Source organism: Ascaphus truei, chromosome 14 (genome assembly GCF_040206685.1).
Source record: "Ascaphus truei isolate aAscTru1 chromosome 14, aAscTru1.hap1, whole genome shotgun sequence".
NCBI classification, from domain to species: domain Eukaryota; kingdom Metazoa; phylum Chordata; class Amphibia; order Anura; family Ascaphidae; genus Ascaphus; species Ascaphus truei.
The window spans coordinates 41,284,080-41,356,168 of NC_134496.1; positions in this window are offsets into that span (position 1 = coordinate 41,284,080).

The window sequence follows — 72,089 nt, forward strand, 5'->3', positions numbered from 1 at the left end:
CTGGGTGCAATCGATTGTACACATGTTGCTTTGATTGCACCTAGTCAGAGTGAGCATGTGTACCGCAATCGTAAGCACTACCATTCACTCAATGTACAGGTGGTATGTGATGCGACGATGAGGATAATGCATGTGGTACCCAAATTCCCTGGTTCCAGTCACGATTCCTCTATCCTAAGGAACTCTTCAGTCTTCCATGCGTTCGAAGAGGGACATTTTGAACATGGTTGGCTGCTGGGTGAGTACACATTTACATGTTATAACACAAAACACATTTTTATTTAGGAATGTTGGCATTGTACCATTTGATCACTAATGTCAGCTTATGTGTGCTCCATTCATTATAGGTGACTCAGGATACGGAATTAGGCCGTGGCTCTTGACTCCGGTGCTAAACCCTCAAACTGAAGCAGAGGAGAGGTACAATGCAGCCCATATATCTACAAGATCTGTTATAGAGAGGACATTTGGCCTACTCAAGACCAGATTTAGGTGTCTGGACAGAACTGGTGGGGCTCTTCTATACAAGCCTCAAAAAGTGTCTGATATTATCCTTGCCTGTTGCATTTTGCACAATGTTGCACTCAGGCACAATGTACAATCAGACCTAGCTGAGCCTTTGGTAGACGAGCATCCCACCCATGTAGCTGCTGAAAATGAACAAACAGCCAGTGGTGGCCAGACACGCCAGAATCTCATCAATTCATTTTTTTCTTGTAAGTAAAAACAGATATGTTCCAAGTTCTACTTTTATACTTACATTATGTTATCTTAACAATAATGTGTTTTTATATACCCTTCTGGTAGGACACAGATGAATATGGGTTGCACACCTTTCTTCTCTCTGCTGTGTGCACAAAGGGATGTGGCACCGGTATGTTATTGTTGCACAGGTTATATAATCCCTCTTCAATTGTACTTTAGTTGTGTGTATGTGAATACAACTGGGGTAACAAAGCACTAATATTTTAGCATTGTGTTGTTCCTTATGCTAACACAATACACATATTATGCCCATACTCATTCATGCTTCTCGTATGCTTACATACAATGTTATTGGTGCAGTGTAACATGTACATCCATATGATGTGTACACCACGCACATTTACATTTTGAATGTGATTAAATATACATGGTGTTGCACATTTAACACCAAATACACACTTTGCTGTGTTGTTTACGGTACTGAAGATGGCATGTCAATGTTTGCAATTTATATATTGTTCCTTTGCATTATAGGTATATCTCCAGTATGACTGATCATGGTATGTATATTTGCTGATATCTCTCATAAGATGTGCCTACCTCAATCTTCCTATAATTATTTGAAGTAAAAACACAACATATTGGTGTAAAGACAAATGTAACATACATGTACTTTCTGTATCATGTATATGCATTTAGCTACTCTTGAGCTTTCATGTGCATTGTATTAGAAAATGATTACTCCCATTTTATCACATTTTATGTAGGTTTCCTTATAAATTCCATTCATGTAATATAGAGGTGTTTGGAGAAAAGGGGATAACTGTACTTATTTGTTTACTTACGGGAGCTCATTCATCACGGATGAAATTGACTGATCATAACACTCCATGCATGAATGCCTGTAATCACAACAATGCGTACTACATCTTATATTTAGCAATGTAGGTGTTTTTTAATGCTAGGAATTAATAGTCAACATGAATTTAAATTTGTGACATGTGTATGTATAAGTCACACGTGTGTGGATGTGTCCTACATGTACCAAGTGTAAAACTGTGAACAGAAAACACTATTTTGTTGCAAATGTTACTGTCATTTAGCATTTCTAATTTACCTATATGACAATGTTGGTAATATTTTTGCAATATAATTCACGTCACTTCATCATTATCATGATGATAATTATCAAGTATTCTCACAATTGTAACGTCAATCACGTGCACATTAGCATAGACACACTTTTTAAGACAACTGTTTGTGTCTGTATCAATTTGTGTAGGATCCATGTATAACACCGACAAATGATAACACCAGCTTTATTATGGTAGCTTATATCATCATATTGACTATACGATGTATTTTTAGAAAGTTTAATAAACACAGTAAACTATAGTTAGTTAGGTTAATGAAATATACACAGAAACGTACTTCATTACATGATGTTGATGTCATAATCAGAACATCATGCATTGTAGGGGACCACAACATCTGGCCAATAACATTAATTGCTACAGTCCCAAACCATTTTATCAACATACCCATGTAACAAGAGATTTTTAACAATAAAGGGCTAGTTGGTTGTAAGTGTCCTTTACATTGGGAGAAGGAGTGGCTCAGTGAGTAAAGACACACACTGGCACTGAGAGTTTGAAGCAGGGGAGTCTGGTTCAATTCCCGGTGTCGGCTCCTTGTGATCTTGGCCAAATCACTTTATCTCCCTGTGCCTCAGGCGGCCAAAAATAAATTGTAAGTTCCACGGGCCAGGGACCTGAGCGTGAAAAATGTGTCTGTAAAGCGCTGTGTACAACTAGCAGCGCTATACATGAACATGCTCATATTATAATTATTATTATTATTCTTATTATTCTTATTATTCTTATTATTATTGTTACATAGTTTCGACAGTCATACGTTCCATTACACAATAGAATACACAAATGTGTTAGCAGAGTGGGAATGGTTGTTATATATAAAACACACCATGCCATAAAATGATAGTAGTCATTAAAGAACACTCAATAAAAATTCATGAGGCACTATTTTGCAACATCATTATGTTAATTAAGTGCTTATGCAATATAGGCATAAGTGTATCACATTTTTAATTGTTTGTTAATAAGCGCTGCAAGCAATATAAAATTAGTTCCATATGTAGTATAGTAGTCGGTGGCTCCTCCTCACAATCATCTCATATAAAGGTAGACTCTTCTGAAATCATACATTGATCCGATTGTATCTTCCCCGACATCTCTGAAATACAGCAAACACATGATGGTCAAAGATGGCACCTTACTATATATGTATCCGTGACAACGCGTTACACAGCTCTATATGATTGTGTACATACACACGTCACTCACTTATATGTTAGAAGTATAAGTGTACATCAGTATGTAATGTTTCTTTAAATTTGTAGCAGGCATAACTATGTATATGATGTGAACGTTGCCTGTATACTGAAAAATGTGCGCGCACATCTTAGTGTGCGCACGCACTTCACGCTTGGCTGCACTAACTGTTTGCGCATGCGCAAAACAAAGCGTACGTTGTGCGTTCAATACATCTTGAAAATATCATTAAACATAAAATCTTTATTTCAAATACAATGAATACGAAACTACATTCGTTCTAAACGAGTACATCTGTATTCTTTTTAAACAGACGTGTTTGGACAGAAAGGACGGCCGATAACACAATGCGCAAATGCAATACGTGTGACGTCATGTTAAACCAGCGTGAAACGCACGCTAACACTCCTCCCACTCAATTAACATTCGGCTAACGCCCAGTGTACGCCCCCACTGTATGACACACTGCAGTTACCGTTACTATAACAAAACATGACAGCCAATAGGCTTTGAGGCGCGCACGTCGCTTGGGGGCGGGACTTACATCCGTAATCCTTTTTAAGGACGCCTTGGGCCATGACAAGGGTCCCACGTCATACGTGGTGGACCCGCTTTTAAATGTTGTAGATGTAGCATGATAACAAAACAGGTATGTGTTAGAGTTATGGTAAAATGTTGCTAATATGTTTAAAGTGATAGGAAAGTACGTATATTTATTCCGTCAGCAATGTGTACTACTCTTTCAGGTTCTACTATATTGTATTCGGAAACAATTTGTTTGTGATCGCTACATGTTATGCAGTCTGCTATGTTACGCTGTATCCACGCATTGAAAGGGAAAATGGTGGTAAAAAAAAAAAAATTTAAACGCAGAGTCAACTCATAACGGTTGTTATATTTACCATTCTTCTAGAATTAACTCTTCGTCTGGCTGCAACTGGTCGCTCCAGAAATGCAAGGCTTTTTCATCCACGCTTGACCCACCTGCTGAATCCAGTATGACACACATCTCCTCCATGAAGCGCTCATAGGAATCGCCACTGCTTTCTTCAAACAATTGGTCGGGAGGTATGTTCATTTCTTCGGGTACCCATTCCAATGCATTTTCAGCTGAAAGGCTTGGTACATAATCATAGTAGTTATGTTCTTGTACAATGTGGGTTTCAGGAATGGAGGGTGCAGATATTGCAGCAGGTATCGATTCACACGGAACAGTAGTAGCGGATCCATTGCTATTGGCATTAGGAATAAATATGCCTTTAACCACAATATATGTGCCTTCTTTCACGGTGAAATGTTTTTCTTTGGCAATCTTCCAGAAACCATAGTTGTGTTCTAGCTTATCCTGCACACGTTCAAAAAAGTCATTAGTTGATAAAGTGAATCTTATTGAGGAATTAAAATTGCGCGCATGCCGACGGTTTTGGTAATAAGGATATTTTGCTCGAATCAAATCATAGATTTGGCGTGTGCTTGCTTGGTGTCCGCAAGTTGATAAAATTGCTTCTGATATCATGTATTTATAACCTAAATTCGGATTCATAATTGTCACCAATTCATCAGCCTTTGCAGAGTAGCACAAAAGATGTGTGCAGGTATCTGTTCTTTGCTCATCAAAATGAAACTGCTCAGTGGCTAACAAATTGCTGTGTTTCCTTTTCAAGGTCAACAAAAGTATAAACTGTAACTCCTTATTTCAAACGCCAATTGGATTTCTAGTTATAATTGCTTGAACATTTGTGGTTTGTGATAGCCGCATGTGGGACAAACATGTATCCTTTTTTTATCTAGTTTCTGAAAACATTACTACACTTTTCATTCAGTAACATTGAGTTTTCTTGCAAAATAACAAAGAGCACTGTGTGAAAATAGTGCTTAGACAGCCATATCAGTAAATACACACACCTGCAAAATGAAATGTTTTTTTCCCACATACATTTCTGTGTGTATTTGAAAGTCTGGTTAAGTCCCTGTCTGCATGAGTTTAAATACGTGTGTATCTATATATATATAAATATATCTATCTCATAAATATATATATATATAAAGTGTATATTGTACTATATGTATATTGTGTGTATGTGTATGTGTATGTGTATGTGTATATGTATATATATATATATATATATATATATATTATATATAAAAATAATATATATTTTTTTTTTTATATATATATATATTATATATATATATATATATATATAAAAGTAATTTTTTTTTTTTTTTTTTTAAATATTGCTGGAGTACACACAACATATTGATGGCAGTAAGTAGGCCTTGTATGAAACCTATTTAAATGGTAATAAACATGAGTGAATTAAGTAATAAACATTTGTTTGCGCCCAATAATGTTAGAGGCTCACACTTAGTATAGTTCTCAAACATTAGGCCTGTATTATTTAAATACTGTGTTTTCACAAGGAAGCATGAAGTGTATATTTTTTGTAAATACATCTATACCAGTTTAGATAGTACTATATATACATACACACACACACACACACACACACACACACACACACACACACACACACACACACACACACACACACACAGTGTGTGTGTGTGTGTGTGTGTGTGTGTGTGTGTGTGTGTGTGTGTGTGTGTGTGTGTGTGTGTGTGTGTGTGTGTGTGTGTGTGTGTGCATATATGCATACATACTACATATATATTAGTATAAATTCAGAGATGTTCTTGAAACAAGAACACATAAATGATTAAAGGACAACATTACAATGGGCAGCAAAGGTAAGTAATATTTAACACAAAATCCTGCTGTACACGTACAAGAAAGATGTTTGCAGTTAAATAGGTACTTTTATAATTGCATGTGAATAATATGCAGATGCAATGATTACATCAAGTAACACACCCAAATGCAATGTTTTGCTGCAAAGTCAATGGCAGCTTCTCTAAACTTAGCAACTGGCTCCTGGTGGACCATTACTGAACAGACGATTAAAACATAAATATTTATAACACTATTCATTAATTAGGAGTGTTAACATTTCCAAAACTTCACGTGTACAAGAACATATTTGAAAGTTTGGAAACAACACACTCTTCAGCATACATACAATATTAATTAGATAATCTGAAGTCAACAAAACAAGGCCAAAGACATATTTTGTGAATTAGAACATTTATTTTTTTTGTTCCTTTTGAGACCGAGTAACAGGCCTGCTTGTTGTCTCTTGAATTTTCCTTTTTCGTTTGCCACCAACTTTAGCTACAACAGAGCCACTTTGAGTGGCCTCTGGCACTTCTCGGGCAGGGCTTGTGGCCAGTGACTCACCTACAGGGCTTTTGGGCAGTGATTCACCTACAGGGCTTTTGGGCAGTGATTCACCTACAGGGCTTTTGGGCAGTGATTCACCTACAGGGCTTTTGGGCAGTGATTCACCTACAGGGCTTTTGGGCAGTGATTCCCCTACAGGGCTTGTGGCCAGTGACTCACCGACAGGGCTTGTGCCCACTGACACATGTGAGCAAGTTGGTAGACACTGCACAAGTGATAGTTGGTCTGTTTCATGTGTGTCTTTTGTTGTTTTTGACCAAAAACTGGTCAGTAGTAACTGCTTGTATTTTGTTTTTGTGGGCTCCTTTGTAGGTGTCAGCTGCTGATTTTGTACAGATGGCAGCGGTAGTATGTCGTCAGGAACCTGCACAGCAATGTCTGCTACTTGACCGGTAACATTTGGACCTGGTGAATGAAGATCAGAAGCATGTGGTGAAAACTGACCAGCATGAACAGATCCTGCCTGTGAGCTGTTCAAATTGAATTGTGCTACATTCGTCATTCTCAAGTAATTAGCTTGTGTTTGCTGAACTACTAATGCTTCGAATGAGGTGTTGATTTTTTGCAACTGTTTTGGCACTTCAATGAAGACTCTGTGGAGATGTGCCAATTGTGAAACTGTTTCTTCCTGCAGTGCAATCATCCTTTCCAGCACTGTCATGAGGTCAGAATGGCGACGATTTTCTGCTTCCACAATTTTTCCCTCAGTAGCTACAATTGCATCGTATGTCGTATTTGCTGGACGATTTGGCGGTAAAACAGTTTCAATTGGAACGTCTTCATGGTCACTTGCTTCTATTTGTGTGTCTATGGCGGTGGCGTCATCATCATCATCATCATCATCATCATCATAATCCTCTTCATCATGTTCTACAAATAAATGTACACATTATTAAATGTCATGTTAATCTCTGCTGTGTTACTATGTAATTCTACTGTGTCATAAGTAACAACTAACATGTTTCCATACGTTTTATAACCTCACATTAAAAACTACCTTGACTTAAGAATAATGTTTGGACTCAGTATGAAATATGAATGAATGAAAACTTGCTCTAAACTCACAACTGCTACATGATAGTTAACATCAGTAACACAATACATGTTGCCTTACACTTCATTTTCACATACACTAAGTAATCCTATTTAAAGAAGATGTGCAAAACAAATAATGAACATGACAACATAACATATAGAAGAGCACATATTATATGGCCACCAACTGATACACTCACCTTCTAGGTGTGTTGAGCTGGCTGACCCAGGTGAAGACACTTGTTCCGTCTCAGGTGACACATGTCCTCCAGGGGCAACTATATTTAACAATAACATTAGTTTTACAATTACATGTGTAAATATTGAACAAACAGTTATTGTATGTTCTGTATTTATGAGTACCTAACAGCATCAGTTCCTTTACCCAAAATGTGTGTGTGAAAGTGAACATAAATAGTTGTAATAACAATGTACATGCCTGTGTACTTAGAAGTTTTGAGTTCCCTAACATACAACATACTATGTTTCTGCAGTAATGCGTGAGGATAAATAGATTAAATTTGTACATAAAAATCATATGTTGTGTAGTGATATCAGTATCATAATGTACATAACTATCATGAGATGACCATTCACAATGGTTATCATGAAGGTGGTCATATTGGAAAAAGTTTTGTTTTTGGTAGAGGATATGTGTGGTACATTAATATAAGATGTGGCACACCTGAATGTGGCTGTGACTCAACAAGACAAGACATGCAGTGTGTCATAATGTGTCGTTGAAAGTGGTTCAACTATAGATATGAGTGAACTAATGTGTGACGTACGCTTTGATAAGTAATGAGTTGTTGGGGCATTTAGTAGCTAAAGTGAAGCTTTCAAATGAGTGTGATTAACTTCAGTTGTGCTAGTGAGGTTGTAAGAACGGTATTCCCTTCCCCAAAAAGCCTAATGAGCCACACCTTTCAATTACTTGAAACAGGTGAAAATGGTGTGAACTAAGTTGCCCCTAAAATGAGGCTGTAATTAGTGTGTGTGCTGAACCCCACCCCCTCTGTTGAAGTGTATGCTGTGATGAGATATTTATTGCAGCTGCTTTAACACAATGGTAGATGAGCTAAATAGTCGTGTGCAGTTTTTAAGTTATGAAAACAATGACATAACATGTGATACGTGTGCCTCATGATGCTGTCTGTATATGACTTAAATCAAAAATGGACCTTTTCATGAACAACTATAGATGTGTTAGTGCAAGTGATGTTTGTAGGCCGTTGCATGCAATATATTTGATGCATGCTTAAAATAGGCAGTAATGTCATGTTTGTCGGAGTAAAATAAATAAAATACACAATAATATTCTACATATTTATGTTCTGTACCTGTAGCTAGTAATAATTTCTCATTAACATGTGTTACACATGTGTACTACCCTGTTGTTCCCCATCTTCGCCCACCATCAATTGCTTCCACTGCAGCAATGCATTTTGGGAATTCACATGTAAATGAGCACGCAATGGCACGTGCTATATTAGTTAGTGCTTTTAGTAGGACTACAACATATATGTCTATTTAGATATATATATATATACAGAATCAGACATATACATATATAGATGCAGGTATGCTTATATTGTGAAGACAGTATAAAAAGCAGTGTAAATATGCAAAATAACTGTAAGCAACGACACGCCTAGTACATTAATATTTCTCACCTAGTGGAAATTTTGAGGGATAAATTCCAATATCCCGGTCACCAGGTAAGCCTTCCACGACGACGGGAAGTAATTTTGCCCGAAGCAGCTCCTCCAATGGACTTAATATGAGACGTTGTGGTGTGGGCCCACCTCCAGTGCCAGTAGCATGCACGCGTTGGTGTTGTATTTTCTTTTTCAATTTGGACCTAATATCATCAAATCTCTTGTGACAACTCCGCTTGTCCCTCACATGATTCCCACACGCATTGACACCAATGACTATTGTGTCCCACATTTCTTTTCTGCTTGCTGAACTTGTCCGCCCTTGAAAAACATATAAAATATATGAGGTAAATTAATAATAATAGAAGCACCAGTTTCCTACACTGCTAGCTGTTCCAAGAGATAGCAAACATGCTGTTTTAGGTGTAATATGTGAAGCACATGAGCATTCACTACTAAACCTATACATGTAAGCAAGCTTGCATTCATATTTTATGCAGTTATGGCAAATTGACCGCCTGTGTTTAGTTGTCCTTGTAAGGCATGATAAAAAGCTGTGTTTCCAGACTAATTAACATAGAAAGATATTGTGAACCCATATTTGCATATGAACAAAACTCAGATGACCTAGGATCACATGTATTTGAATAATAAATGTAAAGGTACACTTACCTAGTAAATGTCCATATATACTGTCATAGTGCTCCAGAATGCCAGTGACAAGAGCTGTATTTTCCTGGTCATTGAAGCGAGGATTACGTGGCTTCTCCACACGTTTCTTCCGAGCAGGTTTAGGGTCAGAGCTTGGCTGGTGCTGACTGGACTCTCCTTCTTCCAATGGAAGAGCCTCCAAAAGCTGCCCACCAGCAAGCACGCCACCACCATCCACCCCATCAGCAATTGCGCCACCAGCAGCACTCCCAGCACCAGCACTCCCACTCCTAGCACCAGCACTCCCACTCCTAGCAACAGCACTCACACTCCTAGCACCAGCACTCCCAGCACCAGCACTCCCACTCCCAGCAACAGCACTCCCACTCCCAGCAACAGCACTCCCACTCCCAGCAACAGCACTCCCACTTCCAGCAACACCACTCGCAGCACCAGCACTCCCACTCCCTGCAACACCACTCTCACTCTCAGCAACATCACTCCCCTGAACAGTACGTTCACTCCGACGCATACTCGCACGAGTAGCACTCCCACTCCCACCAGCATCACTCTTCCCACGCTTTGCGGGCATACTTCCAGCACTCACAAAAAACAGACAAGAAATGTACAGGCAATCACACGAAACACTTCCACATATAAAACAAGACAAAGATGTAAACAAAACAACAATGGACAAAGCTCACCCAATACACAACAAGTCTCTCAGTCAATATGCAAATCTTCAAACAGCCAGCTCTGTGCGTCTCTCTCTCTCTCACTCCCAACAACACAGAGAATGAATAGCAGTACACGTTGCCTTTAAATATGGCGCGCAATCCAAAACATGCTTGTTTCGCCTGATTCAGCAAGATTTGTGATTGGGCAACCTAACAGCACCGCGCCACGCACGCCGATACACCTGTGTGTGATCGGCTAATCATCGTGAGAGTGGGCGGATTTGTTTTCGGGTTGATTTTGAATGTATTCGGCACTTACTGCATACGGAGAGGAAAAATCGCCAATAACATGACTAATCGGTAAGATTGCCGATTTCACATAATCGACGCTTACTGCATGAGGCCCTAAGTATCAAATTGTTACCTTCTCAGGGCTGCAACCCACAGTCTGGGTGTGACACTTTCAAAATAGCATTCTGTGGCTGATAGCTATTCCACAGACATGTATACTGAGTATCCCAAGCCACACTGACATCCAACAGTCCCCCCCCCCTTGGCTAATTATACTTTACAACACGATTATTGGTATCTTAAATACTTTATTGTACAATGCATACAATTGTACATTATTTCTAACACAGTCTGCTTATAACGCAATGTGATTCTTTGGACTCCAAGCACAGCGTTATAAGGGGGTTGAGCTGTACATACATACCAGAGACAGCAGAAGTTGGGAGAGAGAATACCATTGACAAAGCATCTCTATGTAGGAGCAACTGATCCAGATTCAATTGTATTGGAAGCACTGATGTTATATTCTATATAATCTAAAAAAAAATGTGTTTGGACTTTTTTTTGTGGACATTTGTTATTTTCCTATTGGTAAAGTTGACTACCCGCTCAAACCCAAAGCGGCTCTAGAATTACTAAAGAAAAACTAAGGTACAGAGGGATATAACAGTATAGACAAAAACACTTGTATGTAAGATAGAGCTTCCAGAAGATCCCTACAAATTGCACTCAAAGTACATATGGTAAATATAATAGGGTTATTCAATAATCATGGAATCATAATAGTAATGAGTATGCATCAAACTCTGTGTCCCAAGCAAACCAAAAAAAGGTATATGTGGTCTAGCCCAACATAGATATTACTATGCTATATCGAAAGTCTGCATTGGGTCAGTTGCTTAGTTACAGCCCCCGTGAAGCATAGAGTTAGGGAGACAGCATTGGTGACTGGCTGCATCTTCTGTAAAGAAAAACGCATGTAAGCTTGATAATTATCCTCGTGATAATAACTTTTACCTCCCACTTTTTTTTAATGCCACATTTATATTACTTGAGGCAATACAAAATAAATTAAACTTTCAAAAGGGAAATTTGCTGCTCTGATTTTCATGTCTTTTAGCAAATATCTCCTGAAGAGGAAACCTGTGAGGTTTGAAAGCTTGGCCTGTTATCTTTCATTGCTCCAATAAAGGGAATCATACTACCTATTTTTCCCTTTTTTTAATTGCATTTTTTTTATTAAAGACATTTATGGTGAGAGAGCATCTTGAGCTAAACAACAAGCTGAATGAATAATCCCGCTCCCCCTTACCAGAACATGATAAGCAAATGTGTGTTCCATGAGATGTGATTGGCCGTTCCCAATCAATGCATCATTGCCTTGTGCCGGAATTAAGCAAGAGCTCCACTAATTTTGAGATCATTATTTTAGACACTGGATCATGGAATTAAAGTGTTGTCAGGAATAAGAAATATTTCGCTACCAATAACTTGGCATATTTTGAGAAACATTACATTTACTTGAGGTGCCATCACATTTATTTGTTTTGTATATTACATCATGTTTTTCTGTAATGTTACTTACTCTTCCATTGTTATACTTTTGAAATAACTGCTTATATATTATTATTATTATTATTATTATTTTTAACATTTCTTAGGATGTATGACTGTCATTTCCTTTAGAAAAATTGGTCTAATGTTCTTAAAATAATATGAATGTAATATCTTTGAAGAATCTAAGCGAACTAGAAAGAAGGGGGCTGCATATTTTTTTAACGTACTTTGTTTTCTTCTTTAAAAAAAACAAAAACATTGAAATTGTAAGATGTAGGTAAATAAAAATAGCACTTGTGTCTGTGAGCACATTCACATCTTTCACTGCAGGCAGGGATTCTGGTAATGACATGCAAATAAGCTCACACTTTGCACAGCTTTTTAGCACAGCCTGGGTTAAAGAAGTGCATAGCCAGTAAACCTACTCACAGACAGCTGTTTCAAACTTTGGTAAAACGAATCTGTTTTCTTTACCACTATACAGATATTATTGTACTAAGATTAAAAAATATTCAGTTGATCCATAGTGGAACATTGAACTTGTTCTGTTGGCAAACCCAAAGCCCACTACAGATCATCCCACCTTTATAGAATCTAATTCAATATTTAAAACAAGCATATGAAATTACCCAGTTTTATGAGTGTTTATTTTTCTAAGCTCTTTTACATACTGTAACTTTCTCGAAGAGTTCCCATCGTTTCCCCCCATGGTTTTATAACTTTCTCAGTCGACTCTATTAGAATATCATAGAATTACAATAGTTAGCCTTTTTGCTACATATCCGTTTGTGAACCAAACTCAAAGCAGCCAAAAGGGATCTGTTTTATTATTCTTGTATCACTCTAAATTTCAATTTGTCCTTGTTGAGCGTAATTATATGCAAATGAACAGTCCAAAACACTACATGATCATTTTTGCTATAGGCTGTTTATCTTTCTTTAATGATTGCCTGATTATGGAACTTAAAAAACCCTGGATATTATAGTTTGAACCTTCTCCATCACTATCCACATTGGTTGGTTAAGAAAGAGAAATTACAACCAGTGAGACTAATTAAATGGTTCTAACATAGGAAGTATAAATGTTTTTTTGATTATCGCTCTCTTCCTACTAGCTTTCCATCATACTAAACCATAAATGAATTCTTCAAGCATGTAACTGTGAAATATTTAAATCGTAAATGTAATACCTTCTATTAGATCCCATTGAACTTAAGGATTCTGACAGGAATTAGATGAAACATTGAAGATCTATGCTTGAATGTACGTATTTATATCTTTATTTATGCAGTGCCCTAGAATGGAACTTAGGGCCTCATGCAGTAAGCCCCGATAAGGCTTTTTCGGCATTTTATAGCCGTTTTTTGCCCTCCTGATTCAGTAAGCCCCGATAAGTGGGAATTATCGGCAACTTTTTTCCGAAAAAATTTTTTTCGCCACCCGGCTGCCGATAAGCCACTTATCGGGACTTTTTTTTCCCGCCTGAATTCAGTAAGCCCCGATCAGCTTTTTGGTGCTGATCGGCAGGCCAGATTGGAGATTTTATGGCCAATCCAGCCCGCCAACTAAAGTTGGCAACTTGCTGAAGGAGAAGCATCGGCAAGGGCGACACTTAGGAAAAATCAGCCCTTTTTCCTGCCTGTGATTGATGCCGGGGGTCTCCGGAGCTGATACCCGCACCGGAGCCCCCCGGCATGCATCCGAGGCAGGAAAAAGGCATTTAAAAGCCACTTCATTACCTTAGCGGCTAACCGCTAAGGCAATGAAGGGGTTAACCCACCGTGCCAGCGGTATTGTGGGTAGCGGGGATGGGTGAGGGGGGTATTTGGCCCTGGGTGTGAGTTTAGGACTTGCGGGGGGATGCGGGGGCACTTAACCCCTTCACGACCGTAGCGGTTAATACCGCTACGGTCCTGAAGGGGTTAAGGCCTCCCGCTACCCACCCGCAAGCCCTAAACAACCACCGTTGGGGCTAATGCCCCCTTCACACACCCCCACTACCCACAATAATAAAAAAAACACACCCCAGCCACACAATAACGAATTAAATAAATAATTAAATAATTATATATATATATATATATATATATATATATATATATATATATATATATATATACCCAACAACACCTATACCCCCCTAACATACAGTATAGTAATGGGCAGAATGACTATTATCCACAAATGGATAATAGTGCAGTTGTCCATTTACAATACATACACAACAATAAAGACTTTAAATACATATAGCACTCACCCATGTCCCACTGCCACGATGAAGGCCATCCTCATCTTCATCCTGCCCATGCCCCATCCGCTTCTGCAAAACAAACACAAGAATTACAACATCCAAATTAATGTCCCCTAACCCCTTAATCACCATAGCGGTTATTAACCGCTACAGTTATTAAGGGGTTAAGCCACCATCACCCACATACCCTCCCCCACAAAGCCCCCCAACCACCCTCACCCAATACCCACAGGGGAGTCCTACCAAATACCCTTGGGCCTAATACCCCCTCCCCCAGCACATACAGTACAATAATGTGCCAAATAACTATTATCCACATAGGGATAATACATTATTTGGCCATTATTAAACACATTCAATAACGTTAAAATTTAAAGAAAATTGTACTAACCTCATCAATAAGAAGTCTCCGTCGCCAGCATCATCCTTGGGGTCCGTTGCCAACATTAGAAATAGCCACAACATTTCAATATCATTAACATAACACTGAACCCCTTAATCACCTTATCGGGTACTAACCTGAAAGGTAATTAAGGGGTGAAGCCATCCTGCAATGCCTACAACAGTTATGCATAACATCCTCAGTGAAATAAAAACCAATTGCCTAACCAAATTCCATTTAATCATTCAATCTGTAGGCTCACATGCCTCATAAAACATTGCATTTACAGTGTATACATGTAGCATAACATGTAAACTGCATGTACACGCTGCAAATCAATGTTAACAATACAATAATGCCACTCAAATCGCCATACATCACAAGAAGTATATTATTTAATACAATAAACTCACCATCAATGAATTACCACACATCAATTACATCCCTAAACAATTAAAATACCATCCATACCAATTACACAATGAACTAAAGCTATCCTAACAGAGAACAACTTCAAAACATAGTCAAAAGTACACCAACAATTACAATATAATAAAGCAAGGCTTTCCATATCCTACTGTACGGCCTGGAAGCCCAAAACTTACATCTGTCTAAAAATAAAATCCATTTAGCACACATCAATGCATAGCCACAATGATTAACAATACAGAATTAGAAGCTTTAACAACACTATCATTTCTTACCCTGTATATATATCTGTACACATACATACAGACATACATACAGTGGGAAGAAATGATATGCATTGTAAAAAATGAAAACATGAAAAAGCAACACAAAAAACAGTTACATTAAGTACATTTCTTTATTTAACTTACCATTACTTGCCCCCACCGACTCCCGTTGATCAGCTTACTCACGAACCAATCCACGACACCATCCACGACACCATCCAGGAACAAATCCACGAACCAAACCAGGAACCAATCCAAGAACAAGTGCAGGAACCAATCCAGGAAGCAAGCCACGAAGAAATCCAAGAAACAATCCACGACACGATCCAGGAACAGGAACCCATAAAAGAAAAAAACATAACAAATTAAACATTAAAATAATAAAACATGACAATCAAGGGTTGTACTAGTTTTATTCTTAGTGAATCTGTATTACAATACCTTGTTCCGGGGTCTTCTTGACGTCCGGTGCCACGCCCTGGTCTACAATCTTCAGGAGGAGGTCCATCCTCCTCGGCATCTGCCTTCAAAATGAGACGACATAGGCTTTTATAGGCCTATGACGTCACATTTGTCGTCATATGGTTCCCACGGCCCTGATTGGGCCGTGAAAACCATGTGTTTTGGCCGATGTAAAAAAATTGATGACGTCACTTAAAGGCAATGCCAGCACAGCCAATCAGAATGGCTTTGCTGCTATTGCCTTTAAGAAAACGTCATGAAATGACACATGACCGGACTCACATGGTACTTGAACCAATCAGAGTAGGGATGGAGTTCCCACGCTCTGATTGGCTGGCTTACCATGTGAGTCCGGCCATGTGTCATTTCATGACGTTTTCTTAAAGGCAATAGCAGCAAAGCCATTCTGATTGGCTGTGCTGGCATTGCCTTTAAGTGACGTCATCAATTTTTTTACATCGGCCAAAACACATGGTTTTCACGGCCCAATCAGGGCCGTGGGAACCATATGACGACAAATGTGACGTCATAGGCCTATAAAAGCCTATGTCGTCTCATTTTGAAGGCAGATGCCGAGGAGGATGGACCTCCTCCTGAAGATTGTAGACCAGGGCGTGGCACCGGACGTCAAGAAGACCCCGGAACAAGGTATTGTAATACAGATTCACTAAGAATAAAACTAGTACAACCCTTGATTGTCATGTTTTATTATTTTAATGTTTAATTTGTTATGTTTTTTTCTTTTATGGGTTCCTGTTCCTGGATCGTGTCGTGGATTGTTTCTTGGATTTCTTCGTGGCTTGCTTCCTGGATTGGTTCCTGCACTTGTTCTTGGATTGGTTCCTGGTTTGGTTCGTGGATTTGTTCCTGGATGGTGTCGTGGATGGTGTCGTGGATTGGTTCGTGAGTAAGCTGATCAACGGGAGTCGGTGGGGGCAAGTAATGGTAAGTTAAATAAAGAAATGTACTTAATGTAACTGTTTTTTGTGTTGCTTTTTCATGTTTTCATTTTTTACAATGCATATCATTTCTTCCCACTGTATGTATGTCTGTATGTATGTGTACAGATATATATACAGGGTAAGAAATGATAGTGTTGTTAAAGCTTCTAATTCTGTATTGTTAATCATTGTGGCTATGCATTGATGTGTGCTAAATGGATTTTATTTTTAGACAGATGTAAGTTTTGGGCTTCCAGGCCGTACAGTAGGATATGGAAAGCCTTGCTTTATTATATTGTAATTGTTGGTGTACTTTTGACTATGTTTTGAAGTTGTTCTCTGTTAGGATAGCTTTAGTTCATTGTGTAATTGGTATGGATGGTATTTTAATTGTTTAGGGATGTAATTGATGTGTGGTAATTCATTGATGGTGAGTTTATTGTATTAAATAATATACTTCTTGTGATGTATGGCGATTTGAGTGGCATTATTGTATTGTTAACATTGATTTGCAGCGTGTACATGCAGTTTACATGTTATGCTACATGTATACACTGTAAATGCAATGTTTTATGAGGCATGTGAGCCTACAGATTGAATGATTAAATGGAATTTGGTTAGGCAATTGGTTTTTATTTCACTGAGGATGTTATGCATAACTGTTGTAGGCATTGCAGGATGGCTTCACCCCTTAATTACCTTTCAGGTTAGTACCCGATAAGGTGATTAAGGGGTTCAGTGTTATGTTAATGATATTGAAATGTTGTGGCTATTTCTAATGTTGGCAACGGACCCCAAGGATGATGCTGGCGACGGAGACTTCTTATTGATGAGGTTAGTACAATTTTCTTTACATTTTAACGTTATTGAATGTGTTTAATAATGGCCAAATAATGTATTATCCCTATGTGGATAATAGTTATTTGGCACATTATTGTACTGTATGTGCTGGGGGAGGGGGTATTAGGCCCAAGGGTATTTGGTAGGACTCCCCTGTGGGTATTGGGTGAGGGTGGTTGGGGGGCTTTGTGGGGGAGGGTATGTGGGTGATGGTGGCTTAACCCCTTAATAACTGTAGCGGTTAATAACCGCTATGGTGATTAAGGGGTTAGGGGACATTAATTTGGATGTTGTAATTCTTGTGTTTGTTTTGCAGAAGCGGATGGGGCATGGGCAGGATGAAGATGAGGATGGCCTTCATCGTGGCAGTGGGACATGGGTGAGTGCTATATGTATTTAAAGTCTTTATTGTTGTGTATGTATTGTAAATGGACAACTGCACTATTATCCATTTGTGGATAATAGTCATTCTGCCCATTACTATACTGTATGTTGTGTATTGATGCTATGTTTATTGGGGGCATTTGTCCCCAATAAACATGCTACTATGCGTTAACCCCTTCATTGCCTTAGCGGCTATCCGCTATGGTAATGAAGCAGCATTAATGTATTTTAATAATATTGTGCGGAAGCACAAGGAGGCCCCCTGAGCTGAAGCGCATTTATTTGTGGCTCAGAGACCCCCTGCCTCCCGAGTTACAGGCCCCGGTTTGGGCCATCGGTTACAGTGTGGACGCCATGTTTATTGCGGGGACGCTATAAACATGGCGGCGACACTGCCACCCGATGACACATACCGGGGCCTGTAACTCGGGAATCAGGGGGTCCCTGCTCCACAAAGCAATGCGGTTCAGCTCAGGGGACCCCCTGCTCACTGTACAGTATAATTAAAAAGACATTCATGCTGCTTCATTACCGTTGCACATAGCCGCCAAGGTAAGGAACGAGTCTTTATTGATGTGTGTGTGTTTTATTTATACTGTACATGTGCAGAGGGTCTCCGGAGCAGAACAGCGTTGGTTTGAGGTCCGGGGACCCCCTGCCCCCCGAGATACAGGCCCCTTTATGGGGTGCCGGTATCCCTCTGGTTTGTTTACAGGTCGCGGTCACGTGATCGGGACCTTTAAACGCCGAGGGATACCGGCACCTCATAAAGGGGCCTGTATCTCGGGGGGCAGGGGGTCCCCGGACCTCAAACCAACGCGGTTCAGCTCCGAAGACCCCCTGCACATGTACACTATGAATAAAAGTTGTTTTTAAATACTTTTTTTGGTGCCGAAGTTTGCGCTGAGAGAGCGGCTTGTCTCTCTCAGCTGCAAACATCTATCGGCACCAAAGGCTTATCGGGAGCCTTATCGGGAGCCAGGCTGTATCGCCACAGCTCATCGGCAGCTTTGCTTTCGCAGTGCTTCAGCAGGGATCGGAAGGATTCGGCCCTTACTGAATACTGCGAGGGCAAATCGCCCAAAAAAAACATTTTCGCAATTCGTGCCGAAAATTTTGTATCGGGGCTTACTGCATGAGGCCCTTAGTGCTTAACAATAGAGACACTACAGTACAGGGAATTATAGTACAACAAGTGTGTCACGTATGGCACACATGTGAGAACATTACCTGCATATGGTACAATGGTTAATACCCAGCTCGCAATCTGGCCCACTTTTCAGCTTCGTAAAGGTCCCTCAAATTAACAATATCGCCCCTCAATACGTCTCCATACACCTTCTGTAATGAACTGCACACAAGTGAGCATGTGACTTACAGTAGATATGCAACCAGGGTTAATACACATCGCTACTCTAGCCGAATCACCTATCTCCTGCGGAAGGTACTTTCAATGAGTTAATATTAACCCCTTACTCTTATTGCAACCATGTCTGTCTTCCTCTGCCACCCAAGAAATATGCAAAGATATGTAATTAATATATCTGCCGAGGTCTCAAGTCCCTGTTTATTATAGAAAAACTATACACTTAACACACTAATCTATAAATATAAATAAATATATCTTAAAAGGCGGGGAGGGAAGGTGCCTCACATATACTGAGTGTGAGGGCGTTTCACAGGTAAGGTCAGTGAGGGAAACAGGCAAAGGTGAGAGTGCGGTAGTGGTAGTGGTGAAAGGAGACCGTTGTGGGTAGAACGCAGAATATTTGCTCATATTGTTTGTATAACCAGACACACACCAAATTACAGGAAAAACACAGTGAAAGGAAGCGCTGGACACCCACAGTGAACTAGTTACAGAGTAAAAACACTAAAACCACATAAAACACTAATACCACATTAAATATTTAAACCGTTTAAATGCTGATACAGTGAAAAATATATAGGGTGTCCTTCCAAAGCCACCGTAGCCCTGTACTGACGTCCCAACACCCGGAAATACTCTCCCGGCTACAGAGCTGGAGCATACCGGAGCGCCACCTAGAGGCAGACCATTCTGGCGAGCAGCAGCACACAAGGGAGAAGAAGGAAACCAACACTGAGGGGAGCAGACGGCACCCGGAGGAGGATCCCATCAACCCAGAGTGAGCAGGACAGGCTGCAGACCCAGTGCCTGGATATAAGACTCCAATGGTGCAAAGCTGAAAAGCTAAATATTTGACAGCGCACACTAAACGTCTGTTTGCGAGTTTGCAATCAACTTTCTTTTAAACTATATATTAAAAACATTATTATGCCATGTTGTTTTATATATTCCTTCACTAAGGCATAGCTCCACATCTATTGAGGACTGCAGAAGGAATCCCCACATCCTCACGTCAAAAGAATTTCTCCTCAAGTAATTTCCTCATATTCTAAATTGTTTAATACATTAAGAGGCAACTATTCTCCTCCACATACAGTACTTTTCCTCTGTTACAGCCCTTTGCGCCCAATGTCCAGATAATTTTTTTACTACACACCAAGTTACGCTGAGTAACAAAGTGACAAAAACCCTCCACCGTACAGTGTACAGCAAATAAAAATACCACTTGTGGGTACATTTACATGTCTTAGATGTAATTGTGTTTGCAAGTATTTTTGGCAAAGCACATAGTTTTTTTAAATAAGACAAATAGAATATTTCATTTATAATATCTCCACTAAAGGACACAGATGTAAAGGGTGTAAGATACTGCAGCAAATGTGTATCAAAAACTTTAGTCAAACTTTACCAGGTGAGATAGTGAAGACAAGTGACATCTTTAGTACCTTGTGATTTAACAACACTGAAAGAAATTAAGTATTCAACTCATAAAAGTGCTATAAATATTTAAATGTTATTATAGTACAACATGGATCCCTCTGGGAGACTAACAAAAAGACAGCCTGGGGCATTTGTAAGCAAAGTAGGTTTTCATCAAGTGAGGTGTAAGATGTGGACTCCAGATGGCACTGAGAGGCAAAGCAATTCTGTCGATTCAGTTTGGTTCAAATTTTCCAAGTCAGTAATGATCATGTAAGACACATAAAAATATCCACAGCCGTGGCACTTATAATTAAACACACTACAGATTTACTCTCTCCTAAATCTGTCTCAGCGTCTCTCCTGCTGAAATCCCTTTCCTAGATTCCTATCAGATCCAATATCACTTACAAAATGCTCCTCCTCTCTTTTAAGGCTATCACTGCTCTGCCCCTCCTTACGTCTCAGCCCTAATCTCTTGCTATACACCGTTCGGTGTCTTGTGTTCTGCTCAAAGATGTCTTCTGTCTGACCCTTTTGTATCTAAAGCCTTCTCCCGCCTAAAACCTTTCTCACTCACTGCCCCACACCCCTGGAATCCCCTTACCCTCAATATCCGACTTGCAAACTCTCTCTTCACCTTTTTGACCCATCTTAAAACCCAGCTCTTTAACTAAACATATGGGTAGCTCTGTGGCTGATATTATACACCTCATACATCAACCATGGCCCCTTGAAGACGCACATACCAGAACACCTTCCTACTGTCTCTGTACGTTCTTCCTACTTAACACTTAGATTGAAAGCTGTTCAGGGCAGGGGCTCCTTTTTCCTAATGTTACTTTTATGTCTCAAGTGCTTATTCCCATTATGTGTTATATTATTGTTATGTGTATTACTGCTGTGAAGTGCTATGCACAGTACATAGATGGCATTATATAAATAAAGACACACATACTTCTTGTTCATATGTTACTATGTATCTCACTTATATAGCACCTTTGCCAGCAAGAATTCACCACCAATTTAATAAGGCATATAGAGAATTCCAGGGTCACTGATTCTGTGACACAATATGTCTATTGTAGGAAAAAATTGTATAAATGAAACCCAAGGCGAAGCATTCATAACTCAAAATCCCTATAAACATACAACCATTTTCTTGCTCCTGCATAGTAATGATACGGAACTAGGGATAGGCAGTTTTGGTGGGAGCAAATCTGAGCCCCTCTGAATTACCGTTGTTCTGAAGGATGTGACCTGTGGCTCGGTCTTCGTGCCCAAACGTTAACAAGTAAGTTTTATATTTTCAGTCATGTTAATGTGGACGAACTACAGGATGCCTATACTGTATGACAAATTCAAATGAACCTTACTTTTTAGCGTTAGACATCTAAATCAATGCCCCCCTGCTCTAGGGCAATTTATTTTCGCATTTGTTCTTTTATTAAGTTTTCCATGCATATTATATTAAACAACAAAATAACATAAAATATAGGAAAAAGACATACATAGACATACAAGTATAAAATTATACAATTTTTCATAAATAATACAAATTAAAATAACTTATTTTCAATCCAGTTGATGCTTTGCTTAGCCTCAATATTATACTGAGATACAGCCAATATCCTATGTCCTCAGGCCTTACTAAAGGATCTGGTTTCTTAATTTCCTCCATCCTGAAGAGTCGTTCGCTTTTTAAACTCTAATTTCTGGTTTCCGTTTTGTCTCTGCAGGTACCGCTAGCTATAACCTTCTGAGATTGGTCTCCGGAGGCTCCAGGATGTGTGTTCAAATGCCTGTTTAATCAAATCCCTATCATTTTGTGGCATTGTATCAATAAACTGTTCCCACGTAAAAAACGAAGAAAACAAAACAAGTTTTGAGTTTTTTATTTTTCTCGGCTTCCATTTTGTCTAGCATCATTAAATGGGCCAGGTAATATTGTAGAGTGTCTAGAGTGGGAGATTTGGGTTTAATCCACTTTGCCATTACATATTTTCTTGCTGCCAGCAGAACTATCTCTGCTACCCTTGGAATATTTCCCCACCCATTAACCTCTGTATAGACACTTTGATAAAGTGCTACTATAGCGTGAAACGCGTCAGAGTTTATATATATATTTGGGCTCAAACTGCTGTGTTCGGTTACTTTACATGGTGTGAATAAATACCTTTTTTGACAACATCATCTTGGTGAGTGCTGCCGATTTTTCCCTTCTCTAAGTAGAGTTATGCTACTGTATATAAACTATCTGATCTAAAACTGGACAAGTAGTCCCAAAGACAATGCTTCAAATCATCCCTTTCCTGGGAACATTTAACGCACTTGTTTTTAGATTTCTATATCCTTTTTGAAGTTAATATCCAAGGCGTAGTAGGCCCTATGCATAAATAATCTTATATTGCATCTCCTTCCAATCTTCAGAGATTATAATTTCCCTGATACAGTTAATTTCCTCCAGTAATGGGTCGATTCCCTCTATTTCTGGGTCATCTCTAATCAATCTAGATAAAACTATCTTTAATTCCTTTTCATAGTCTTTATCTCTGACATAGTTATATTGATCCGAGATAGAATACTTAGGGCTGTTAAATGTTTCAAAGAAAAAATAAAAATCATTATTCCACAATATATCTTTTATAATTCCCCGGACTTTTACAGACAAGTGGTGTACTTGAGCTAGCCCTTTCTTTTCTTTCAACTCGTTAAAGTGAACAATTTCAGGGCAATTTCTATATTTAATTTGTAGGTTTATTATTAAATCAGGTGGCACCCCACCCCTATGGAACCCTGCGGATTTGCGGAGGATATTGTTACAGATTAAGGTATATTATTGCATAAGACACAAGGGGAAGGCAACAGCTCAGTTGCCAAGCAGAAGTTAGTGTTTACTTAGAGTAACTTATTTTGTTGTGGAAGCCCATGTGATAAATTGTGTTTGTTGGCAGCAATATTTAAAATGAGAGAGAACTGACAAAGAGAGCTGCTGAATGACCCAAGTGTTGTGATGATTGCTCAGGAGGAGAGTTCTTAGCACTCGAAATTGACTGTGGGGAGTCCCATCTGTAAGGAAACCCATGTGAGCTGAGCTTTGTGTTACAGTTTGAGACACTGCAGGGAGCAATTGTGACCCTGGTTCCTGTTCTACAGAGATGTCATGGTCCAGCTTGTGGAACACTGCAGGAGATCTGGGACCTCTTCCTCTTTCTTGCAAATCTTTGAAAGATATCTATGTAGTAAGTCTGGAGAACACTCCATGTGCATTGCAGCTTTTCTGGATACAAGTAATAAATGTGCAACAGGCCTGCGAGTGTGCATTTTCCGTGGACTCACATTTTATGAGCTTCAAACATACAGTAGCTGGCCAGCAATTACATTGGGGCATGAGAGTTGGCGTGTCCGCCGAAAGATATCATTAATGTTCCATAGTCTAGAGATAAAGTGACCATTGAAACTGTTCTTGCAGATCTTAATGCTCTGTATATCTAGTTTGTAAACCCACCACCTTTACCCTTTCCTAAATTTTTCATAAGAACACCCATTTATGCACAAACACTCTTGGGTGGTCTATTTTGTATCAGCAACAGGCAAGCGCCGCTAGTGTCAGACCAGTCCAGTCATGCTACAACCAGTCACAAAGATAAAGAACACATCTATTTTTCCCGATGCTTATCTTATGAATTCAGAATAATATGTACTTAAGAATGTGGCATGTGAATGCATATGAAGAATAATATATTATATACCAATTCATCGATCTCAAATATTTTATAACATTGACATCTTTATGTTTAAAATAAATATTTATTTACCGAGATGGTACTGGTCTATAAAGCAGGTTTCATTTTTTTTTAATACAGTATTTATTTTTGTTTATTTATAACAACATTTATATAGCGCCCTTACCCGGGGTGCTTTACATTCATTAGTAAAATAATGGTGGGGTTACATATGGAATATTTCATGTGATGGGCATAGAGTCATTATTAAGATGTCTTTGTGGTGGGCAGGGGTGGGAACATTATGGTCAGGTTATAGGTTACGTGTATTGAGAGCTTGCCTGGTTGGTGGGCAAGGGTTGGGGTCAGGTCTCTGGATTTAGTCTTGTCAGTGGCATGGCTATAGGTCTGACAGTGGGGACAGTGGAGACGATTGGTGAGGTGGGTGACTTTGGAGGGTTTTGGAGAGACTTTAGGAAGTTTTAAGAAGGGATGAAGGTAGAGGAGATCATAGGCATTGGGGAGGGTGGGTGAGGGAGGGGATGGGATAGAAGGAGGTTAAAAGCGATCATGGAATGCGATGGAGAAGAGATATGTTTTGAGTTGGCTTCTGAAGATAGGTAGGGAGTGGGCAGATTGGATGTCGTCGGCGAGCTTGTTCAAGTGGAGGGAGGCGAGTAAGGCAAATGATTGGAATCGAGAGGAGCCATGGGGGGAGTGAGGGTGTGGCAGCCAGGGAGAAAAGAGGAGGGCTGAAGTGAGAGATGTGTTGCAAGGTAAAGGGGGTCAAGACCATGGAGAGATTTGTAGACCAGAGTGCGGAATATGAAGCGGTAACGTTGTTGGATGGGTAACCAGTGGAGTTGGAAGAGGAGAGGGGTGGTGTGGAAAGAGTATGGGAGATTGAGAAGTGAATGGGCTGCAGCATTTTTAATTTGTTGAAGGGGTATGGAGGAGTAGGGGGAGACTGAGTAGAAGGGATTTACAATAGTTGGGACAGATTGAAGCACTGAGTCTCCATAGCTGACCTGTGTTCCTTTCAGCTCTGGGGACCCCTTGCTTCCAGAGATACTTACCTCCTTGGGGGTGCCGGTATCTCCTTTTAGTTTAAATATCCTGGTCATATGGGCCAATAGGAAGCCGCAATAGATGACGTCACAGCTTCCTATTGGTCGGCATGACGTGAGACATTTAAATGCCACCATTATATTAGGACACAATTTCTCTGATTGTAGAGATACCGAGACCCCCTGCTTCAATCCTGTAATACTTTTATTTTTAAAAAGGTGAAAGCTGTATTACTGCTTTAAAGAACCAAGCACAAAAGCAAGAATGAATTGGAGGCAACTCATAAAAAGATGATATTATGATACAATGGTTGTAAATGTTTTGGGAATTCAGTTTGTCAGTAACAACTGACGATAGCACAGTATATATAGAAATCCATGGGAAAATGTCTATTCAGTGAAAATATAAAATAAATTAAAATTGATCCACTTAAACAAATCTCCTGCAATGAAGTGCATTAGTACATTCTGATTTATTTTTAATCCACATCCCTGGCGTGAAACAATAAGAAGTCCCACTGCACTGCTTTCTGTAACTAACGATTATCAAATACTGAAAATATGCTACTAGAAAACACTGAAATCTAACCTTTTAAAGAACCACTTAAAGATGGTACTCTACCATATTTTAGTCAATCTTTTCGTGAAATAAGCATATTCACTGTGGCTAATAGGCCTGTAGGTTTTTCTTACAGATAGGGTGGGGGAAGGGTGTGTAAGGTTGAAGGCGGGGGGTGGCTGATGAAGGTATATGTCATGGGGAGGCTGGGTGGTTAGGTCTCTGGGGAGTGGGTGAGGATAACCCATTGCTCACCTTTTCGGTTAGTAAGGCATGGCTAAGAAACTCTTTGCTAGCTTATTCAGGGGGGGCGCGGGGGGCATGTTGTGTGTGTGCAGCACAGAGGGAGCATGTTGTTTGTGTGTGTGTGTGTGCATAAGGGGGGCATGTTGTGTGTATGTGCTGTACAGGGGAGTCATGTTGTGTGTGTGTGTGCTGCACAAGGGGGGCATGTTGAGTGTGTGCAGGACAAGGGGGGCATGTTGTGTGTGTGTGCTGCACATGGGGCATGTTGTGTGTGTGCAGCATATTGGGGGCATGTTGTGTGTGTGTGTGCTGCATAAGGGGGGCATGTATGTGCATGCATGTGCATGGACGTGTATGTGCTGCACAGGGGAGTCATGTTGTGTGTGTGTGTGTGTGTGTGTGTGTGTGTGTGTGTGTGTGTGTGTGTGTGTGTGTGTGTGTGTGTGTGTGTGTGTGTGTGTGTGTGTGTGTGTGTGTGTGTGTGTGCTGCACAAGGGGGGCATGTTGTGTGTGTGAAGGACAAGGGGGGCATGTTGTGTGTGTGCTGCACAGGGGGGCATGTTGTGTGTGTGCAGCTCAAGGGGGGCATGCTGTGTGTGTGTGTGTACTACACAGGAGGGGCATGTTGTGTGTGTGCTGCAGAGGGGGGCATGTTGTGTGTGTGCTGCACAGGGGGGGGGGGCATGTGTGTGTGCTGCACAAGGGGGGTTTCTGCACAGGGGGGGCATGTTGTGTGTGTGCTGCACAGAGGGGGACATGTGTGTGTGCTGCACAGGGGGACATGTGTGCATGCTGCACAGGAGGGGGCATGTTGTGTGTGCAGCACAGGGGGGCATGTTGTGTGTGCGGCACAGGGCGGATATGTTGTGTGTGCGGCACGGGGGGGCATGCTTAATACAGATGTAGAAAAGGTGACTGCTTTTGGTGGTAGAATCAGATCTCCTCCTAGGGAGGTTGCAGGCCTGATGGTGCTGCATGTGGTCCATTCCTTGCAATGGGACCCCCCACAACATTAATCCTCCCGGGCCCACAACCGGCACTTTCACGGGACCACACACAATCGCAGCACTGAAAACATTAACCGTTGCTACATCTGTATGTGGTGACTTAACATGCTAAAACAACAACCAAAATATCGCTGTGCGAAAATACTATTAGTTCTTTATTGCATGCAATATGAGTGAGTAGCCCAATTAAAATAATTTTGCATTAAATACCACAAGTACCAATTTTTCCTCTTATCGGAGCTTAGTGAATCTAGGTTGATGTGTTTATTGGGGCACACTTTAGGTGAACTTCTTAATCAATCATGTGTTTTGCAACATTTTAGTAGACTAGGAAACTTAATAATGCCTCCAATTACATTGATCCACAGTATTTGAAGGTAAATTCCTGTACTGTAAACTGTGCAAGTATTTTAAATAATATACATACTATGCCTTGGAATACTACACTATACACTCTTTAGTCTAATGTGCTAGTCACATTCATTGGGCTATTTCAGAAACAAAAAACCTCACTGAAGTTGTAAAGCCAATACAAACATCATTTTATCAAATTCCCTGTACACAATGTTGAAGAGTGAGTTATGAGTGGATAACATTTTATTTATCTGTTGGTTTATGACCATGATTAAATTGATACATTTGCATTTTATGGAAGATGAAGGTGGCTATCATGACAGAAGTTCATAAAATTCAACAGTATTTTCATAGGGAAGTAATACATTTACATTTGAAACTATTTCAGTAGTGTACTGTATGCATTAAACTATGATTTCCAGCCCTCACAATACTACATATTAAAAATAAGTTGTTAGCAAATGTTCAACATAGATTTTATGATTCCTGTTACTCTTAGCTAAGGGCGGGCGTGCCTTGTTGCTTATTCTCAAATCTTATGTTTCACTTGGCTTTGGGAATTTTAATTTTTTTAATGATAGTTGAAGATTTATTAAACTTGATTGATCAGTTCTCTTCAGGATTTTATACTTAGCTCTTCTGAAATGTATACCCGAATTCTGATCCAAAGAATTGTGAAGACAAAATCAAACATAACTACAGTAAATGTGGACTAGCGATCCCACAAAAGTTTACCTCAGTTGAGAACAATTACCGTATGCCTCACCCGGGATAGCACAGAAAGTGACAATTTTGCCTTGTGTTTTGTTTTTGCCTCCAAATTATTTTCTGGTTCTGTGTGTACCGAAAGTTTATTGGCTCTGGTTCTGGAATATGGGGGAATATGTGAATTAAAATAAATAAATTAAATGATTTGTCAACCACTGTATATATATATATATATATAGCCAGTATAACCAACCCCACACTGAGGATACCCATTGTGGTCAAAACAGCTGTCTGTGGGTGGGTTTACTGTCTATGCATGTTAACCCAAGCTGTGCTCAAAGCTGTGAAATGCAGCAAGTTTAAGCTTATGGGGGACCATGTTAAATTGTTTTGAAGCAAAAGGTGGCACTGTGTGCTCCTTTGCATGTCATTTCCAAGAATCCCTTGCTGCAGAGGAAGTGCTGTGTGCTGGGAGATAATGGTGAAAGGCAGGGTTGCAGACCAGTCTGAGACATTCAAATGAGCATACAGTAATATTTCTATTTGATATATATATATATATATATATATATATATATATATATATATATATATATATATATATATACATTTACATTTTAAGTTATGGTGGGTGAAAAAGGCAACAAAAAACTTTCACCATTAGCATATAGCCAATAAAGAATATCACTTGTGAGCACATTCACATGTCTTAGACAGGTCTGCAACCCTACCATTCAACCATTATCACCTAACATACAGTGCTCCCATGGCAGCAAGGGATTCTGGGAAATGACATGCAAATGAGCACACAATGTGTCACCTTTTGCTGGAAAATCCATTCACATGGAGTCCATTTAAGCTAATGCATCGCCATTCACAAAACTTTTTAAGCATTAGTAAATCTAAAAGCCCTGAATATAATTGGAGATTAAGCTGTTTCAATTACATTTGAACTTTTAATGGAGAGACTCAGGTTTTAAATATGTGGGGATCTATTTAACTAAAAAATATCAAACACTCCTCAAATATAACTTTTCTGATTTTTTTGCTAGAAGAAAATACATATTTACTTTCCTGGAATAATTACCATATCTCTTGGCCAGGTGGAATTTGTACGATTAAATGAATATCCTACATTGAGTACTATACTTCTTTCAAACCTCCCAATTAATGTTCCCTTTAAGCCCTTAAAAGATATTCAAAACAAGCTGGCTTGTGATTTTGTTGTTCGTGACGGTGACTGACAGTCAAGGTGCTCCTGCTACAAATAGGGCCCCAACCATAGCTGGGTGTGCAGATGGCGTGTTAGTTGCCTGGTGTGAAACTCCACCCCTTTATCCCTCGTTCCTGCCACCATTGCTCGGCATCGTGGGTGTAACAAACATGGTGGTTTGAGTTGTCACCTTGTTACTCTATGAAAAAAAGAGCCTTGGCCAAGGTCAATAGTTCATTACCACTTTGGGACCCCTTCCTTGACAATAGGGATGCTGCATTAAATAAAACAATGAGTATGAATAAAATCTTAAAGCTCTGAATAAGAGAGATCAATGCTGAGTTATGCTAGTTATATAAACAGTTTTCATAAAATCCACAATGCATTATTGAGAATCACCAATTAATTTCAGTTTGAAATAAACGGGGATTAGTCCCAAAAAAGTAAGGCATGAAGAAGAAAGAGTTGTGCACTATTAAACAAACATGTGTGTTCTAAAGTGTTGTATGTAAAATGTATTAGCAATATTTCTAAAAGTGATAATATATCCTGAAAAGACTAGTCAAGCCCAAAGACGAAAAATGAATAAGTGATACTGAACTGATCAAGAATTAAGTTTGGCTATAACTGCCAAATGGCGAGTCATCACTAAGGGAACACGGGTGACAAATACACATACATGGAAAAACTATGGAGAAAAATGAAAAAGTCACAGGTTTGTTCAGTCCAAGAAAAAAGGCTTTCAACACAGCACAAAATATTAGACAGTCATATAGGAATGGGCCACATGACTGCAGTGCAGTAGGAGGAGCCTGTAGGTGGTAGAAAGTTAATGTTTAGTTGCTTGGGTCTGACTAATTGCTATTGGCAGTGTTGAGCAAGGGCGTAGGTGGGGTTTCACCTGGGGCTTGGGCAAAGGCTACTTTTGTTTGTAACCTCTGCCCTAGCAAGTCTCCACCCTCCCTCCCCATTATTGTGAAATAAGTGTATGTATGTGATCTTATGCGTTTTATAAAAAAGTGTAATGATGTTCATGGATATGTTAATGTTATGTTACAGATGGAGATAGGCAAACCAGTCCAAATCGAGTTCCCGAAATTTCCCGGACTTTTCATTTTGCGTGTTAAAATCTGCAGGCAGAGTTCCAATTGCAATCTGCAATGATTATTTAAAATACCCCAATGTGGCTCAGTTATGCTGCTTTAAAATAACTCCATGATGATTTTAATGTAAATCCATTCCGCAGATTGTTTAATTCTAGTCGTTGTATTGTAAGAGAAAATTATGATGGATTAATCTACCGTAGGACATTTTTAACAACCGCCGGCCGATTAATGGTAAGAAATTGCCAGTTACAATTAAACTGCTCTGGAAGCTTAATAATTATTCTTGTGATTATTTTTCACAATGATATCAATAATAATAACTGCTGCTATATATTAAAGTTAATATACTACAATCACAGTAATGTGCAACATGAGGGCCAGAGACACAGCCCACTTACTGTAATGGAAAGTCCAGTCAATCACTGAAGGTTAATGCCTGGTTGTTGCTTAATGGTTCAGCTAGGTCCAACTTTCTTACGTAAATAAGGTATACTTTTTTAAACTAGAGTGATTTATTTTATTAGTGTAACTAAACATTAACCAGCGCCCTTTGTCGCCAATAATACAATTAGAGAATAATAGAAAATTCAGATTCTCAGTTATAATTAAACTGTTCTGGAAGCTTAATTATCATTCATGGGATTCTTTTTCACAGTAATATCAATAATAATAACTGCTGCTATATATTAAAGTTAGGGATAGGAAAATTAACCGTATAGGAGCTCAAAAGAGTGTAGACAAAGGTGCCAGGCAGGGCAAAGTCAATATGAAAGCATTAAATGGAGTTGACACCGGGTAAATAAAGTCGGGTAGGACTGTGATATGGAGCAAGGTAAGTGACTGATAACGCAAGAGAGGGCTATTAACGGGAGAATGGAAAGGTACTCACTCAATCCCTGGCCCTGGCTGGCCGCCCGGTGTGGAGTCCACGCGACTCACAAGATCACCGCTCTGCTTTCCTCCTTCCAGCTCCAGTCCTGTGTAGATGCGTCTACCTCTGTGTTTGCGGCTGCTTCCGCTTCCGGTGGTGAACGCTGATCCTCGCAGCAGTGACTGAGAAGGTAAAGGATCCGTGGTCCATCCGCTCCAGGAAAAAAAGGTAAGAACTCACCAGCAAGAGGGGTTAAAAACTAATTTATTGGGCTACATAAAAAACAAAAAATAGACAGTAACAAACTCTCCCACGCGTTTCACGCCCACTATGGCGCTTTCTCAAGGAGTACTGGGTAAGGGGAGGTCCTGGGTATTTAACATACTCCCCGTCATGCAAAACAGCTGATGTACATAACCACTTGATTTTGTTTTGCAGATAGTAAAGAAACAAGACAGAACAGAAGAGAAGCAGAATAAGAAAAAACAGAATAAGAAAAAACAGAATAAATATATATACTATATACAAATGAAAAGAGAAGGGTAATGGTGAATAAATGAAAATAAACAAATGAATGAATGAGATACATCTTGGACAAAGATGATTCCTGATGTTATGTCCCAATAAAATATTACCACATCATGTCATGCCTCATATGTAATGATTGACTAACCAATGATTATAGCCTGTCCAAATAGATAGGTAGATAATTAACTCACTGGTATAAGAATAAATTTTGGCATACAAAGCTTCGCATGGAATTGCAATAGAAATAATATTGCAATAAATAGGTAAGTGGACGCATAATAATGTTGAACCATCTGAGTCTCTAATATGTTAAAACATCATAAAGGAATTTCAAATAAATAATAAGTCACCCTGGCAACCGATAAAGATTACAAAATGATACTGGAGTCTGCTCACATGCACGACCAGAGGGGGGATATAAAAGGTGGGATAAAGATGATATATTGATACAGAAATATCTATTGGAACACATTATATGTGCCAATTAAGTATAGTACTATAGTATATCCTTAAAGGAAACTCTTCAGGTCCCAGTCGATATTTAACCCATTGGGTGCTAAGGTGTTGAGTGTAAATATCCAAAATGCCTCACATCTGTGAAGCAAATTGGCTCTATCACCACCTCTGTAGTGCATTTTAACAGACTCCAGTGCAACACATCTAAAGTTCAACAGACTTCCCTTTTGACATATGTCAAAATGATTAGAGACCGGGTGCAGTTTGTCTCTCCTGAGAATTAATCTCATATGCTCAAGTATGCGTTGCTTTAGCGGTCGCGTAGTTAGTCCCACATACCGTTTATTGCAACCACACATGAGCATATAGATCACATGGTCAGTGTTACAAGTGATACATGACAACATTTTGAACACTCTAGTGTTCTCAGACCCTGAAAATGTTTTAGTCTTCAAAAGATATTTACACATCTTACAGTGGTGGCAGGGATAGCAACCAACCAAGTTTGGAAATAATTCCTTGGGTTCAGAAATTAATCTAGGCACACTAGGAGAAATCAAATTGGCCATTGTTTGGGATCTTTGAAAGACCACACGGGGATCATCGGTCACCATGTCTTTAAGAAGAGGATCAGTAGCTAGTATGGGCCAGTATTTCTTAATGATTTTTTTGATGTCATATGATTGGTTGCTAAACCTGGTAATGAAGAAGGGTGGGAGATTGTCATTAATTTTGGTAAGAGATGTATTCTTTTTGAGTTTAGTAGAGGAGACTGCTCCCCGTTTACCTATAAGGTTCTCTCTTGGCTCCATCTTTGCACTAAGATAGGCCTCCTGGAGAATAAAAGGATCATAACCCCTCGCCTCGAATCTCTCAATCATCTCAAGTGATCTAATTTCAAAGTCCTCAATGCTCGAACAGTTCCTACGGAGGCGTAGGAATTGGCCCCGAGGTATGCCTCTGAAAAGATTCTTATCATGAGAGCTTTTGGCATGTAATATGGTGTTACGAGCATTGGGCTTTCTGTAGATATCAGTATGAACTCTCATATTAAGATCAACATAAAGACAGAGATCAAGGTAAGAGATGTGATGGTGATGGTGCTGGGCAGTGAATGAAAGATTGAAGGGATTTTTATTAAGGTGTGAAATAAAGGTGTGCAATTGAGTGATAGTGCCTTTCCATACTAAAATCAAATCATCAATATAACGGTGATAAGTGACTATAAGATGTCTGAAGGGGTTCCCATCTCCAAACACGTGGCACTGTTCCCACCAACCCATAAAGAGGTTGGCATATGATGGGGCAAAGCATGTTCCCATTGCTGTGCCACGTGTTTGGAGATAAAAATTCCCTGCAAACATGAAATAGTTGTGTGTCAAAAGAAAAGAAATACTATCTAATAAAAAAGTGATATGCGCTGGTGATAAATCTGACTGGGTTTCCAGAAAGAAACGTGCAGAGATAAGGCCATGTGTGTGTGCAATACTAGTATAAAGTGAGGTCACATCTAGTGTGACCCATAAGTATTGAGGTGCCCAGGTGAAATCTGAAAATATGGAGAGTACATGAGATGTATCAAGAAGATGCGAGGGGAGGGCAGAGACCAATGGCTGTAAATAGTGATCGACATATATTGAGAGGTTCTCACCTAGAGAGCCTATGCTAGACACAATGGGTCTTCCCGGTGGAGCCAAGAGAGACTTATGAATTTTAGGTAGATGATGAAAAATTGGGATAACGGGGCATTTACACCTCAGGAATTCGAACTCAGTGATTGACAAAACCTGAAGTATTCTTCCTAGATCCAAAAGTTCATCAAGCTCACGTCCAAAAGCAAGTGTGGGGTCAGATTTTAATAACACATACGAATCCGCATCGCTTAGCTGGCGTAAGGCCTCTTTAATGTAATAGTCATAGTCGACCACCACTACCGCTCCTCCTTTGTCAGCTTTTTTGATAATGATGGTGTTGTTATTTTGTATATTTCTTAATGCATCACGCTGGGCAGGGGTAAGATTGGCAGTGGTTTGTCTAGTAGTACCCATTGTAGAGATTCCTTGTGATAAGAGTCTCAGATCTCTCTGAACTGATGTTTGAAAGGTATCTATGGCATGGCCTCTAAGGAAATTGGGACAAAATGTAGACTGTCTTTTCAGACCAGAGTCTTTTCTTCCTAGAAAGTTCTGTAAAGAATCCTCACAGATAGTCTCTTGTTCCCTTAGTAGCTCTGAGAGGTCCTGTAGATGGTACTGTTCTTTAAATGACAGATGGGCATTAATGTCAAAAATAGGCATTGTAGTAGACTGATTTTTATCAGAGGTAATTAGGTTTAAAGGTCCCCTTGAATCAGTTTGACATTCTTTTTGTCTGAAAAATCTTTTTAAAGATAATTTTCTCGTGAACTTGTAAAGGTCCACAATTGTAGAGAACAAGTCAAAGTTCTTAGTGGGTGCAAATGTTAATCCCAGGTCAAGAATTTCTATTTCTGATTTACTTAGTGAGTATTGAGAGATGTTAATCACATTAGTTTCTTCTAATTCTGGTACCTCATTTTCTTTGACGGAGCTGACCACCAGTTGATGTCTGGATCTTCTCCGTCGCCTTCTTCGTTTTTTGACGGTGGTTTCGTGATCTTTGGTTGAGGTACAGGATTGCTTTTTTCATCTGCTGAGGATGCTGCTGACTCGTTCTCTGAAAAGGAAACACTTGGGCCCACAAAATCATTATCAGACAGGTCAGACTCAAAGCTCTTGCCTAATTGGTAACCGGTATGTGAGGATTTTCTAAGGATAGACTTCATGGGTTTATTAGACTTATTCCCTTGTTCCTGTTTTTTATTAGTATTTGTAGAGTTATTGCCTTTATTGGATGATTTAGGCCTCTTAGGTCTCTGCCACATGTATATTTGGTTTTTGAGATAATCCGCCTTATCACGTTCATATTTGTTTTGTTTGGCCAACATGATGCCATTCTCTATGGTGTTAACACGTTGTGCTAATTTTGCATCCATTTCATTAAATTTGTCAATATCAGTAAATGCAAGAAGTTTTTTTTGGAGTTCTTTAACTTGCTTCTCTGCAATGGACTTTTCTTTAAGCTTACGTTGTATTATAAATTCAATGAGCTTAAAAGAGCAGTGGTCTAGGATTTTAATCCACTGTGCCTCGAATTCCCTGTCATCAAAACCAAAAGAAGGTGCTTTTTTAATTCTTAAGCCACGTGGTATTCTTTTATCTTTTACATAATTCTCAAGAGAGATCAGGTCCCACCACAGTCTTATATCTTGCGTGATGTAATTTTCTAGTCTGAAAAAATGGGGCTTCAGGTCCTCTGTTGCTTCACAGACAAGGGCACAATCCTTGTCAAACACTGAGCCTGCCTTTTTAGACCTAGCAGTGTGGTCTGAGTAATTAAAAGCAAAGTGTAAGGGCATAGCTGCAACAGGACTAGAATCTGACATTTGAACCTCCATTGAATCAATAGAGCTGCCAGGTATGAGATAGAGAAAAAAAGAAAAATAAATTGAAACAGAAAAAGAAACTGTGTACTAAATTGAAAATATGTAGAAAAAATATAACATGCTGAAAAAATTAAAAGACCTATGACAAGGTCTAATGCTGGTGAGTTCAAAAAGTTAATACAGTTTACTACAATCACAGTAACATGTGCAGCTTGAGGGCCAGAGCCCACTTAACTGAAAGTCCAGTCAATAACAGCAGGAAGGGCTGGTTGCTGATGGTTCTGCAAAAACTATTAAGTAAATAATGTATAAATATTTAAAATATAATACTACAGCAGCATCACAGAGCCTAACCAACCCACAGCTAAACCTTGCAACAAATGGCTTCAGCTTGAGGCTGCACCTCTACTTGTCCTCATCCACGGATCATGAGTTACGAGGATTGCGTTTATTGGTTTCAATTATTAATCCATTGTGTGGGTTTCCATAATAGAACAAAAATGGCAATTTTGCATTTTTGAGACTGATCCGCTGAAACCTCTGGGCCTTGCCAGCTGGTGTATATGGGATTTATGGTTTAGATATTGGCTCTGTTTGGGCTTGGGAAGGGAGCACCAATGCTATAGCTGTGCTGTTTGCATGGTGCTAAACTTAGGTGAGTTACAGTTTTACATGCCCATTGGCAGTGATGCTAGTGGCTGGCATTGGAAGTTGTTTAATCATGTTTCACTGGCAAGGTTCAGGTTTGTACGAGTTTAATAGATCTGTGGCTGTTTTTTTATCCAAATCAGTCTACGTGTTTTATTGGGATTTGGGTGGGACAGCGGGGTGTTACTGAAGGTGTAGGGAGGAAAGCTGCAGCCTAGTTTTTCGGGACACTGTTAGTTAACTTCACCTTTATTGAAACCATCATTTTCAAAGTTGATGTACTGTAGTCATTATGATCCTTGGAAGCTGTAATCAATCTGGAAGAAAGGAGTTCTGTTATTCTGTACACCAACCTGATTCATTTTAGCTGTACTATTAGACTAACTGGCAGGTTTAATCCCATCCATGCATTACTCTTCAATTCTCTACAGCTACTGTTCTATGCCTCAACATTGTGCTGTGTTTTGGTAGGCAATTTGTTAGCTTTTCAAGTCAGTTACAAAGTGCAGTTGCATTCTCCCTATTGCAGGAGCAAAAAGCATACACTTCAGCCTAGAACACAAAAAGAGAGTAATCCTCCGAAAAGGAAGGTGAAGCAGAGCACAGCCGTGCTAGAAGGGGATATTGCAGGTAAACAGCCAGTAGAATAAAAGCTTCTTTATTAGGACAACATGGTGCAGACAGGAAAAAATCATGTGGCGTGAAACACATAAGAGTTTTTCCTGTCTGCACCATGTTGTCCAAATAAAGAAGCTTTTATTCTACTGGCTGTTTTCCTGTAATATCCCCTACTAGCATGGCTGTGCTCTGCTTCACCTACCTTTTCGGAGGATTACTCTCTATTGATTCCAGGGGATGCACGCCCACAGAAGAACATCAGGATTACGCATGTGAGTTACCTTTGCATTGGTTTTTGGGATGTATACACATGGTGGATGTCAGCGCTTGGGATACAGTCTCATTTGGAAGTGATTTAGTGGAGCCATTAAATCTTCATCTATAGCACTTTCTAGGACATGATACATATGTGTTTTATCACTCAGCACTTACCTGTGTACCCCAGCATTCACTTAATCTGCACTTTCCTGTTTAATGAAGCTCTTCAATCAAGATTATGCATATTACTTTGTCTTCAATAGAATAGTTACTAGTCATTAGAGCACTATTCACCAGAACATTGTTCTATTACCTTAGAACACAAAAAGCATACAATAAACACACAATCCACGTGTAGTTTGTAAATCTTTTATGTGTTGAAGAAAGCGAGAGATCTAAATTGTGCTTCTACATAAAAACACAATTTAGATTGTAACTGCATATCTCTGACATAGGATATAGTAGCCTTGAATGTTTTACTTTGTGTCCTTCCGCACGCAAATCCTTTGGAAATGGACTTCTAGACACTCACATTTTCCTTTTTTTAACATTTTAGTTATGTTATGTTGCTTTTGGCTCATTAAAATGATTGCTTTCTCCTATGTTTTGTAGATTTTATTCCACCTCTGCCATAATGCCCCTATACTGTCTCTAGAATCCCTGAGTGATGCTGTTGCTGAAGCAGGGTCAGCATAGCTGGTGAAGAGTTAGTCTAAGAATAAGCCCTCTTCCCAACTTAATTACTCTATTCATCACAAACAACTAACTATCACAGTTATTTGAAAGAGGAACAGACAGGGCATAACTAGAGTCATGGAAACACTCCCCACTCTGCTTTTGGAGCTACGGCAAGATTGCCGTTCTGTTCCACATTCAGTGGCAATGTCAGATCATGAAGGAACTCTGGGAAGAGGTGCCCAACCTCTTGACTGAGACGTTGGACCTGCCGATAGCCCCTTCAATAGCTCTCTTGCACACAAAAAATGGAAAATATTAGATATAGGCAACAGAGGAACAGACAGGACATAACTAGAGTCATGGAAACACTCCCCACTCTGCTTTTGGAGCTACGGCAAGATTGCCGTTCTGTTCCACATTCAGTGGCAATGTCCGATCATGAAGGAACTCTGGGAAGAGGTGCCCAACCTCTTGACTGAGACGTTGGACCTGCCGATAGCCCCTTCAATAGCTCTCTTGCACACAAAAAATGGAAAATATTAGATATAGACAACAGAGGAACAGACAGGACATAACTAGAGTCATGGAAACACTCCCCACTCTGCTTTTGGAGCTACGGCAAGATCGGCGTTCTGTTCCACATTCAGTGGCAATGTCCGATCATGAAGGAACTCTGGGAAGAGGTGCCCAACCTCTTGACTGAGACGTTGGACCTGCCGATAGCCCCTTCAATAGCTCTCTTGCACACAAAAAATGGAAAATATTAGATATAGACAACACAAATTGATAAAACACATAATTTCTGTAAATAGATGTGTTGTTGCAGCTGTGTGGAAGGGCCCTATCTCCACAGTCCCCATTATGATCAATAAGGTTTGAGACATTATGAGCCCGAAGAAACTTGCAGTAACCTGGGACCCTTGGGTTAAAAAGTGGAAACATACCCTTATTTGCAGTTCAATAGTACTGTTGTAGCCCTAGGGGCCTCTTGCAGTGTGGACTAGTATACCCTCTACCTCACCTTTAATCCTAACATGGAGTGTGTTTTTATATCTAGCCTCAGATAAAAAATGTATACATGTGATGGACTGTATTTATCTTGTACTAAAGCCAACCCCCCAAGCCACCACTCTTGATTTTTGTTCTGTATCCCCTACCATTACCTCACCTTCTCTCTTTGTTTTGTACCCACCCATACAATGGTTAAATAAAAAATCCTCATGGAAAAAACAAATCTGTGTCCTACAGTATATCTGCTAATTATTCTGTAGGCTTTTGCAGATTAGCGGAGGTTCTATTTTTAGTGGAGAGACCTATTTTATTAGAGCCCTGAGTGCTATATTCTGTATATCCCCTCAAACAACACGTGGAGAGACACCTGTTCACAAAATATGGCACACCTAAAATACCTGGGAAATATGCTGACTGGAGACATTTGCATATCAGATTACCATATTTCCCAGGTATCACAGGGGTGTCCATTTTTGGGGGGCACAGGTATCTCTCCATGTGTTTTCTTAAGGTATGTTAGTCTCCATAGATTAACATCCTTCATGCCCTGAGAGCTGACCTGGGAATAGCAGAGCACAGGGGTTAAAATGATAGAGGGGTTGTCACAGGATCAGGGACTGGCTGACAAATTTTGGGCTGCGGGGTAAAAACCAACCTATTGGGCCAAAGACCAGTTGGCCAATACACAAATATATAAGCAGTCACGTACGAAATATAAAACACATATACTGTAAACATCAGGTACATACATGCCAGATATATACACCATACACACACAACATATACAAATCATACAAACATATACCATATATTACCACCACATTATACATGCCCTATATACACTCCCCATACATGAAATATATTTATAAATATAAACACATGCACTGTACTGTACGTGCACCATGTACATGCACAGTATCATCATGCATGCAGCATTGCATGCACCATGTATACAGGCACACCCTACATGTACCATATACATTCATCATATACTTACGCACATTTACATGCAATTTGTAGAAACACTAAATACACACACCTATATCATAAACAGACCCTATACTATATACGTACAGTACATTCATACATACAATGAAATATAAGCGAAATCTTGGTCTATAAAGTTCCCTCCAGACCCGGAGTCAATGAAAGCGGATGCTGCGGTTTAGAAGTCAGGACCCTTGAGAAATATCGGAAGTAAGATCTGAGTGGGTAGGATTTCCTGGGTAGACGAGATTGTGCCCAATGTGATCCCCTTATAACTCATTGGGCGTTGGCATTTCCTGGCTTGATTGGGCAGTGAAGCACCGGGTGTCCGAGATGACCACAGTAAAGACAGAGACCGCTATCCTTCCAGCGTTGTCTCTCAGAGAAGGAGAGTCGGTGACCTCCCAGCTGCATGGGTTCAGGATCGTCTGGAGCCGTGGAATCAGTAGAGATAAGATTGAAAGTGGGATTTCTGGCTGGAGGAGGCCGAGAGCATTCGGCCTTCCTTTCCAGGAGCCGCTGGTCGACCCGAATGCACACCGCGATAAGGTCTTCTAGCTCGGTAGGTAATTTTTTCGCTGCCAGTTTGTCCTTGAGGGACTCCGATAACCTTGCCAGAAGGCTGCCGACAAGCCCTCATTATTCCAGCCTGTCTCTGCTGCAATGGTCTGGAACTCGAGAGCGTACCTTGCGATTAGCCCTTGAGAAAGATGCCCTTGAGAAAGATGAAACAAAGAAGATGCTGCAGTAACCTTACGGCCTGGGTATCAAAGACCTGTTTAAATTCCTTTGTGAAGCGTGCAAAATCCTGGGTAAGATATGGTTATTGTTCCCAGATGGGAGATGCCCACGCCAGTGCGTCACCGGTCAGAAGAGCGATAATATATGCCACCTTGGACCTTGCAGAGGAGAAACGAGGAGGACTTAGTGCAAATTAAATTGCGCACTGATTGAGAAAATCTACACCCATGGGGATCGCCAGAATAGCGGTAGAGATGCGTGGCTCAGCAGAAAGGGTCTGTTCCGGAGTAGGTGAAAAAACATTTGCAGGTCTGAGGATTTTAGACTGCGATTGTTAGATTATGTGGTAATTGGTGCTTCACAAAATTGTGCTCAATTTTTCATGAATACATTCAGAGGTTAAATCCAGTGTCCAGAATGGCTGTATTGTCACAGGTATAGTCACCCTATGGAGGTATGGGGACCTAGTGGTGCCCACATGGCTTCCACAGAGAACAGTCCCCCAATAAATGATCACCAACCACCCTTAAGATATGACACATACTGCACCGACACACTTTATTCGAGCAAATACCCAGTATGTACCTGGCAGATACCTGGAATGCGCCGCTCCTCACCTCTGACAAGCCCCGTTGCATTTGCCTTCCCAGCCTGGGTTCATGCCTGGCTGACGGGCGGCTGATCTGTTAAATGATAATGATTAGGATTTAATAGGCTGCAATGCTTCGCGTGTCTACCAGATGGCATAAATTCATGAATTGTAATGCAGTATATATATATATACTGTGCAGTATTGCAGCCAGCGGGAATAAAATGCTTCAATCCCTGCCTGGAAAATACCTCAATGCACTCGGGCAGAAAACAGTCACAAACCTCAATACACCCAAGTATGCCCGAATTCGTGGGACTAGCCGAGCTCGAATAAAGTGTGTCGCCAGTGTAAGTAATGAACACAAGAAAGGTAAGTATTACGAGGCTGATGCCCTTTACCTGACCATGTGATCGAGACAGGACAAACTCTCCGGCGTGCAGTCCTCAGGAATGAAGATCAGAGCATGTAGAGGAGAAAGAAGGAGCACAACCTCCATGTCCAGCGGGCAAAAAAATAGATGGGGCAAATCCAAATGAAGTAAAAAAAGTATTTATTAAATAATCAGCATCGCAATGGGGTAGGGAACACACCAACGCGTTTCGCCCAATAGGAATTTCTCGACTTTCCATGGCAACTCGACACTGGGTGACGTCGAGACGCCACATAGCATCCCGTTGTCATGGCAACGCGGCCATTTTCACTGAATTCAATTCAGGAGAATGCCGGTAGTTGAAGGGGGACAAGAGAATGCCGGGAGACGCTGCACCACGCCGCCGCACCACTTCGCCGGTAACTCTCGCTAGCGAGTACAATTAGGGGGATTAGAGAGGGAGGGGGGCAAGTGATTCTTTTTTATAATTTGCGTGGAGAGAAGGTAGAGCACTGCTGAAAAAAATAGGGCTGGAGGCTGAGTAGTGAAAATTAAAAATGCTTTAATAGAGATGCATGGTAGCAAAAGCTACATAAAAAGGGTCCTCTAATGCATTTCGCGCTAAATAGACAAGAGAATGCCGGGAGACGCTGCACCACGTCGCCGGTAACTCTCGCTAGCGAGTACAATTAGGGGGATTAGAGAGGGAGGGGGGCAAGTGACTCTTTTTTATAATTTGTTGGGCCCTGTATATATATATATATAATGTTTAACCTGTAAACATTTGACAAAATCCAACAAATTTACATCACATTCAAATGGTACATCATATGAAATAAAAGACCATATAAATTGTTTAACAGAATATGTTGTGTACCTTATTTCATGTGAATGTGGCACACAATACATAGGCCGCACATCTAGAGCCCTCAGTACATGGTTCCTAGAGCACCGGCGGAATATTATCAATGGGTGTCAAACACACAGCCACTCCCGTCACTTTTGTACTAGTCACAACAAAGACCCAAAATCCCTTTCTGTCATGGGTATTGAGTTTATCCCCCCTCGTACATGGGAGGTGATCGCTTTCAGAAGCTATGTACCCGAGAAACATATTGGATGTACATTTTGGATACAACTTATCCCAAGGGACACAATGACCACATTGACATTAGTACCATAGTTTGAACACCTCCAATGGGTGTTCTCCAGAGGTCTGGTTTGAATGCTTAGCATTCCCTCTGGGCTATGGTCTTCTGTCTGGTCATTGTGATCCTATCTATTCAATCAAGGGTTTCAGTCAGCTTTCGTGTTTGTTACGATTCATCTTCACAAATGGTCAATATTACAATCTGTTTTTGTTTTTGTTTTGTATTCATTAAAATTTATATTTTTTATTTTTTCATTTTAATTTTTTATTTTTATTTTTATATTTATTTTTATTTTTATTTTTACTTTTATTTCTATATTTATTTTTATTATTTTTTTTTTTTTATTTCAATTTAATTTTAATTTATTAATTCATCATCTTCCCTCCTTTAAATATATATATATATCTTTAGTTATAAAATATTTCATCATACACATCACTCACATACACTTTATTATGCATTTTACAATATTATTCACAATAATACATACAACACATAATCCAATTTTACATTCATTAGTACACAGCACTTATATACAACACCTTTATATTAGTTTAAGCCACCGTTGCTTCCATTTTATCTGTCCTTGCTTTTGGATCCATCTTTCTAACCTCCTCTGACTCCCTACTGACATTCCAACAATGGGTTAACATCCTGGTAATATATCAGGTAACTATTTGTCATTTTATTGGGTGTCATTGTTTCAAATGAGAATGAAAATGTTTATTGCCAATTTATATAACTGTTCATTTACTATGGTTCATACATTTGTGATCTCCTTAGTTGAGATGTCACTAACAAACAAATGTAACAGATCTGACCTTATTAAACATGTCATTTGTTTTATATTTTATGATAAATATAGTTCATTTCGAATATACTCTCTAGAATGTCTTAATGTAATCAAACTTTATATCTAATTATCATGCACCCTATAGTGCTGTTTGTCTATTGATTTAGCCTGTTATATTCCACTCATCAATTGTACTCACATCATTAGTGACACCAAGCACATTTATAACATCTATAACATTTATAACATTAGCTATGTTGTTTCAATTTATAGTTTGCACATCAATCCTTGGACATCGATGGGGTCCTCAGAATATTTAGTATTTGCCTATACTTGTTTTAATTGTACATATGTATATGTGTAATTGATTCAATTCATTGCTTCAAATCATTAATCCTTTATTGGCTACTTGCTGTTCACCTCCCTATAAATACCGAGGACATATGCTTGAAGGGTAACCCCTGAAGAAGTCGCCATTTGATGACGAAACGCGTAGGGCGTGGCTAGAATCTGGCCGCCATTTGCCCACAAACATTGATGCAGATAGACTGAGAACTCTTGGCTCCCGTGTGCTGCTCTCCCGGCCTGCTACCTTATACATTATATATCTGAGGTGCCTGTTTCCCGGAGGGACTAATGGTATGAAGCACTAAAGGTGAAAGATCCCTCTTCCGGTTCCGGTTCACGAAGGTGATCCACGTGACGACGCCACTGACTGCGGACGGATGCTGGTGATAGAGCTACAAGGCACATGAGAGCCTATCTCATACACGCTTTTATTTGCTGTATTCTTGTGAGTGGCCATTTGTCAGATTTTATGTTCATTCAATACAATTTTATTGTGGTAATGCACTAGGTGTGCGCCTGTTTCTTTTTTGTTCTTTTTTCCATATATATATATATATACAGTGTTCGACAAACCTATACATTTGCTCGCCCTGGGCGAGTGGATTTAACCCCCGGGCGAGTAAATATTGGCCCAAGCAGCACACGTTTGGTACTAGCTGGCGAGTAGATTTTTTTGTGTGGCGAGTAGATTTTTTGGTGATTTGTCAACCACTGTATATATATATATATATATATATATATATATATATATATATAAAATCATTCATCACAATGAATAACTATTTGGGTTTGATTTCACTTAATTAGAAGAAAATGAAGGCCGTCATACTTTGTTTTTCAGTATCATTGAGAAGACATATCTTTGGCTTTATAATTATGCTCTGAGTCACACACAGTTAATTTAATTCATTCAAGAACAAACAGCCTTTATAAAGGAATTAAATCAGCATAATTATGTTGCCATAGATAACCTTTTTTTTATTGGAAATCAAATCTATCAACACATACATCACTTTAATTTGTTTCAAATGTTTCACTCAAAATTTAAACTTTGTCTTGGTGAATTTCTTTTAATTGTCTACATAAATTTTAAAGCGCTGCAGCTTTGACTTGAAAGGACAGATTCATCAATGTGGCAGTACTGAACTCAATAGTAATAAAATCATCTGCTTAAATGTTCTTACTTGTAGTTTCCTGACATATTTTCCTTTTTAAGGAAAAAATAAAATGAGCATTAAAATATTTTACCAAGCATATTATTCACTGCAGACATACAGTATATGGTGATTTTTTTTTTCCAGTTCTTTTTTAAACACCACCTACAGTACATGAGGATTAAGAAGTGCTTACAATCATTGGGGGAAAAAAATGTTACATCTTCTTTGCAGAAGCAGATATACCTAGACTCTATTAATTTATCATGGAGATCCATATGGAATACACCGTAACATAATGTCAAATAGTTTCACATGCAATGCATTTTAATAACTCCCAAGTAATATACAAAAACATCTGGAGCTCAGAAGAATCTGCAGTATTAAAATGATTGCAGAGGTACACAAAGTTTGGAGAGAGATATAGAAATCGTAGTAGTCAGCATACTGCTATACGACTCTCCTTAGAATTCAGTAAACATTGTGATGGGCCACTTGGTAGTGCAATTTAACATAATCTCTAGTGTATATAAAGAGTGATTGAAGAATGCAAGCAAATGTATTTGCTTTACAAGTGTTTTCCAGTGTGCGGGAGCTTGACAAATAATCGAGGACTCTCAGCCTCTGTCTTGCATCACTTCTTCCTGCATTCCACTGGATTTATCCGTATGCCTTATATTTGTTTCACAGGTTTTATTTAAGCATTTTCTAGATGTATTCATTTTTATTTTTTTTACCCATGGGAGGCATTAGAGATGTGCAAATCTTTTACAGTTTGTTTGTGAAACGTTTTCCCATTTTGTTTATATTCCTGCAAAGACGTTGTGAAAGATTTGTTTGCTCTGGCATTTGCAAAGGACAAAACTACATTTTCTTCTCGCGTCCACAACATTGCAAAAATGTGGTGTTTAAAAAGGACCCTGGGATCTGGTTCTATTATCTGCTCCAAACAAAATTCAAGAACATGAGTTGCCATTAGTTGGGCAAACTATATGCGAATGTTGACGACTTTGCAAAATGTTCATGAGCTTCAAATGTACAAAATGTGTGACGTTTGGTACAGCTCTAGCAGGGATATCAACTACAGAGTGTCCGTATCCTGGCTAATGATGTGCATCAAATGTAAGAAACGTCATTACTAGGAACAGAACCCAATATATCTTTTATATTGTCTGTAAAGTGGCTTATAGCTGTCAACAGTATAAAGATATATATATCTTAATCTATATATTCACGGTAGGGAATTCAAAAGCCTGGGAGCTCAACAAAAAAATGATGCATTGATGTCTAAATATAGCAATTGTTCACAGGTCTAAAAACATTAATGCCGCATATCACGGATTTTACTTATGTTCACTTGAAAATGGTGATGGAAGTTTTGTCAAAATATTATCATGTGTCTCATACAGTGTGTCTCAAATAAAGAAAGAAACAGTTCAGCAGTAGAATGTTAAGAGACTTTACTAGTGAATTCTTTTCTTTGCTTATATGTCTTTATATTATTTGTAATTTTCTGAAAGCATTTGGCACATCAATTCAAAATTCAATAATAATATTGAGAGTTTACACGCATGTAAAATAGACTATTTTACAAACAGTTGCTCATAGCTTTTTTTTGTACATGAAGTTGTACAGTGAGTGTAGAGTTTAAGTAAAAGTCCATGACCAGGGAGGTTCCAGGTGGTTCCCCTCTCCCCCCACCTTGTACCCACATGCAAAGTACAAATAAAGACAGGAAACGGGAGCTGGAGGTAAAATGGCCGCGGCTATTTATTTATACAGAAAACCTTATGGGGTAAATGCACTCCCTGCCAGAGTGTGCTCCTTTGTCAGGAGATGGAGGGGACAGTCAGCCGGCCCTCGAACCGCTGACCTCGTGTCCCCTACGCGAGCGGGCTCTCGAGGTCATGGACAACTGACCCACTCGTACTCCCCCCGGGCTCAAACGGCCCAGCTCCCAGTCTGTCAAGAACAAGCACCTACCCCCCAAGAGCCGCCGCGACAAAGGCAAAACTGGACAATGACCCCTCCTGCTCGGAACCTCGTCCTTTCACTCAGCACGTTATCAGCTGTTCGTGCTGTAACAGAACAAAGAACCATTAACATGGCATACAATGCATATGTCCACATTCCTGGGAATACCCTGCCCTGCTCAACCTTCTGCTGCCGTTCATTAGATGATTGCAATCACTAACTAAGGGGATGGGTGGGTGGGAAATCGTCTGGCGGGTAGCAAAAGAGGATGTGCTGCCCGCCAGCCTGGCCTTAAGTAGGCCTTCTGTGAACTCCTCCCCTGTGCTGGGGAGGGAGGTGTAGGGGCGGGCCAGCGAGGGGAAGGCCGGACCCCCCCCGGTCATGAAGCCCCCCCGCCTATGGCTAGGGGGTGTCGCTTGACCATGGAAGTTCCAGGCGGTTCCCCTCTCCCCCCGCCTTGTACCCACATGCAACGTACAAATAAAGACAGGAAACGGGAGCTGGAGGTAAAATGGCCGCGGCTATTTATTTATACATAAAACCTAATGGGGTAAATGCACTCCCTGCCAGAGTGTGCTCCTTTGTCAGGAGGGGGAGGGGACGGTCAGCCGGCCCTCGAACCGCTGACCTCGTGTCCCCTACGCGAGCGGGCTCTCGAGGTCATGGATAACTGACCTTGCCCACTCGTACTCCCCCCGGGCTCAAACGGCGCAGCTCCCAGTCTGGCAAGAACAAGCACCTACCCCCCAAGAGCCGCCACCGATGGGCCTATTTAACCCCCTTAAACTAGGCCCGTACCGCCAACCCCCCAGACCCTCTCGAAGCCCTCCCGGAAACTCAAATAAGTCTTTCCCGCCTGGCATGCCTAGCAGCGGGACCGATGCTCCTCTACCGGCCCAGCCTGCCCTCTCCATTCCACCTGGGGCTGCCAATCGCGCCTGGAGCAGTAGTTACTCAACTTGCCATGCTTTTTAAAGATGCCCTGAGAATCGCTTTTTTCGCTGCACTATCCCTCACCCGGTCCCGGACCTACCCACCTCCGGAGCCGCAGGCCGCCTTTGCCCAGCGCTATCTGGGATTTCACCTTTTTTACTGCTGCAGGCTTCTTACCCGCCCTCAGCGACCCCTGGGGAATAGACCCTGGCAGTGGACTGGGCCACGCCTCCTCCCTTGCTCGCTCTGTGTCGCACACTACAAGCCTTAACGCCTTGCCCTATCTCCTCGATGACTCCTTACCATTTCCCGATACGCCATATCCTGTACCTTCCACGGCGTGTCCCCATCAACCGCCCACCGGGGCTGTTCCACCATCTGTGCAGTGCGTGATGCTGCCGGGTGGGTCCGCTACCATGCCCCTGACCCCGGCCGTGGCTGAAGAATTGAAAGACACCGGGGTCTGGCTGATGGCTGTTGGTACTGGAGTGGGATTCGGGGTGCCAGTGACATCCTGCCGTGGCCATTGTGGCTTCCCGTGAGGAAGAGACCTGGGCCGCGACTTGGTTCACCCTTCACCCGATGCCGGCTCCACGTAGTCGAACCATGCTGGATTCTCTGCTCTCCGAAACACATTGGCACCAACCGCGGTTGCGGTTGGCCGTCTTGGCCCTTTCGACTCTGCAGTCGAAATCCTGACAGTGACACCGCCCGTGTCAGCAACGGGCGGCCGTGTGGCGTGCCGTGACGCCCTGATCAGCGTCACGGTGGCTGGAAGTTGCCGCCCCTCCTTGGCGGGCCGACCTGCGCGCCAATCCGCCGTGTCCTCCGTCCCAGCGGTCGAAGTCCTCCGCACCATCGCTGAGACCCGACCTGGCCGCTGTGACGCCCTGCCTCGCGGTACCGTGACCGAGGGCTGCCGCCCTGCGTGCGGTTGCTGAACTTCGCCTGCCGCCTTGCACTGCAGCACCCTCCACAGGAAAGGAGCGCGGCCTCTCTGCCTGCCGCCTGTCTAGCGCGCAATGCTGCCTGGGGACTGTCGCCTGACGCGTTGTGCTGCAGCGCCCTCTGCTTCCCCTTCCCGCGGGGATCAGCTATACACGCGCGCATCTACGCGCGCCCATACACTCGCACGCATCCACGTTTGCCCGCATCCACGTGCGCCAATACCCACGTGCGCCCATACACCTGCGTCCCAGCAGTCGAAGTCCTCCCCACCATCGCTGAGGCCCGACCTAGCCGCTGTGACGCCCTGCCTCGCGGTACCGTGCGGATGCTGAACTTCGCCTGCCGCCTTGCACTGCAGCACCCTCCGCGCTCCTTTCCTGTGGAGTGCGGCTTCTCTGCCTGCCGCCTGTCTAGCGCGCAATGCTGCCTGGGGACTGTCGCCTGACGCGTTGTGCTGCAGCGCCCTCTTCTTCCCCTTCCCGCGGGGAGCAGCCTTAGTGCCACATGCTGGTTTCGCAGAGAACAACGCCTGCAGCCGCCGATCCAACCATGCCTCATCATGGTTTTCCGCCTCGACTTGAAGAAGGCAGAACTGCTCTGCCATCGATGCCATGCTGCTGTGTGGGAGGGGGGGATTCTCGCTTAACTTCCGGTGCTTAGCTGGGCCCTGAGCTATTCAAGCGCTGCGTGTGCGCTTGCCAAGCTGTTCTAAGCCTATCGCCGCTACGCAGTCCCCACACAGTCACCCATATACACACGCGCGCCCTGCGTGTGCCCATATACATACGCGCGCGCCCTGCGTGTGCCCGTATGCACCCGCGCCCTGCGTGTGCCCGTATACACACGCGCGCAATTCCGTGTGCCCATATACACACGCGCGCATTTCCGTGTGCCCATATACACATGCGCGCATTTCCGTGTGCCCATATACACACGCGCGCGCATTTCCGTGTGCCCATATACACAAGCGCATTTCCGTGAGCCCATATACACATGCGCCCCTATACCCACGCACGTCTCCGTGTGCCCCTGCACACGCGTGCATCTACGCGTGCCCCTATACACGTGCGCATCTACGCGCGCCCATACACTCGCACGCATCCACGTGCGCCAATACCCACGCGCCTCCACGTGCGCCCATACACGTGCGCCCATACACACGCGCCTTTTCGTGCGCCAATACCCACTTGCGCATCCACGTGCGCCCATACACCCGCGCGCATCCACGTACACCCATCCGCACTCGCACCCCTTCCACATTAATTAATTGGGGAATTCAGATAAAAGTAACCAAGCATAAATGCTAAACATTGTGATTCCCATTAACAAGTATTTATCCTCTAATAATTACTACAGTATATTTATATAGTTTATAATGTCACTAGATAAAGAGCTCTATTGACATCTATGTGTGCCCATACACACGCGCGCATTTACGTGTGCCCATACACACGCGCGCATCCACGTGTGCCCATACACCCACGCGCATCCACGTTTTTTTATAGCTTATAGTATACATGCCTACATACACATACGTATGCACCGATTTACATGCACCCATGTACACATATATACGTACCCTTATACACATATATATATATATACCTGCACACACATACCTGCACATAATCGTCCTGAGCGCATCAGCGTGTGTCCCCGCACCGAAACTTTAACTGCGGGGGCAGACCGTGAAGCGCCAACCTTGGCCGCCCACCCCTTCGCGCTTACCCCCGGCCTGCGGCTGCACTAGCCTATACAGTACATGCTTATATCTCCACCTACGTATACATGCATACCCATATACACATGTACATACACACCCACATACCTGCACATAACACCCATAAAAACTATACGTACATCCACATATATACCCATGCACATATACATATATATATGCCCATACCACACACAAATATACATATATACCCATACCACACACATATACCCATACCACACACATATACCCATACCACACACATATACCCATACCACACACATATACCCATACCACACACATATACCCATACCACACACATATTCCCATACCACACACATATACCCATACCACGTTATTTATTTATTATAGATTTATCCCGGCCGGCCCCCTCCTCACACATACATTTTATTGACCCCACAGGTGTGGGAGGGGGGGGCCGCGGGAGCAGCCGCATCTCCAGCCGCATGGCTGACCGGTCCACCACAAACCCCCCCTGCCCCGAGACCACTAAACGAAAAGGGGGGGAGGGGTAGGAGGGGCCTCTGCCCGCGCTACACTCCCCATCGCGAGACGGAAGGCCCGCACCACGTGGGACTGTGCCCCAGCCCCCGAACGGGCCGCGAGCAGCCACCCGCATGGGACACACGCGGTGAATTTCCACGCGGGCAGCATGCCTCGGCCGGACCCCCCTCTCCCCGCAACCAGCACCCCTCTGCCCCTCCCTGCCGGGGTGCCCCTACCCATGGCAGCCGCCGCGGGGCTATGCAGATGGAGGAGGCACCCGCCCGCACAACCCTGCAGGAGCAGATAGCCCCCCCCCCCAGGAGAAGAAGCGGGATAAAAACCCGTCAGGCCCCTTCTGCTCGCCAGACCCCCTCTGTCACCCGAGACCACCCCTCCCCGCCTGCAGCCGCCGCGGCACAGGCTTAAGTCCGACCCCCCCAGCTCCATGCTGCGCGCCGCAGATGGAGGATGGGGACGGACCGCTACACTACGGGATCTCTCTCGTCCCTGCATCCCGCCTCCCCCCTCACCGCCGATTCAAAAATCGCGGCTATACAGGAGGGTGGAGTGCCCAGGATTGACCCCCCTTTCGGGGCCTTACCTTAGTTTAACCTGCAGGGAGGAGAGGGACGTCCGAATCGTCTGGCGGGCAGCAAAAGAGGATGTGCTGCCCGCCAGCCTGGCCTTAAGTAGGCCTTCCGTGAACTCCTCCCCTGTGCTGGGGAGGGAGGTGTGGGGGCGGGCCAGCGAGGGGAAGGCCAGACCCCCCCCAGTCATGAAGCCCCCCCGCCTATGGCTAGGGGGTGCCGCTTTACAGATTGAAAAGCTGTAGCAATCCTTGGTGTTATTGGATGTAATGAAATGTTAAACAACAATTTAAAGAGACAAAGAGGCATAAGAACCAGATACGGAGTGTCAAGAATGACACAACTGTGAGCACGCGACGTGTGTATGTGACCAGGGTTAATCGATCTAGCTATCCTCCGCAGGGTCCTTAAAAGGATCAACATCTCCCTTTAAATTGTCACATTACACCTCTATTACACTGCCACCACCAAGAATAGTTTAAGGCTTACCTTTAGGGCTTTTTGGGCTCCTGTTTAAATGAAAAATATGTGACTAGCACAAAATCTGATTGTAGCAAAATGTGTCTGAAAATGCAGTTACTCTCTTCAAAAGGTGTTAGATTCATTGAGATCCCCAAAACAATACATATTACATTTTAGATTTATTGTATAGAAATAGTAGAGTGCTTAGTTACAGAAAAAAACAATGCTACATCCAATATGACAAATTATTTAGTAAAATATGATTTTTTTTTTTCCCCTCATAAGTAAGGGTCATTTACTGTAGTTAAATTATTTGGTCAAAGCATTACAAGTAGAGATGAGCGAATTTTGGGGGCCTATTTGGATCTGCAGCGGAACGGCTGATTCATTTGGTCCGCGGATATCAGTGGATCAATCTCATAAAGGGGGATTCGCGTTTCGCAATTTTTTTAAAATTATTGCCAATACACTCCCCGATTCCACAATCCGTTGACGGACTAGTAGAACCCAATCCACGGATTCAGCAATCCGTTTACAGATTTTTATGAATCCACCAGCAAGTTGTTGAATCCGCAGATTGGATTCTAGAAATCCGGTCACGGGTTGTATGTAATGGTGATTTTTGATGAATCTGCACGAATTAAAATCGGCCAAATCCATTTGCGGATTTTACACCGCAAAATGGATTTTGTAGCGAAAATGCGAGAAAATCCGTCAAACGGATTTGGGCGGGTTCACCCATCTCTATTTCTGAGGGATCGCAGGACTGACCGGTGCTGTTTAATAGCCAGGCCGCAACCTCCACGAGTTAGTGGCTTCACCCATCTTTATTTACAAGTCTGCAACCACATCAACATAAACCCTTTTCTACAGGTCCTAACACTTCATATAAACGTTCTCTTCACCTATCTTGGAGGAAGAAAGATCACGATAGAATGGTCATTCACAAGTATGTACCAGGAACTGCTAATTAAAAGTGGGAATGGGTGAGCCTAAAACCAAGGAGGAGGGGTCCCAGACCTCACAGCAATTGTTACCAATTAACATTTAAGAACACACACACAGTCCTAGCAAGCTCCAAAGCCAAAAGCATTGAATCTTTTTTGTCTTTTAACTAAACTCTGATTTAACTAAATGATTCTTACATATGACAGCAGCAAAAAAACAGATTGTATTTAACTAATAATTTGTCCTATTGGGTGTAGTATTGGGACTTTTTTTTGTCTTTCGTTGTATACATTAAGTCACTATCCCAGTAGCACTCCTAGTGACACAAATATATACAGTGTAGTGGGTATGGGGTTTGAGCTTTCTGGGACTGTGTATGTTTTTAATATAGAAATTCAGACAATTTCAGAAAATAACGGGAACAAAACAGAAACGCTAAATACGTTACCACATAACAATATCAGGTTCTTCAAATGGGGTTTCAAGAAGAAAATCAGAGAATCCACGCGTTTCAGCATAAAACAGCTCAATATTGAATTCTAGTTTTTATATCCCAAATACAGACTTTTTATTTAAAAAAATCTGTACTGGAAAAGGATAAGCCCACCCTCTTGAGGTGTGTCCTTAAACCCCACTCATCAATCTCTTGATATTTATGATCGGCAAATAGTTTTCTAAACTCAAATAAGTGCAGAGTAAAAAATACCCCATAACTTTCTTTCTAAAATAATGTAGCCAACATCATTGCATTTGGATGAGTTTGCTGAAGGCAAAGAAACAAGTTGTGCCAAGGGCTATGCTTAATTTTGAGGGGAAAACAAATATTGTATTGTATGTCTTTATTTATATAGCGCCATTAGTGTACATAGCGCTTCACTGTAGTAATACATGTGGTAATCAAATAAATAACAGATAATATAAATAACAGATTATGGGAATAAGTGCTTTAGACATAAAAGTAACATTTTGGAAGAGGAGTCCCTGCCCCGAGGAGCTTACAGTCTAATTGGTAGGTAGGTAGAACGTACAGAGACAGTAGGAGGGAGTTCTGGTAAGTGCGTCTGCAGGGGGCCAATCTTTATGTATCCTGTGTTCAGAATATCCACAGTGCTATTCATATGCTTCTTTAAGCAAGTGTGTCTTAAGGTGGGTCTTAAAGGTGGATAGAGAGGTGCTAGTCGGGTACTGAGGGGAAGGGCATTCCAGAGGTGTGAGGCAGTCAGTGAAAAAGGTTTAAGGCGGGAGAGGGCTTTTGATACAAAGGGGGTAGAAAGAAGACATCCTTGAGAAGAACGCAAGAGTCTGGATGGTGCATAGCGTGAAATTAGGGATGAGATGTAAGGAGGGGCAAAAGAATGTAAAGCTTTAAAAGTGAGGAGAAGAATGGAGTGTGAGATGCGGGTTTTGATCGGAAGCCAGGAGAGGGATTTCAGGAGGGGAGATGCTGAGACAGATCTAGGAAAGAGTAGAGTGATTCTGGCAGCAGCATTTAGGATAGATTGTAGGGGAGACAGGTGAGAGGCAGGAAGGCCAGACAGAAGGAGGTTACAGTAATCAAGACGGGAGAGAATGAGGGCCTGAGTCAGAGTTTTACCAGTCGAACAGCAGAGGAAAGGGCGTATCTTAGTTATATTGCGGAGGAAAAAGCGACAAGTTTTAGAAATGTTTTGAAAGTGAGGGGCTAATGTGAGAGATGAGTCGAGTGTGACCCCTAGGCAGCGTGCTTGGGCTACTGGGTGAATGATTGTAGTTCCAACAGTAATGTGGAAGGAGGTAGTAGGGCCAGGTTTGGGAGGAAGTATGAGGAGCTCTGTTTTAGCCATGTTGAGTTTAAGGCGTTGGAGGGCCATCCAGGATGATATAGCAGAGAGACATTCAGAAACTTTGGTTTGTACAGCAGGTGTAAGCCAGGTGTTGAAAAGTATATTTGTGTGTCGTCAGCATAGAGGTGATAATTAAACCCAAAAGATGTTATTAGGTCACCTAGAGAGAGTGTGTACAGAGAAAAGAGAAGAGGTCCCAGGACAGAGCCCTGGGGTGCCCCCACAGAGAGATCAATAGAGGAGGAGGTGTTAGCAGAAGAGACACTAAAAGTACGATGGGAGAGGTAGGATGAGATCCAGGATAGAGCTTTGTTCCGAATACCTAGAGTATGGAGAATGTGGAGGATATCTGACCTTTGCACCATACATATTCTTGGCTATTTTGTATCATTTAATCTATCTGATTTCACATGACACAAAACTGTATTCGTTATTCTTGAGAATCACATCAGGTCCAAAATATCTTCATTTTTAGTAAATCTGTAAAGACCTAGGAATACCTTACTGGCCTCTATGTCTGAGCAGAGAGCCCTTTGGAATCCCCTTGAAGTTACATTAACATGTCCTTTGCGACTTCATGGAACATCTTACTGTCAAATTCACTGTAAACATTAGTTGATTTATTGACCAATAAAGTTGGCACATGAATATTGTCTAGATTTGACCCTGATAGCCCCTGAGATAGAAGAAAAAAAAGATACTTTAAAAAATATCATCAACTTCATATAGTTAACCCTTTATGAGCTGCATTTGTTGCATAACTACACTGGAAACAAAGGCATTATCGTTAGATGGAGATTGCTTTGATTTAACCTTTTTTTATTTCATTGTGGCTTATATACAGTAGTATGTTGCATTGCTTGTTTGTTGTATAGTGTTGTTTTATGGGCGATTCAGAAGATTGAGCTGACTGTATTTGAAAAGAGAACTGCTATATATATATATAGTAGGGCCTAAAATAATACCACCCATCAACAAATTCAAACCATATCAACCCCTTTGTAGCCAAAGTTCCAAACAAGGCATTGTCAATCCATGCCTTACTGACCTCTCAGCATACCATAGGGTTAACATGAACCCATCCCTTAAATCCCTCAGAATAGATACATTGGACCAGTTGGACAATTCATTGGAGCCAATTGGTCATGGCACATATGATTAACAGGATATCATGGCAAAAAAACCCATAAACCAACAACAAATTAATAAAAAATAAAAATACTCAAACTATTTACATTAGTGTGAACACCTGCAGTGGAATCGAGGTTTACCAAGATCTACCAGGTTGGGTAGAGAATCCACAGAGAGATTAAATATATAGTTGGATTATGTTGCTGACCAATGGTTAAAGCCCTGAAACTGGATCAGAGGTAAGAAGATTCCCAGGAAGAGCAGGCAGCAGGGAAGGTCAAGCGAGCCAAAGTCAAGGTAGGTAAGAGGTTGGATGGTTTGGGGGAAGGCCAAAGTCAGGAACTGGGAAACTCAATATAAAGGATGTCAGCGATCAGCAGCGGAGCAACACAGCAAGTTAGACAGAAGCATAAAAGTTTAGGAGCCTTCTTATAGAAGAAAAACCTCTCAATGAAGAGAGAAAGTCAGCGGCCACTGCTAGACAAAAGTATAAGGCTGGTCTGTGCTATTGCAGAAAAAATGTATTTATTAAGTCACAGACAAAATATGTATAAAAAGGGATAAGCCCCCTGTAAAACTCTAACGCGTTTCACACCTATGGGGCTTTGTCAAAGGCTTCTTATAGGCCTTGAGTCACATGGTGCAGTTAGCACAGCTGTCTGCTAAGAGCTGGAGACAAGGAAGCAAACCTTAGTATTTCTGTCCTGCCAGGACCTCTCGGGCTTTGTTTAAATCAATGAGACTGCATTTTTAAACAACTAATGAAAGCAGAAAATATGCCTTTTAGACATTATTTGCTTGACATTGTTTAACCCAATATGAATTTAAATGTGAGGTCTGAGCTTGTCAAAAGTAAAGTATATGAGTTCAATGCACTCAGATCATAAAATAAAAGCAAAAATAGAAAAAGTACCTTTGTGGTACACCAGTACCGATAGGGAACCTACCTGTTAAGATCCCAAAATCAAAGCACAACGTGAAAAAAAAAATATCAGCGGGCACTCAGAATTCAAATACAACATTTATTTAAAACATACTGCTCATTGCATGCATTTCAGTCCCAACTGGGACCATCCTTGGGCTACAGTAGTGCAATGTAACCATCATTAAATACTCTTACTAGCCAATCCTAACAGAATACAAAACACTTCCTTTCCATCCCTCGTGTGTCCATGGTTTCTGAGCTGTTGCCAGATAGAGATGGCTGATTCTTTTGACAACATTTAAATTCACCACAAATAATTCGCAGCCGCGAATACTGTTGGCTTGGATGTAAAAAGTGATTATCGCCTACCTTTGCGCGTATGCCTTACCACCCGCCACCACAGCCCATTCAATTGCACTTGTAACATTTCTTGATGCTGAAATATGGGTTTAGCTGGAGGGGGAAGAAAGAAGGGAAGGGGGGTGGAGATGGAGGGGGAAAGAAAGATGGGGGGGGGGAGAGATTCCAGATTTATACGAATTAAGAATATTTTGGGCATTTCTTCAGTGATAGGAAAAAAACGAATCTGCCTTTTTGAGACTGATCTACGGAATTCTGTGGCTGAAAGGAAATGGCCAATCAGCACCGGAATTTAACTTACAGGGTGAATCAGACAAAGGCTCCGACTTGCATGTTGCACTCAGCATTGGTTCTATTCAGATCTTTCTACAGCAGGCATGCATTGTGCCACACAACGCCATCTCTGGTTGACCTAACATAAATTGTTAACAGTCTAGGTAATTTAGCAAATGTTGCCGGAATATTGCGAAAAGTTCCTGCAAGACTAACCTTAACACAAACATAACATATATTTTAAAAATTGACCCAAAACAATTAAGGACAAAAGAATTGTTAATTTAATCTGCAAATTAATAGTAAATTTGTCATTTTTGGTGAAAAATAGATCAGAAATGTTTGCACATATTTCCGGGAAAGCCTAATATTCCAACAAAGCTACCTGCATTAAAGAAAGTTAACCTGCAAAATGCAGAGTTTTCCTTTTATTTTGCCCTGGAAATGCACCCGATTGTCTTAATACAGATGTTGCTTTTTAATTCAGCAGATCCCCGAACCTAGCTTTTTTCCATTATCTAACCTTGTTTGCTGATTCTTACAAATAATATTTCCATGGTGAAAATCCAATTCAATAGAAGTCTAGTTTGTGTGAAGAGAAAAAAAGAAACACTGCATGGAATCTCTCAAAGGTCATGAAACAATGTATCAAAAATCGTGTGTATAGAAATTCTTTGTTTGCAATTATTAATTTACCAGGGAATCCAGGGATACTCTCACCCTCCTGTCCTGAAAGCCTTCAATAAAATGACTTCCATGGCTTATAAACCCTCACCGGTAAGCAGAGATATACAATACATTGATGCAATGTATTGATGGAGAGTATGAAAGAGATAAAGTATACAGCATTTGGATTTATTACACTGTTCCTTCTGTTGACATCTTTCTCCTTTTCCATCACTCTCATCCTGTGGTTAAAAGTCGTCACTTACTAGAGACGGATACAAGAAAGCTGGAAGACAGATTAAATCCTTTCAGCATTTTCTTATGTATGCCTCGTGCTATTCATAAAGTGACACTAGTACTTAGAATTCTCCGCTGGCTATCAAACAGAACATAGGGCATGTAATACTGTAAGATCACTTGATGTGCTGTAATTATGAATGTTTAGATCGCTCTCTTAATGAACAATTTGGCAACTGTCAAAAGTATGCTAGCATACAATTCTGTAGGTTTTGAAATATTTCAGCAGCAATCTTAGCACTCAGATATTTCCTGTAAACGATGTGAATTTCCACAATATTTCCAGAAGTTATAATTAGCACTTGGGTCAACCATAGGTTATAGCTGTGGATAGGATAAAGTTAACAGAGCACGTGATGTAGAATCTTACATGGATATATCTATGCTGATATTCTGTCTAACTCAATGGGGCCGATTCACTAAGCTACGTTAACTAGCGCTAAAATGGGTTATATCGCCATCTGCAAAAGGCTGAAGCCATAAGCGCTATTCACTAAGGCTGCTCGGCGCGTTTACGGCCGGCCTTGGCCAAAAGGGCCATAGCGCACGATCACCTTTTCCCCCCCCTGTTATCGTGGTAAAAGTTATTTAGCACGATAACTATTATAAACAAAGCAGCCTGTAAGAACTGAATGGAGACACTGCGTCTCAATGCACGCCTCTTACAAGCGATCGTGCTTGCCAAATATGATTTTTAATAGTAGTATACATGAGCAGGGGGTCTTCTGAGCTGAACCGCATTGTTTCAGGTCCGAGGACCCCCTACTTCAGGAGATACAGGCCCCTTATGGGGTGCTGGTATCCCCTGCAGAATTTCAATGTCCCGGTCACGTGACGCGGGAGCTTTAAAGTGCAGGGGATACCGGCACCCCATAACGGGGCCTTTAACTCCTGAAGTAGGGGGTCCTCGGACCTGAAACCAATGGGATTCAGCTCAGGAGACCCCCTGCACATCTACACTAGTATTAAAAAACTGATAACAATAAATAATAATTCACTACCATAGCGGCTATCCGCTATGGTAATGAAGCTGCAATAATGTACATTTTAATAATAGTGTGTGGGAGCAGGGAGTCCCCTGCTACCACCCAATATTAATAAAAATACATTAAAGCAGCTTCATTACCTTAGCGGCTATCCGCTAAGGCAATGAAGGGATTAAGGCATAATAGCATGTTTATTGGGGACAATTGCCCCCACTAAACATAGCAATATATCACACATATCCCCCCCCACCTCCTAACACATACACTACATTAATGTGCAAAATTACTATTATCCACATATGGATAATAATGCATTTGCCCATTAAATATACATTAATACAATAAATACATTAAATACATGTTGTACTCACCCTTGTCTGGCACCCACGATGAAGGCCAGCCGCATCTTCCTCCCTGTCCATACAGTGGGGTGCTGAAAAATATACAAAATAAGAACAAGTGCCAAACTAATGTCCCCTAACCCCTTAATGACCTTAGCGGTTAAATATATATATATATATAGATATATATATATATATTATAATATATATATATATATATACTGTATATGCATGATTAACCAATATACAAATAAATACTGTACATGGCCAAATACAAATCTCTCCCAATATCAAACATCATCAAGCTCAATCAATATCTAATAAATCTAAATACAAACACTCAATTTGACAATGTGTACACGATACAAATAATCTGTGCATCATATATACTATGTCAAACAATGCTCCAAATCAAAGACACTAATCCAAACAAGATACAGATACAATCATTAAAGAAAAACAAAGCATCAACACAATTAATTTACCATCAATTATTCCAATCACCAATCAATTACAATCCAATTCAATTACACACTTCAAATCCTACAATCAAACCATTGTGTAAATTAATCTATGACAAAGTAACCATCAAACAACATCTATATGCCAAAAATAAGCCAATAAAATTATCTATAGAAACCAGCCTTTAACTAAACATTTGCAAACATTAAATGTACATTAGCAACACATTTTTACACAAAGCAGCAAATTATCATTCAAAAAAACATCCAAACAAGGCAAGCCAACACGTTTTTATTATACCTGTATGTATGTCCATCTATAGTTTACAGACATAAATACAGGTGCAATAAAAGAGCATTAAAAACAATTTATTCACATTAAAAATGAACATAAAATACAACCACTGATTTTTCCTGTACGTATGTATACCCATAGTGACATACATACATTCAGGACAAATAAATGGATATAAAAAAAAAATGGACGTTAGGGAAAAAAGTCCAAAAAACCTGTAAAATAAAATTAAAATACATTTTATTTTTTTACTTACCATTAGATGAACCAGTCACAGCAATCAAGGGGAACCGGAACCACTGGAGTAGCTAATCCAACAACAGGAAACAGGTAACCATAAAATAAAAAAACCATTACAATTCACAAGTGTCTTTATCTTCTTTTTTCTATTTGTAATCCATCGTGGGGTCTTCTCCGTCTTCTTCTGGGGTCTTCTTTCTTCTTCTGGGGAAGCTACAATAGTAACTCCAGGTCAAAATAGGTAACATATTTTGTTTGGGCCTGATAACGAGGAGGCATGGAACAAAAACAGACCAATTTTTTTAGAACAGGAAACATCCAGCTCAACAGAAGGTAGCAAGATTGAACTATAATGAACTATTGAAAATGATTATATGGATTAGGGTGTGTGGTCTACATGCATGACTAATGAGATGAAAATCAAAAAGCAATGAATAGTATATACGTTTGATTGCTTTCATACATTTATTTGTAATAGTCTTTTTATCCTGCTGTTAACCTGTGTTTTCAGTGCAGTAAAAAACTTCTTAACTGGGAAAAATCCTACTTGAATTTGTTATATTACCATTGAGCTGTTAGTTACACCACAGTGGACTTCTACTCCTTTTACTAAACCTTGAGTGGACAACTGTAGGTGTTCTGGCATCCAGATTGGCAATTGAATGATTATTGCTAATAGGCTAGCGTTGATTTCTGACAATGGGATTGGACTAGAGAAATTGCTTAATACCATAGGTTGAATGCTTTTTTTCTTTGGGCAGTTATTGTAGGTAAGGCTAAATTATTTGCACATTTTTTGCTACAAGTTTTTACTATGGATAGTAAACATTTCACACTTTTATAATGTTACTAACTAATATGACAAGCTCTTTTGCATGTTTAATTGTTCTTTACTTAGTTACCAATCTAGTCACTGGTTGGGACCATTGAACTAACCTCAGAAACAAACGATCTGGAAGAGATTAAAGCTGGAACCATTCTGCTCTTAAACAATGACAAGGTGAGTTCCAAAGTGCATGGTAAACTGTAAAATGTGTAAAGGAATATGGCTGGTGATGATCAATCATTTAAATTGGTTAAGCTTTTCTACTCCCAACCCAAGAAGAACATGATCAAGGTCATTGCAATATAATTCACAATAATAGTGAGAAGAGAGGACAAGTATAAAGTGAGAAGTCATCATTTTGAGGATTCTTCCCAGACACTTTATTTCCACCATATTAATTTCAAGCCTAAGAATTATGTAGCTTCCACAATCAGTGTTTTGGAAAGTAACACAATTCTAACAGGTAAAAAAGACCCAAATTTAATAAATTTAAATAACAGCATGTGAGGGTGGGTGAATCAGAGCATGGAACAAATCTCCTCAAACAGAATGCCAACACTCCAGGGGATTCGTTCTATGCTCTGCTTCCTTCATACAAATTTCCCTGAGGGTAATGAGAAATCACCCTTATTCTGTATAAGTAAGGGTTTCCTACAGTAAACATGTTTTGCAGATACAGCAAACACATATATTTGGTATTAGCCCACTTTTAAACTGCGTTTCAATACCATAAGAAAACACAAACGCTAGTCATATTTATTTGAAGAAATATACTGTTCTAGTCTTTGGTAAAACTGTGTTAATTAAAATAAAAAAACAAGAAATTTCCCGAAAAGTAATTTGGCTCTAATAACATGGGAAGGATGTTGATTAAGTTAGTAATCTGATTGCATATTCTTGGAATCAGGAAGTAATTCATTTTTCCCCTTATTTGATATCATTAGATGATATTTCACTGGGGTGTTGTGTTTGCCTTCGTCTAGATCAATATACTGTATGTATGTACTGTATATATGATAACGTATCTGTCTTCTAAATTTAGCATAGGTTGAACTTGATGTGCATATATCTTTCTTCAGCCTCATCTTCTATGTAACAGGCTGACATGTTTGAATAACATATTTATATATCTATATGAAGTGATTTGGATTGAGGTTTCTTTGCAGTTTATCTTGCACAATACTTGTGAAGAATACATACGGGGTATTGCTACTTTATAATTTGCAATAATACACATGTATATATTATATACAGTACATTAACTAATATACTCAAGAATTAAAATTAAGAGTTGTATACAATGATTATACATACAGTAGGTTATTACCTTGTTCAATTGATCTCTTTAGTTTAGACTGAAGAATAATATCTTTTTTTGCTGGAGTATTCTCTTCTAGAGAGCGTATTATGTACAATATACAGATGCAGCGGCCATTATTTTAACAAATCACGCGGTGCATACCTCGGAATACCCATGTCATGCACGGGATTACATCCAACCGTACCGCCTTAAGACTCGAGTGCAGGCGAGTGCATATAATGGCATTTTAGAGTTCTGGCTTTTAAACACCTGAAATTGACACAGGAGCACAGTACTGTACACATTACAATTTATTCAATTTATTGCATTTAATTGCACACAATCCATGAAATTGAAACAAAGCAACCACGATAAACACGTGTACCTGGGGCGATTGGCCGCATTCATGCCGCGTGGAGTACAGCAGCGCACACGAAAACGGCGCCGTGATTTGTTAAAACAATGGCCGCTGCATCTGTAAAAGTATTAGCAGCAAAAGGAAGCTTATTCATCTATCAAATTTCACATAACATTTGTTGCGTACAAACTACTGTATATTGTATATTTTTATATTTTTGCCCACAAAATGCTCAGTGTAAAATGACATTCTATACAGAAACCTATGATGACAGGCATTTTGTGTGCAGAATGCATAAAGGATTTATCTATGCTGTCAGCAAACGCTAAATATTTTTGTCATCGATAGTGGAAAACATTTTTTCTATCAAACTGGAATGGAGCACTTGAGAATAGGCAGTGTGTACAAAAATAGGTTTAAAACATCTGTCCCACTTTACAGACAATATGGTGACTATCTGAGAAAGCAACTTATACAATTTGCTGAGGTTACCATTCTATTACACAAACTCATATTTGAAATATGGTGTTTATCAAAAGTTAGCATTTTTGAGATTTGTACTTAGTGTAAAATATTTAGAATTGTGTTTTTTTCTGTTAATTTTACTGCATTATGAATACTTGAATCTTGAACGTTTATTTGAAGATTTAGTTTGCATATTAGGTTGCGGTCCCAGTGCGTTCTATAGGCAGGGGGGGATGCGTGTGCACAGCGCTTCACCGCAGATTGCGGTCTTGGGAGAGAGGGAGAGTTTGCAACGGGAGGGGGTGTGGCGGGGGGGTTGTGGAGGAGTGGCCATGACCTCACGCGGCTGGTTCGCCCTATTGGCTGAACCGCTGGCGGGGGGGTGACCATGCCTCGGACACAAGTTCCACATACAAAAAAATTGTATGTGTGAAAACCAGTACAGTGCGGCTGCTAAATGCGCACCGACGCATGTACTAGGCCAGGATAGATTGGGGGATGGTGCATGTGCGCTGTAGAATGCACAGGGACTACAGCCTTAGAACTGGTGGAAACCTATCCCAGCTTCACATTGCAAATCCAGTATAACCAGACTCTCACTGATGAGACCCAACAGGTCGAAACGAAAAAGCTGCCTATGAGTAAGTTTACTGGCTCTGCACTTCTTTAACCCAGGCTGTGCTGAAACGCTGTGTAATGCGGCAGACCTAAGCTTATAGAGCTTCATGTTAAAATGGATTTGAACCAAAAAGTGACACAGTGTGCTCATTTACATGTCATTTCCCAGAATCCCTAGCTGCAGTGGAAGCATTGCATGCTAGGAGATAATGGTGAAAAGCAGGGTTAATAAACACACAGATACCCAGCAAGCTCTAAAAAAATAAATAAAAATTACCACATAAAATATATATATATAACAAAAATATATTAAAAACATATAAATGTTAGTGTTTCCTACTGCTCGTTATTAAAATCATTGCCATTTTTTCAACTTTGACTGTGGGTCCAAGTTTATGTTTCTTATTTTATTTTTTATTTGAGGCATATTGTGAGTGCTATACTGCTGCGGCCAAGTTTATTCGAGCATTTGCCCGTTCTTGGCCGCAGCAGTAGCCTGGCGCGCGCCCGAGGGTGACGGGCGCGCGCCGAAGCAGCGGAAGAGCGCCCTCCGATCGGGGCGCTCTCCCTACCGCTGCCGGGTCCGCCGGGTCCCCCGGAACCCCCTGCCGCCGTCCCGCGATCGCGGGACACCAGGGCTCTCAGGGAGCCCTGGACGCGCGTGCAGGGGGCGCAGGCTCCCGAAGACGCGTGACCGCGCGTCTATGACGCGTGACCGCGCGTCTATGACGCGTGACCGCGCGTCTATGACGCGCGGCACGCCAAGGGGCGGCCACTAGCAAGCCGGGAAATCTCCCGGCTTGCGGTACCGGCCACACTTTAATAAAGTGTGTCGGTAGTGTAATTAGGGATCCGGTTAGTCTCTTTTTTTGTGTGTTCTATATCTATATATATATATATATATATATATATATATATATATATATATATATATATATATATATGTATGTATGTATGCATGTGTTTTAAGTTATGGTGTGTGAAAAAGGCAACAAGAAACCTCCACCGTATTGCATATAGCAAATAAAAAGATCACTTGTGAGCACATTCACATGTCTTAGGCAGGTCTGCAACCCCGCCTTTCACTATTATCCCCAGCATACAGTGCTTCCACTGCAGCAAGGGATTTGGGGAAATGACATGCAAATGACCACACAATGTGGCACCTTTTGTCTGAAAAACCATTGTTACATGGAGCCCATATAAGCTAATGCTCTCTGTTAACACAGTTTTAAAGCATAGCATGGGAATCAGATGCAAAGCCAGAGAAACCATTCACAGACTTGTTTCAACCTTAATGGGTATCATCAGTTTGAAGTTGGTTGTACTGCTGGTTTTGCGAAGTGGTGGTGGTGGCTGTGAGTCTCCGGAAGATTGTTCCAGTTTTGGGGAGCACGGTAAGAGAAGGAGGAGCGGACGGATACTTTGCTCAACCTTGGGACCATGAACAGTCTTTTGGAGACAGATCTCAGATGATAAGTGCTTCATGTGGTAGGGGTGATTAGCTTGTTCAGATAGATGGGTACAGTAGCTTGCCCAGAAAGAATTTGAAGGCAAGACAGGAGAGGTGAACTTTGCGCCTAGACTCAAGTGATGACCAATCTAGTTTGAGCATTTCACAGTGATGTGTGTTGTAGTTGCATTGGAGAACAAAATACCAAGTTCCTGTTGTCTACAGAACCAATATAATTTTCAGGTATAAATAAATATATATCTCTAAAACACTTGTTATGGCAGCGCTAAAAATTATCTCCCACAATGTAAAAGACTTCAATAGCCCACACAAGCATAAACTTGCCTTCACCAACTATAAAAAAAGAAGATGATGATGTGCAATTTCTTCAGGAGACGCATTTCAGCAGGACCTCATGCCCCCCAATTTTCCACAAACACTGCACGCAGGTACAGATGCACATAAAGCCTTTATTAGGGGCACCTTTATTAAATTTGCCTCGCAGACGAAAGCCTGATCAAAATGGGAGCTGGATTTGACAAATAAGCTTTCTGAGCTAGAGGCGGTACATAAAATTAGTAGCACCGCAGATGTGATGGCTGAGATTATCCAGACCAGAGGGGAGCTAAACTGATGCCTTTCTATTAAAACAGAACATGCTTTACGTTGAACCACTCAGAAATATTATTAAAGAGGCAATAAGACCCTCACTATGCTGGCCAGGCACCTTAAAAATGCAGCCGCGGCACGAAATATACAGGCAATACGCCTAGCTGATGGAACGCTGACCCAGGACCTGTTTCAGACAGTGAAAGAGTTCCACAGTTCTACCAAAAGCTATATGGTGGGGAAAAAGTGGACCTCCTGGGAAATGATACAAATAAAATCAATAACTATCTAGAGGCCTGCCAAATGTCCAAACTTAATCCGCATCACAGAAGGAAATGATTTTGAAGGAAAGATATACATTTTTGAAAATGACCCAAAGATTTGCAAGTGTTGACACTTCAGGAGGGGTAAACAAAATGATTTATGATTTTGGTAAACTAGAACAGTGGTCAATAATGTGGAAACTACAATTTAATGTGTAAAAGCACAAAATCTCTTGAACCACAAAAACTGAAAGGCAGAAAATAGAATTAATATCACTATAATACAAACACTATGGGGCCTATGCTATAAGCCCAGATAAAAAAAAATTGCTGTGCCGTTTACATCTATGGTATATTAAATATTGCATAGCTTGCACTATATACTCAAGGCATTTCAAGTAAATTGAAAAAAACAAGAAATTCAGTACCCCACACCTGTCAATCATGTGTCCTGTTATTCACCTCATCCAAACCTTTCTCTTTAATCATGTTAGTGATACCGTTAGAATATGCCAGAGAATATATGAAGACAAAAATAGTGTGTGCCTACAAACAAAGAAGGAATTAATAAATTGAAGACAATTGGAAATGCTGTGAGCTACAGAAATCACTTAAATGTTCCACTCAGGGTTTCCTGTTTCAAACATACTACATTAGCCGTGAATTATTTAAAACTTTTTTCCCCAAAAAATCTCAAGCATGCCAGATTTGGGTTTATTACCAAAATGTTTACACATTTTTCTCAGAAATATACAGGAAAGGAGATACAAGGTGGCTTCTGATGTACCACATACATAGCATGTGATTCCATACTATTGTTGGTTATGATAAAAATGCAGGTCAATTAAGTCCCAGCTGCTCAACTTTATCCGATTAATTATTCAAAAATAAGAATTTTTATATCTGTGTCATGCTTTAGAATATTACCATTAAAAATGACACCATACCCATACAGAGTAGTCCATTTGTAGCTCGAACTACTGTCTCCGGTGGAACGGTCGTAAAATTGAAAGTCCACGGCACTGGAGACAGTGTCTGCCGCGGTCACGCTGCGGGCGTCAATACTTCCTCCGGTGACCACCGGCACTGTCACGTGACCACGGTTGTTATCAGCACCGCAGACAGTTAGGTTAGCTACTTCTGTAAACGCAGATACATGTACTTTTCTTGACTTGTGAGAACGACAAATGAATACAGGTAATATATGGGGGGGCAGGGGTGCTTGTTCGAAGGTGGTGCTGCTGAAATAAATTATTTTCTTTTAATAAAGTATAATATGTAACAGTTGCAAAACCTGCTTTTTTTTGGTTTTGCGTGTTTTGAGGAAATAAAACTAATGGGCAGACATTCCAAAGACTGTTTCAGTACAGTTTAAAAAATAATTTTGAGAAGACAGATGAAATAACAGATTGGGAAAAGGTTCATGAGAAAATGGCAAGATTATTTCCCGTGATACTGCCAACAATGTTCACCTGTAGGTCATAGGTCCACAGCGACCTCAAGATGAAGTTGGCTATCATTATCTTGCAGCTGTTCGGTGGCCTATGTAAAATTAGTTTCAGGCTCCACTACAATTCACAGTGAACATGTCTGTATATCACAGCAATCAGCTGAGCGCTAAAGTAGGTTTATATGGACACAAATCAGATGAAGCTGGTCAGTGAAAATTGTGCTGCCATTCTTGAACAAATATTACTGAGAGATATATTTTGTAGAAGTTGAGTATGATCCAAAGATTTGCTCTGCCTACTGGTTTCAAATGTAGATAATTTTATATACTTTGTTAGACTACTCAACATGTTTTGAGAACAAGGAAAATATCAGTAGAACCAATAAACTAATTTAGCTGCATGATGTCTTTGTAGCATGTTTGTGAAAACACCTTACTTTTATATTACTATTATATTAAATTACATTAGATTTAACTGTGCATACAGTATATCTTATTACGCTAGAATGATAAAATAATGGCCCCCTGAGTACTGTTGTTTATGAAGAAACTAAAAAGAGGGAAGCGACGAAGAAAAATTACATTATTGCATACACGACATACAATTAAATTCAAAGCATATTTAAACTGTATAATTCTATATTTTCTTGCAAAAAAAAGGCATCACAGCAAATATTAAAATGCTTCTGTAACATATCACTGTGCCTTTACTGTGCTTTGTCAAGAGTTTATGTGCTCAATTACTAATCCAGTCATTCCAATTCCAATTATTAAATTCATGGTACATACATCATAAAATAGTGTTCATTTCTTCTTATAAACAGTTATCACCTCTTGGAAATAAGAATAAATTGCACAATAAGCCATTTTCACAAAAAGGGCACGTCAATAAATATAATTGGAAAAAACTTGAATCCATAATTAAATAATGACCATATAAGGGTCTATTCATTAAACTGTTATAGTGCCTTTATCGGCGCTACCACTGTTTAGGAAAAAGCCTCCAAGGCAAGGTGATCAACCCCTTTAACATTCAAATATATTTAGCTAATCCCCATAAATAATAAAAATAATACATTCATAAAGAAACAATTAATGTTAATTCCTCTTCTCCTAAAAGGGGGGTAGATCCCAGGAAATAAATTTTAATTAAGTATAATAGATCCTTATGCCTTATCTAACACATTTAATTCCCAAATATTAAAATCTGCAATACAAATAGCCACAGGGCGTTTGGTAACACATTTTGGATTGTACATTATTTTCACCCGACTATAGTATATCACTCTAACAACAAAAGCTTGTAATCACTACAAATATACTGTAATTATACATCATGTTTGGCCCATTTTCGTCCTGTGGCACCCATCACAGTGCAATAGATGTGCAGAACCTTTCCGTGAGGTCTCGAACCATGTGAAGTTGGTCCTTTTTTTGAGATGTGAAAAAGCTGTGGTTTAGTCCGAGTTTGCAAGCGATTCACCAAGTATCAAGTCAATGTTCATTACCATTTTATTTAATTGGATACATTCTCTAAAAACGCTAGGTTCGCCGAAAGTTTACTAATTTGGCGAAACATTTAGCAGAGAATTGAATTTGGGGAAAAAACTATTAACATTTCACGATAACATTTGGACAGTCTCTAGTAACCAGCGTCTTCTGAGTTTATGGAATCAGCCCCCCAAAATTCAGGATAAAGTATACGTTATTTATCTTGTTTTCTTTGAAAATTGCATTGAATGGGGATCTTTTTTAAATGGTAAAATACCCAACATATTTAGTAGGAGCCAGAAAGCACAGTAATTGGTATCACATATTGCAGCGTATATTTGGAATTACATAGCTCATGGTTTAAGCTTCTATTCCCTTCAGATATTTGTTACTTTACTTGTGAATCATTTTCTTGTTTCAGTTTCACTTGACTGCTTCCAGTTGTTTTCCTTGCAGACTGAACAAACAAATTCTAAAACAAGTGCAAAAAAGAATTATACAGAATCATTCAACCTTTACATTTCATACTGTACATTGCAAAAATCCCTTTGCAAAATAAAGTCTACATGACATTACAGTATATTGATTTTACAATGCTATCAGATTTAGGCACCTATTTAATATACAGTGATACTTCTCCATCTCTGGGAATTTTCCGATCCCTATTCATTTGAATGCTGCTTACCACCCTCCCTAAAGTGGTTTCACCACATTCTGACTAATGGCATGTAGGGGTTGTGTGATAGTGCCAATCAGAGCTTGCCGAACATAGGCCTACCCCAAGAGCACCCTGGTTGACAAAATTCTTGATGTCATAAAAATGGGGGGAACACATGGTACAGCAACCACTGTGATTGGTTGCTGAACTATATGTCCCTATGACACGTCTTTTTCGAGGTCCCTAGTCACGATAAAAGGCCAGGGCCTTCACAGAATAACGGAAATCACTGAAGAGCCACATTGGAGGAAGAAGACAGAAGTATGACTGAATATAGAGCTTCATGGCAAACTGAGGATCCACTGTCGCATGCCCATGGATGGGGTTGGATTTTAAACAGGTCATCAGTTATTTGGATTACAAATAGGCCATTGGGCCTGGATTGATTTTGGGGGGTAATACATTTTTTAAATTGTTTTGGGCTATTGCATCTTGGATTCATTTTATGGTTTAAAAAGAAAACCGTTTTAGGGCCATCAGGCCTTGAATTAATGATTAGTGGCCACCAGGCCTTGAATGAATGCTTTTTTAATGGCTGTGCATCGGCCCATTTTCTGAATTGGTTTCGGAGGACTATGGCCCTGAAGATGAACACTGTTTTCATCATGGAGGGCGTAAATGTCAATGTTTCATTACTGGCTGCCATTGAGTGCCAAATTGGCTATCTAGGCTCCTATTGAGAGGGCCTAGGTAGCCACAGTGAGAATCAATGGATTCATGTTTACAATGTTTTTTTAATGATGTTTATATATTGTATTATTAATGTTAATTCATGTATTTTGAATGTTTGGTTCATTTTGTTGTACTTCCAATGGCCAAAAGCCTTATGAGCCAAATTAAGCCATTACTCTACCTCTTGCCTATGTATATGTTGGCCATTATATACATTATCAAGTGAGAGCTAACCCAGCTTGGAGTGGGTGATGTTAAAAATGTGATATTTTGGGGGTTAGACAGGTCCAATAAATATCGGGAGTTGTTGAATGTCCCTAAAAGGACAATATTTGAAGTGTTTAGAACATTTACTGCAGGTTTCAAATTTT